The sequence below is a fragment of the Dromiciops gliroides genome, chromosome 2, assembly GCF_019393635.1.
Source record: "Dromiciops gliroides isolate mDroGli1 chromosome 2, mDroGli1.pri, whole genome shotgun sequence".
NCBI classification, from domain to species: Eukaryota; Metazoa; Chordata; class Mammalia; order Microbiotheria; family Microbiotheriidae; genus Dromiciops; species Dromiciops gliroides.
In genome coordinates, this window is record NC_057862.1 from 367,254,659 (window position 1) to 367,326,747 (window position 72,089).

Consider the following 72,089-nt stretch of genomic DNA (forward strand, 5'->3'; position numbering starts at 1 on the left):
TACAATCGATTGGCCAGGTTATCTTACATATTTCCCCAAAGAAATTAGTTTTCTGTACATACCACTTGAAAAATGGGGAGAGAGATATAATTAATGGTATAAGGCTAATGTTAATTCTCAATCCTGCTCTCTCATTGGGTTATAACTAAAAATATAGGGCCCACTTATTGTCCCCAGAACCAAGAATCAGAAGTAATTGTGCTTCCTAGAACTCTAGCAACAAGCTTAGAATGTGACCCAGAGCCACGTATGACATGAATATGGACGGGAAAAGATTGGAAAGGGATCAAAAGCAACAATAAGAAATAAAAACCAAGCAAGGCAAAACCTGTATGACTCACAAATAAAGGGTCTTGCAGATCTCATTTCTGGAATTATAAAGTTTTGTCAGGCAGGTCTTCTGTAGGTTGACTTAGCCAGACAAGGGCTTCCATGACCCAAGGCCTACAACATGACCCAGCCTGGGTTGATTTTATGGTCTGGGTCTGATTTATCTTAGCACTCCCTTTAACTCTCCTCAGATGAGTGCAGATTAGAAACCTCTTCTCCTGGAAGGTGGAGCCAAGTAACAAGAGCAGGCCTGCTGGGCTGTGGGTGCTCTCTTCTAGAAGTGCAGTTCCCAAAACAATACTTATAAACGTCATCATAGAGCCAGGAGGTGCTGCTTGGTAGCCCCTGGGATGGGGAAACTAGCACATTTCTCCAGAGCCTTAAAGGATTATCAAGTTAGAGTAGAAAGAACATTGGACTTGGGAGTCAACATACTTGTGTTTGACTCCCATCCTTAACACACAGTTTGCCCTGACACAAGTGACTTTGACCTTCTCTCTCTGAGCCTCAGTTTCCTCATTATTGTCAATTAATAAGCACTTATTAAATACTATTTTCCAGGCAGTTTGTTTAGTTCTAGAGATACAAAGGAAAAGCAAAAGGGATCCATGTCTTCAAGAAGAGGAAGAGAAGGATAAGGCGAGAAGGGAAGACCCAAGCATCTGAGGGAGCTAGGAAAACACCTTTTGCAGAAAGTGGGGCTGGAGCTTAGTCTTGGGAGATGCCAGGAATTATAAGAGGTAGAGGTGAAAAGGGAGAGTATACAAGGGCCTGCTGAACTGGAGGATCCTTAAGGTCTCTTCTAGCCCTAAGTCCTGTGTTTCAGGACAGTGAACTCTCTTTAACCCTTTCCTGAGAGGTTCCCAACTCTGGCCCTTCCCCTGTGTCAGGGTATCTTGTCTCTGGCAGAGAGAGGAGATAGAATGGGAATGTGGGTGGCACCACTGTCAGCCTCCTGAAGGCTTGAGGTTTCTGAGGGGCCACCCAAGTGTCCCTAGGAGGAGCTGCTGAAAGATCCATAGAGTTCATCTCACACCTTGACTAGGCTTGCCCAAACACAGAGACCTTTTGGCTCCAGGGCAAATCAGGCTGTGGGATGAGACAAGCCTGACTGGTTTTGTAATAGGGAATGAAAGTTTGGTTCCGGGGTTTAACTTCAGAGCTACCGAGGCTTTTATTGACAAGGAGAAACCACAGAGTGATTGCCAGATATGGGACAGAGTAAGTAAGACAGCTTCTTGGTATTAAGTTATTCATTCATTCATTCATTCAACAAGCATTTATTAAGTACCTACTATGTTCCAGACACTGTGCTAGGAAATACAAAAATGAAATAGTTCCTGCCCTTAGGGGGATTCCATTCTCTTGGGGGCTGTGGGGTAAAAGGGACAATATAAACTGAGAAAAATTAAATGCAGTATATATAGAGAGTAAATACAAAGTAAATTTGAGGAGTGTTTGAATTTTGTGGGTTTTGGTTTGATTTGGGTTTTGTGAGCAGTGAGGTAGTAGAGTGGATAGATAACCAGACCTGTAATTAGGAAGACCTGGGTTCAAACCTGGCATCAGAAACTTACTGTGTAACTCTGGGCAGGTCAGTTAACCCCTGTTTGCCTCAGTTTCCTCAACTATAAAATAGTGATTGTTGTAAGGATCAAATGAGATAATTGTAAAGCTCTTAGCACACAATGCCTGGCCCGTAGAAAGTACTATATAAATGTTAGCTATAATTATTTTGTTTTGCTTTGAGATACCAAATATTTGGCATGTACTATGGACTATCTATTTGGGAGGAAAATTGAGATATTGGCTTCTTATAAGAGGTGATACTTGAGCTGAGCCTTTCTGGAAGCGAAGAGATCCTACAATGAAGAGGGAAGGGGAGAATCATAGGAAATAACTTTAAAAAAAGCACAAAGACAGAAGATAGAATCAAACTTAGTATGTTGAGTTAAACTGAGCTTTCCAGTATGTAATACTGACTTGCCTAGTTCCAATATTTCTCTCAGATCTTACACAGGGAGTATCAGAAGATCATAATATAACCCATGGCTCAGGGCTCCCAAAGTCTTTGGATTCACACAACCTGGTTTTGGGGTTTTGTTTGTTTGCTTGCTTTTTTATGGGGCACGGGAAAAAATCCAAATGAAACATAGATACAGTTCAGAGATGAAGGGGTTTCTAGCTCCTGTGCAAGCTTTCAGTGTGATAAATTCATATCAGGTAAATGCCTTTAGTTTACCCTACAGAAGAAAAATGCAGAAGACTCAATGAGATTGTGAACTCTTCAGTGTTCAAAAACAAAACCCTTAGTTCTATGGCAGGTACAAAGATGATGAGGTAGAATCTGTAAATGCTAACATAGAAATTATAGGGGCTTAGAACTTGAAATAACAGGTTAGATTTAGGTTCTGTCTGGCCTAGGAATCTATTGTCAAAAGGGCTCCCAAAGGATGAGTTGTGGGATGGCATTGACTGAATGAATGACTTTAGCCAGATGAAAATTGATTCATGTAAGTAAAGCTTCCTTTGACATCAAAGGTCAGGTATATACTAGCTCTTCTTAGCATCCCTTCATGACTCTATCCTTTATCAATTTGTCTAAAACCTTTGTAAACCCATTTCTATTTTGCCTGCCTTCCTAGGGTAAGAAATTCCATAAGCTGACTTATCTGCTAAATGAAGTAAGACTTAGAATCATTTGAGCATTGCATTTAGACCTGAGAATCATTTGGTTCAACCTGTCCATTTTACATATGAGTGAAGTGGTGCCCAGAGAAACTAATTTAATTTTATTGCTCAATCAGCATGCATTTAGAAAATACCTTCTCTGAATCAGGCACTGTGCTAGGCGTTAAACACAGATTAAAAAAAAAAAAACAAATAGAGATACAAAAAATGAAATGTCTTGTTCTCAAGAAGCTTGAAATCTTTCAGAGGAGGCAATGCATATATCCTAAAATAGACACAGAATAGATATAAACAAAATAAATTTAAGGTAGTTAAATATCAAGTAGTTTAAGAAGGAGAGCATTAGTAATTAGGAAAATCTGGAAAGACTTTGCATAGGAGGTGATGCTAGAATTTGGTTGTGAGGGAAGAGAAGGATTCTTTGAAGCAGAGGTGAGAAGAGAGTACATTCCAGCCATGGAGAACAGATAGTGGAAAAAACAAGATGGTAGATGGTGTGCCATATATAAAGAAGAGGAAGGACAGTTTGGCAGGAATGCTAAATTTGAGAATGACAGTGGTATGCAAAGAGGCTGGAAACATGAATTGGGGCCAGATTGTGAAGAAATTTAAAAGCCAAATAAAGGAGTTTATATTTTAACCTAGAGACGATCAGGAGCCACCTGAATTTACCGTGCATGAATGTAATGGTCAGACCTGTGCTTAAGGAGAGACTTGAAGGAGGGAGATTAAGATAGTGAACTGTGTGAGAAGGGGTTAGACATGAGGGGTGTTGTGAAGGTGGAAAAATAATGCAATTTAAGGTTTGTCAAATGACTAGATATGTGGAGAGAGTGAGGAGGAGGAGGAGTTAAGAGTAACATTGAAGTTACAATCCCAAAATACTGGAAGAAAAGTGGTACCATCAACAGAAATAGAGAAATTGGGAAGGAGAAAATAGATTTCGAAATCATCTTTGGGAAAGATAAGTTCTGTTTTCAACATGTTGAGTTTGAGATGTTTCATGGATGTCTAGTTTGAAATGTCCAAATAGATATTTGGTAATGGGGGACTGAAGAAATTGGGGATAGATAGATAGATAGGCAGACAGACAGACAGACAAATCGAACAGAACAAGGAAAATGAAAGAAGAAAAAGAGAGGAAAGAGGAGAGAGAGAGAGCAGATGGTGGTGATGAGGGAGCAATCTACTGGAGATGCTGAGAGGGAATGAGATCAACTGTAAATGTACAGAGGTTGGCCTTGTCAAAGTGAAAGTTCACTTCATCAGAAGTGGACATTGGAGCAGCTAGGTGGCACAGTGGATAGAGCACTGGCCCTGGATTCAGGAGGACCTGAGTTCAAATATGGCCTCAGACACTTAACACTTACTAGCTGTGTGAACCTGGGCAAGTCACTTAACCTCAATTGTCTCATCCAAAAAAAAAGAAAAAAAAAGAACTGGGTAAAAAAAAAAAGTGGACATCATAGAAGATGATATCACAGGTCAAATGAGATAAATCTTGAAAAACTATTTGCAAACCTTAAAGGGATATATAAAAGCCAGCTATTTTTGTTTTTATTGTTTTAAGGATAGAAGAAATACAGGTCCAGTTTGGACTCAGTCAAGATTACATACATAGGAAGTCATGGAGTCGGAATTTTTAAAAATAGGTCCTTTAGTTACAGACCCAGAGCTCTTTCCACTATGCCATTGCAGTACTTTCGCTTTTTTCTTTTTCAGAAGTTTCAGAGCGCCTTACCTCCACATCATGTTATATTCAGATTTGGTAAATGAGTCTGTCTTTACTTTTCTACATCATATACAACTTAAAGATTTTGTTTGTATTCTCTTTCTTAATCTTGATTAGAAAACACAAAATAAAAGAAAACACTTCAACTTTTTATTCTTTTCTCATATGGCTACTTTCTTCTTTCCCCCATTCATTAGATTATTCTAATTGCTCTTCTTGGGGTCTATTTTAGGCCCATAATATACCTTAAAGTACTCTATGTAGTTCCTTCACCACAATCATTTTCTAATAAGTGCTCCCAGTACCACTTACTGATTTTTTTTTTTTTAGTGAGGCAATTGGGGCTAAGTGACTTGCCCAGGGTCACACAGCTAGTAAGTGTCAAGTGTCTGAGGCTGGATTTGAACTCAGGAACTCCTGAATCCAGGGCCGGTGCTTTATCCACTGTGCCACCTAGCCGCCCCCCACTTACTGATTTTTTAAAAACTAGGTAGACTATTAGAACAAGTCCCATTCCATGTCTGTAGTCCACAACCTCTCCATGGAGAGCAAAGAAAAGTACTCCAACTTTGTTGTATATGACCAATACTGATCATTGTATTTGCTCTGATTTTTCTAGTGTTGTTTTTACTTACACTTAATTTTTATTTACCATGAAATCCACATGTATTTTTTCTTTATTCTGTTTTCTCAACCAATGTAAGTTCATGTAAGTCTTCCCATGTTTCTGTGAATTCTTCATGTTCATCATTACTTACTATGTAACAATGTCGTTGCTGTTTGTCCTTTGTTTTCTTTTTTAATAAATAATTTTATTTAAAGTTTTGTGTTCCAAATTCTATCCCTCCTTCCTTTCCTCACCTCCCTCCTCCTTGAGGTGGTAAGCAATTCGATATAGGTTTTACATGTGAAATTATGTAAAACATTACCATATTAGTCATTTTATATAAGAAAAAAATGAAAAATAGCATGCTTGAGTCTGTGTTCAATCAATATCAGTTCTTTCTTTGAAGGTGGATAGTCAGTCCTTTGGGAATGTCTTGGATCATTGTTTTGCTGAGAATAATTAAGTCATTCACAGTTCTTCATCGAACCATATTGCTGTCTCTTTGTTTTCAAAGAGGACCAATGACACCACAGGGTGAATTGGATTTAAGTGAAGCAGTTGCACAAAGTCATCAGCCTCACTCCCTCTTCCAGAGTCATTGAAGTACAGTGGCAAGACAAAAGTCAAGATGCAGTGGTTGACCTTGGTCTCTTCAATGTCTAACCAGGTTCTAAGAGCTCCACAGCACCTACTTTAGCCACTGTCATGACCCTTGGAATAAATTGTTCTCATCTGCTGGGGGATGTCTTCACATTCTTGTGGTAGACACCCCCCCACCCCAACTCACCAATGGGTTTGAGACCCATTGGTTACCCTGAACCTGGTTTAGCTTGTCTGCTAATAAGGTTTACTGAGGTGTGGCTACTCTGCATGCTATAGCTTCTTAGAGCCACAGGAGAGAGTTGAGTGCCAGGTAGACACCAAAGGCAGCTAAACAGCCTTGAAAATGGCTTGGTAGCCTTCACATCAGAGACACTAGTACTCCTTGAATCCAATATTCATATACTACAAAGGCAACCACCCCTGGGAATCAATAACCTAGTGAGCCCTCAGTTGTCTCTTACTCTCATCCCTGATAAGTTATTTCCCTAACTGATCACTACTTTCTATTTCCAGTTGTTTCATTACTATTTAAAAAAAACACATACTGCTAGAAATATTGTGGTATAAATTGGATTTTTCTTTTTTATTGATGTCCATTGGGTATACTTTATAATAATTATAAACAAATATTTCATAAATGATAATATTAATTATTACATAATACATAATAAGCAATTGTATATTATTAACAACAAAATAAAATAAAGACATAAATAAATAATGAATAAATTATAAATCATTTCAAATTGTATTTAAGAACAAATAAATAATTTTATTCAAATTCAAAGTTTTACCTGGTGCTATTAGAATACCTGTTTTTCCATATGTAGCTGCTTCAGTACTGACTGCTTCTACCTATTGCTAGCTTTTTTGAACTTGATGCCTGTGATGTGATAGTTCATGGGTGTTTTCATATGAATTGTTTTATCACTGATTTAGAATGCTTTTCATATGGTTGATAATTCATTTCTTATGTTGAAAACATCTTGAGCTTCTTAAGGTGCAGTAGTGAGGAAGGGATGTAGTCTTCAAGTTTTATCTCCCATCATTTCCTATTAAGGTGTCAGACATTGCTTTCTAAGTCTCTCACTAGCCCACTCTGGTGAGTTGTTTGTTAGTTACTTCCATCACATTTGGATTGTAAGTGGATCTTTGTGTGTATACTACATGACACTTGGGCCACTGTACTGATGGTACTGAAATGTAAGCAAGCCAAATCAGCTCATGCACTACCTTCTTTAAGCCTACAGAAAGGTGATGTTCCACTATATTAACTATCCAATGAGGGATGCAATGTTTGAATCACCTCTAAAGTGATGCTCTCCTTGAGCTACCAGAACAGAATAACCTCTTAAAGGCAGCTAGGTGGCGGTGTGGATAGAACACTGGGCCCAGAGTCATGAAGATCTGAGTTCAAATCCAGTCTCAGCCACTTACTAGCCATGTGACCCTGACTAAGTTACTTAACCTTAGCCTCAGTTTCCTCCACTATAAAATGGGGAGACTAATAGCACCCAGGGTTGTTGTGAAGACCAAATGAAATAATATTTGTAAAGTCCTTAGCAGAATGTCTGACACATAATAGGCATTTAACAAATGCTTATTCCTTTTCCCTTGAGGCCTGCTGTATCTCTTCTGGCCACCAGACAGTGATTAGCATTCAAACACCTCAACTATTCCTTTCTATACCCATAAGACTCCCAAACCAGTAGGCATCAACCAGAGGAGCTCATTGAATTTGGAATTTTACCAGGGCAATATGGGTTATTGCTCAAAATATTACAAATGTGAAGATGCTTGAACATGACTCTAGCGACTGCACCCCACATCTGGAGTTTCTTCCACTTAAAAATCCCCAACGTTCATAGGACATATTCAACATAATAGGCCATGTTTGTTGAGCATAGTGAATATGAAAGGCAAAAGAATAATAACACTTCTGTGTGGAACCCTCTACCTCCAAACATCTTTCTCAACTCCTCCTGGATCCTTGTGGTACTGGTGAGGAGAGGAAAAGATGCTGATCCCCTTGTGCCTATAGGTTATGGAAAAAATTTTTTAAATAATTACATGCTAAATTGTAGGAGCATAATAGACCCAATCTTAGTCTCAGACCTATATAGCATTGTCAATTCCTTCTCCATACACTGCAAGGTGACCACACCAAAAAAAAAATTGCAAAAGTCAACTGCCACTTAGTTATATGGTGACCAACAAACCAGGGCACAAAAACAGCCACTGATCATTGCCGTACCTGTCAGGATGAGCAAGAAATCCCAATCTCAAAGTGACTGGAAGAAAGAGGACCCAAGACCTTTACACAAACATACACATCACAGCCCAGTGCCCTATCTAACTGAAGAGCTGCATCAGGAGAGAAAATAACCACACTAATAATACTGCAGATCCATCTGAGCATCAGGCTGTCTGATAGACATAGGACTATTTAAAAGAAATAATTTAGTATAGCACTGTTCATAAGGGAAAGGAATAAATATTTATAAAATGCCTATACCATGCTAAGGCCTTTACAAATATCATCTCATTTGCTCCTCATAACAAACCTGTGCTATTATTATTCCATCTTATAGTTGAGGAAACTCAGGCAAACAGAGGTTAAGTGACTTGCCCAAGGTCACACAGCTAATAAGTTTCTGAGGCTGGATTTAAACTCAGGTCTTCCTGATTCTAAGCCTAGTGTTCTATCCACTGAGCCACTTAGTTGCCTCATACAGTTGCAAGAAAAAATGCAGTGGATGAAAAATTGTCTACATGAGAGGTGTCAAACACATGGCCTCCTTGAGGCCCACAACACTCTGAAGTGGAGACCAAACAAGATTAAGATGTAATTGGGAAATATTTAACAAAAAATTTTTTAAAAGACAATAAAAACTAGATAATATACATTCTACTAAGACAGTATGTGGTCCACAAGGATACTTACGTATAGATTAGCCTCTGTTTCTGAGTTTAACACCACTGGTCTACAATATGACATAAAATTGGAAGGGTAGGCCATTGAGTTGATTCATCAATATATGGATTCATGTATATGTATATGCACATATGTATGTATATATGTGTGTGTATATATATATATATAGAGAGAGAGAGAGAGAGAGGGAGGCATATATATATAAATACATATACACTCAAATTTTTATTTTATTGATTAGATAGATGGGTGATGTTGGGCTTGGGGGTCAGGAAGATTTGAGTGCAAATACTGCTTTATACACTGACTATCTGTATGACTTTGGGCAAATCACTTAACCCCCCTTAACACCATCTACCAAATGAAGATAACCATAGCACTGCCCTTCCGGTGTTATTGTAAAGAGTTCACATTTATAAAGGGTTTTATGGTCCACAAAGCACTTCTTCCCTTGTGGCTGTTTGAGATAGATGAGGCAAATATTATTTCCTCCATATAACAGATCAAAAAAGTGATGCTAAGAATTAGGAGACTCACCCAAGGTCACACAGCCATTTAGCTGTGGGCTGAGGCTGGAGACCTGGTGTTTTGCTTTCTAGTGTGCTCTGAATGAAAGGGTTAAGGTTTGAAACACTCCACCACCTCCAGTCAGTGCCTGCCACCCCTGCTAGAACTCTACTGTCAGAAGAGACAGAGTCAGCCAGAGAAATGTCAAAGTATGCGTCTGGGGCTCATTATCTCACTCGACTATGAGAGAGAGCTGTTGTGGATTCTTTCCTGTTTCCTGGCAGGAACATCCTTTTATGGTCTCTCCCCCTCCCCTCCCCCACACCCACTCCTTGAACATCCATCCATCCACAGGGCTCCTGAATTCAGCTGCCAGATGATTCCCTTGCTCCAGGAAATAGGACCGTATCATCTTTCTTTTTTATCATTTTTTTTTCTGGCTCCTTGTACATCAGCCAACCTGGTTGAAAGAGACACTAATGATAATTGAAAATGTGCCCAGGGCTTCTCCACCTCCTGCTCTCAGGCACTTGCCTGCTGTCCTCTTTCCCTCTTTGGTGAGACCCCCACAGCTGCAGCTCGGTGAGCCCTGGATGAAAGGGGGTGGGGGATGTACCAGGACCTGGGTCATATGGGGCAGCAAAAGGAGGAACGCAAATGGGAGACCAGCTTCCCCAACTTTCACCTCTCTTTCTTTCAATAGGGCTCCCCTTTTCACTGCAGTTCCTCGACCACCTCCATCACTTGTCACATGTAGAAGCTAATGTTTCTGCCCCCAAGGGTCCATCTTATCAGGAAAAAAGGGAATCAGACAAACTAGGGCTCTTTAAGTTGCTGCCTCCTAGGAGTATTTGCATTGAAAAAGAGGGGAATATTGGAAGAAAATACTTAATTGAAAGAATGAAATAACTGATGATGGAATTTAAGGAATCAGGCCAATTAAGGTGGCCATTACTGACAGGGGACATTCTTTTTGTCCCACAAACATTTTCCCTTTCTGATCACTTGTATGACCTTGTTGTCCATCCATGTCAGCTTGACTTTTCACCTGTAAGAATTCAGTGCCTTCTGAGAACATGAAGTTTTCCCTAGGCCTTTTCTTCCTTTGAACATGTGGATAACTACTCTCCCCAGAAAGAAACTGAGCCTTCACCAAAGAGACTGAATACATACCTGTAATGCTGCGTTCTAAGACAGTGTTTCCAAACATCCAAGTGGCTCTAATTTTTGTCCTCCGTGGACAAATAAAACAAATCTATTCTCTCTTCCCAGTCACATTCTTTCAATTATTTGAAAAGAGCTCTCATCAAGTATTCGTTAAGTACCTACTATTTGCTAGTCACATGGTGCTAGTCCTGGGGGATAAAATAGTCTCTACTTATAAGGAAGATTCATGTCAGTCTTTTCTTCTTCTGAGTAAACAGTCCTATATACTTGAAATGATTCTTGGACAGACTGTTCTCTACCCCTGTCTGTATTCCCTGGATAGACCCATTGTAGTGTACTGACAAGAACACTGGACTTGGACATGGAGATGGAAACAATGGGGCCTGAGTTCAAATTCTGCACTAACTAGCTGCATGACCTCAGCCAAGTCACTTATCATTTCCAGGCCTCAGTTTCTTCATCTGTTTAAAAAATGGGTGCTTGGACCAGATAACCTTTAAGCTCCCTTTGAACCCTAAGTCCCTGAGCTTGTGTTTTTCAGTGTGAGAGCTTAATTGGGGAGGGGGAAGATAGAACCTCATTCAAATACTAGCCTTCCTTATACCCCTCCTCCATGCTAAGAGAGGCTACACTTCTCAGTTGCTAAACAGATCAAAATTTACTCAGTAATGAAATTGTCATCAAAATTAAAGGATATGCAAAATTGATGAGGTTCAGAACTTCCTATATTTCTCTGTAAAACACTCTATAAACTTGAAAGCACTATATACATGTGAGATATTAGTAGTAGTCATAGTATTAGTGCTAGTGTTATTTCATTCTCATCTTTATGTTGAGTGGGACTCAGAAATACTACTGTCCTCATAGATAAATTATCCTCATCTTGTTCAATGTTCAGACAGAAAAAATCCTAGAATGAGTCTTTACTATTATTCTATATTTAATGTTCTGAGGACTAGTTATTATTACCTGCCTCCAACCATGGCTGTGTTTCTGACTCTTTCTTGAGACTACCCCCATTACTCCGCTGCCTTCTTTCCCTGAGCCACCTCTCCAACATGTCTCCCCTTCTATTGCTGATTTTCTTTCAGGTTCTATAGTTCGAGGATAGGCCCAGACCCACCATGCTTTATTCCCCTCCCAGCTATGCTTCTGACTCTCTCCAGACTTTGCCACTAACCCTCCCAATAGATACTTCTTCCCTTCTAGTCATGTGTTGTCTTCCCCCATTAGAATATCAGCTCCTAATTTGGAACTATACCCAAAGGGCTATCAAACTGTGCATACCCCTTGACCCAGAAATGCCACTACTATAACTATATACCAAAGAAATCATAAAAAAGGGGGGAAAAACCCACATGTACAAAAATATTTATAGCATCTCTTTTTGTGGCAGCAAAGAATTGGAAATTGAGGGCATGCCCATCAACTGGGGAATGGCTGAACAAATTGTGGTATATGAATGTAATGGAATACGATTATGCTATAAGAAATGATGAACAGGTGATTTAAGAAAAACTTGGAAAGACTTATATAACTGATGCTTAGTGAAGTAAGCAGAACCAGAAGAACATTATATACAGTAACAGCAACATTGCATGATAAACTGTGAAATACTTAGCTTTTCTTAGCAATACAATGATTCAAGGAATCAAAGGCAATTCCAAAAAATTAATGATTGGAAAATGCTTTCCACATTCAGAAAAAGAACTTTGGAGTTTGAATACAGATCAAAGTATACTATTTTCACTTTATTTGTTGTTATTTTTTCCTATGCTTTTTCCCTTTTGTTCTTATTCTTCTTTTATAACCAATGTGGAACATATATCTATATCTATATCTTTTTTTTTTTTTTAGTGAGGCAATTGAGGTTAAGTGACTTGCCCAGGGTCACACAGCTAGTAAGTATTAAATGTCTGAGGCCAGATTTGAACTCAGGTCTTCCTGACTCCAGGGCCGGTGCTCTATCCACTGCGCCACCTAGCTGCCCCTATATCCATATCTATATCTATATCTAGAGCTAGAGCTAGAGCTAGAGCTAGAGCTAGAGCTGTATCTGTATCTATATGTATACATATATGTGTATGTGTATATGTATACACATATACATTTATACTTATACATGCATTTGGGGGATGGGGGAGGAAGGGAGAGAAGGAGAAAAAAATTGGAATTCAAAAGCTTACAAAAATGAATATTGAAAACAATCCTTACATGTAATTGGAAAACAAAATAAAATACTACCTAGATGTCAGCTCCTTGAAGGCAAGTATTGTATCTCTTTGCCTGTATTTTTATCTCCAAAGTTTAGCTTGATATCTGGCACAAAATAAGTACTTAATAAATGTTCCTTGGCTTCCTGAATGCCTATTTTACATATGCTTGAAACAACTACTTTTTGTCACTGAATAAAGTGTTAAGAGATAGCTCATCTTATGTCATCATCACTAAAATCATCCTTGGCCTAATTCCAGTAGCAACACACAGGAAGATGGCGATAATAGGTGTCTCATCATATTCCCACATGATTTTAGTGACCTCTATTAGGTCTTTATATTTCAAAAGCTGTCATGTTCTACATGTCAGAGATTATGAGCATTGGATATGGTGACATCTATGAAAACATTTTTAAATTTTTTATAGGTCAGTGATATGTCTGGGTGCTTGTGGTGAACAGACCAGTTCATAATAATAGTCCAGTACCAATCCAGTTTATTGGTACAGGATATTGTTAGGTCTGTATTTGTAGTGTGATAATTTGTCATATGTCAATACAAGGAAGAAAGAGAACTTCTAATGTATATAATTTTAGTTGCCAGGCCACATCTTGCCAAGGATTTGCTAAGTTTCAAAGTTTTACAGTTATGTGTTGTGCAATTTCTACCGTTTCCTTACAAAATATGCATTAATCATTTAGCCCTTCCCACAATTTGTGGCAGTAGTGACCTAATCCAGAATTGCTATCATAAACCCCTATCTTTACACAAACAATTCTGTATACTCAATGGTTTTTAATGCTTTCTCATTGACATATTGTTGGCTGGGTTCATACAGATGTCACCCACAGGGAGCCTTCTGATTCCACTCTTGAATTTTAACTGTTTCATGGATTACATCTTGAAGCAAACTACTTTTGGTTACATTTGACACATCCAGTTATATATACCTATTATTATCTTTTGCTATTGCTTGGTGAAGTAATGCCTGCTAACTCCAAAGGTATATATTTCTGTGTAGTCTTGACCTAATTATCTTGTGCTCCATAGATGTCAATCAATCAATCCTCTTCCTTTTTGGCAAGAAAGCATTAATTTTTCTATAGCTACTTTTGGGTGATGGGTCCTGAATTTCATTAACATTGCACAGGTTTTTGTTAGATTATTTTCCAAATGTGTTATGGTGCATTTTGCAATTCTGAAAATTTATTTTTAAAGTGATATTGCACGTTTGTTAATTGTCTTAAATCTGCTTTTCCCATTGATCATTGATTTTAGGATGCCATTAAATCTCATAATGTAGTAAACAATAGCTTTCTCATTGATAACTTAATGTTCTATGTGTCTTGGCTTGAGGATACTAAGGTATTTATCTTCATCCATTAGTTCAACTTGTTCTCCAAATTCTGGTTTGAAGACTCATATCTATCTTTCCTAAACATATACCAATAATGATATTTTATTGAATGTAAATGACATTTCCATGTCTTTGATTAAAGATTCCATGAAATCAAGTTGTTAGTCAATCCAGGTACATCAAGTGACTGATAAGATGTTTTAGTTTGACTTTCTCTTTATCTGGAAACCACTTGGTTCTATGTAGGAGAGATGATACTGGATTTAAGGCTAAATAGCACCAAATGGGCTTAAATTGCCGCCATGAAAAAGGACATTATAAAAATAAATCATTCTTGACATTATTGTGTTTGGTGGCATGTTTTAAATAAAGAACAATTTTCCATGTGAACATCAAATAATCAAGTGATTGTTAGGACCACATTCATGTATTTGCACGACATTGATAAGCCACAACTCTGGAAATTGGTCAAAGACCTTGAAATTATCCATAAAGACATGCATCATTAATTATTAAAATTACCTGAAGCTTACAGTCTGCTTTATCTTACATCCTATTTCCATTTGGGTAAACAAAATGACCTTTATCTTGGAGGTATTGTGAGAAAGTCCCCATAGTTAGATAAAAGGCAATCTATCCCCAGGGGAATTTGTGAAACAGATGACTAGAAGTCTTCCTTGCCTACTGTGTGAATCTGGTCAAGGGAAGTCTGCATGTTTATGTCAGAGTGGGGAATGGACATGATTACTCAGCCAAACTACCCTCCCATCTGGAGTGTATATCCTCTTGAAGACAAAGAAAAAAATAGTTGTTGTTGTTGTTGTTTTCCTTTATTTTGTTTTTGTTTTGTGAGACTGGGAGCAGAAGCTGACCTCAAGTTTGATGAGATGTGGCTTCTGTTTCCTGTCAAAGATTTAAGTATTGCTCCAAGTGTAGACCCTAGTAGGGTAGAGGTAGGGAGAGTTGGAAGGGAGGGGTTTGCTCTGCCACTGGTTCCTTGGAATGTATCAGAGCAGGATCTGACAGAGACAGGGCTCAATCAGACAATTGAATCCAGCAGCTATCTGAGGCCACACAGGGCACTTATCCCTCAGTAGTATAAGGCATAATCCATGGCACTTTGTGTAGACAGATGCTTGACCTTGGAGAAATCACTTCATTTCTGAGGTCCTTAATTTCCTCCCCTGTACAATGAAGGGTTGGACTAGATGAGTTCTAAGATCCCTTCTAGCTCTCAATCAATGGACACTAAAGGAGGAGGACAAGTGTGGTTTTAGTTTCCTTATTTCCCATCTTGCACTGGAGGTGGGTCTGCGTATCTCTTCTTTGCTTACTATGAGCTGGGTTTAGTAAATACTGGTTGGTGAGCAGCCCCCTTTCAGAATGAAATGGCACAGCTCAGCTAAAATTTCTCTGGTCCCTCCAACCATTCTCAGAAAAGTAACCCCTTACCTAGAATATATCTAAGACAGTTTATATATAGATATGCCTGTTTGTCCTCCAAGCTTCTAATTCTCTCTGCCCCTTCACCCCCTGCCTCCCTGCTCAACCAGATTGACTTTGCCTCAACATGCCCTCCTCAAGCTTCTAACCAGATCCAGCTAATTAGTTTCAATGTATTGGTTAATTTTCCAAAAGGAGATTAATGTGTTATTCAGCTCTGGCAGCTTCTATGTACACAGCTGTGGAACTAAAACAGGTGTGTGTGTGTGTGTGTGTGTGTGTGAGAGAGAGAGAGACAGACAGACAGACAGACAGGGAGACAGAGACACAGAGATAGAGAGTCAGAGACACAGAGAGACAGAGGAGAGGGAGACAGACACAGAAGGAAAAGGAGAGAGAGAGACAAAGAGTGAAAGTGTTTGTGTGTCTATATGTACATCTGTGTGATTTTGATCACACTTCTGGAAAACATATGTCCTAAATTCAAGTTCATTTTTCCACACCCACTCCAGCCCCCCAAAATACAGAGGCATCAGGTTTCCAGTTCTTGCTAACATGCAATTATGTTTCCTGTTGAAAGATAAAAATCAGATAGGTTCACCATGGGGAAATTGTTAGCATGTGTGGGGGTTTTAGTGTTTTTATTTCAGCAGAATTGCTAATTATGGAGGCTAACATAACTCACGTGTTAATGAAATAGGCTTGAGACAATAAATCACCACCAATGTGGGAGACCAGGAAAGATACAGATCTGTTGCAAGTGCTTGGAGGCTAAAGCCTCTAATCTAACACATCAAAGTTTGACCATGCCTTGAGGGGACATGCAGGACCTCAGGTTCAATAAGGTTTGATTAGACAAAATTATATAGACTATATAGGGCAGAAAGTAAATCCCATCATTCAAACAAAAATTCGTAGGTAAAGGGTTATAATTTTTTAAATTGGTCATTGGACCAATAGAAAGACAAAAAAAAAGGGCAAATACCTTTAGAGGTAACAGTTCCTCTTGGCCTCCCATTCTTCCTTTCTATACTTCTCCCATATACTATCTCCCCATCAGAAATGCATGTTCATGAAGTATCCTCTGATTTATCCTATCAAATACTGAAAGCTATTTGAGAAAGTAAATCCCTATCCCTGACACACACTGGGACCTCATCTTCGATGCACTAGATCTCTAGCATTCCTTAAATTAATATTGCTTGTGACATTCCCATAGATTGGCTTCCTATTGATAAGGAAGAGCTGAAAAGAATTGGGTTTTCTGAGCAAAATGGAATATTATTGTTCACTAGTAAATCAGGATTATTAGGAATTCAGAGAAATATGGGAAGACTAATATGAACCAATGAAGAATAAAATAGGTAGAGCCCCAAACACCACAAAACAGTGATTATAATTTCAAAGAAAAACACTGGAACAACCCCAAATCTGAATAACTAAGAGTCCAAGGATGATCCAGGAGAAAGGAGGAGGGCCACTCTAAAATGGTATTGACATTGCTCTATGTATTATTGAATGTGGTCACAGTATTATGTGTTTGTTTTCTTTCATTTTTCTTTGTATAAGGAAGGAGTTTAATTGTGAAGGGCAAATAATTCTAGAAATAACTATAACAAAGCATTAATAAAAGTTGAAAAAAAACCCAAAGACGAAAACATAAAAAATAAAACTATGTTCAATCAATCAACAATCCTTTACTGAACCTGCCACTATTCTAGGCAATGGAGATATGAAGACAAAAATGAAGTGGTTTATTCTCTTGAGGAACTCACATTCTATTGGGGAAGAGGACACACACAAACACAAGGATATCCTGAAAACATAAAATACATACAACATGATAAGTGAGGGGAGGCCCTAGAAGTGGGGAGGGAAGGAACAGTGGAGGAAGAGGGGGAGAACAAAAGGCCTCATGTACAGGGTTGCAGTTGAGCTGAACTAGGAAGGAAATGGAGATAGGAGAGGGAGTTTCAAGTAAGAATAGTCAGAAGGTGGAGCAGCTAGGTGGCACAGTGGATAAAGCACCGGCTCTGGATTCAAGAGGACCTGAGTTCAAATCTGACCTCAGACACTTGACATTTACTAGCTGTGTACCCCTGGGCAAGTCACTTAACCCTCATTGCCCCGCAAAATAAAAAAATAGTCAGGTCAATTTGGCTGGAAATCATGGGTGGGACAATAATAATTTAGTATCATGTCTAGATGGGATGGGAATGTAATTCTCCCTTTGGACTTAGTCTTTTCATTCTTTCTTCTATATGATAGGGTCTGGGTCCTCCACGTACTTCCTACCCTGAAAGTTCCAAAGATAGTTATTGGAATATTAAAATATAAGATAGGTAACATATAAAGACTGAGTTTAGAGCAAATACAACCTGCCAAAAGTAAGGAAGTAGGTCCCATAAATCCCCCCTTCTTCTTCTTCACAAAAGTGTGTCATCTAAAGTGCTTTGTAAGCCTTAAAGTTATTATCAAAACCCCTGTAATATTATTTTGCAAAGTCAATGGAAGGGTAGGGGCATGAGGGAAAGGGGAGTGAGAGGTCAGTACACTAGGTTGGTATTTCCTTGCTAGAATAGCAATCATTGGTAGCATATACAACACCATAATGTGAAATGGACAGGGACCTTAAGGAAAGGATATGACAATTCCACAATCTCCAGGATCATGTGTATTTTCTAGGGTAATTTCCGTGATCAGAAGAACTCCCTTCCTCTTTTCTCACCACCATCCTCCCTTCACACAGATACAAACACTCATTTCTCACACCCTCCCCGAACCTTGTGGGATAGGATTTCTGTTCAGGCTCTCTTCATAGCACCAGTCCTCAGAACTGAGGAGTCTGTTGGCTGTGCACTGGTCCCAGGGTGAGGCTGCCCGAGAGGCCCAGCTGGGAAAGCTGCCTGAAGCGTGGGCAGGAAGGCATGCAAACAAATATCTGGTTTGAATTGTGAAGCCGCAGCCCAAGTGGCCAACTTGTGTGGGTTTGACCAAATGTGTCAGGATGCTGGGCATTCCTTCCCAACCCCCTGCCCAGATGTACCCCCAAGCCCTGTAGGAAGGGAGAGAGGGATTGAAGAAGGGCAGAAGTAGCAAGACAGAGAGGGCTGAGCAAGAATGAGTGATGGAGTGACCCTGCCTTTCTAAGTAATGGCCAGCTGGAGGATGGAATGGTCAGAGATAGGAAACTTGATCATTCTGGGTGCCAGTGCCTGAGAAACATTTGGGAGACTGGCAAGCAGGCACTTGGGGAGGGCCCATCAGGACAGCAGGCAGAGCTGGACAGCTGCAAGTTGGATGTTGCTTCTCATAAAGATAGCCTGGTGTGGCAGAAAAAAACAGTGTTGGGAATGAGGCAAGCAGACGATTTCTAAGGTATTGTCCGGATCTAAATCTGATGGTTTCCTAATCCTATGACCTGGGCTCACAGCCAAGTTTGACACTACCTGTTAGGCTTTAGATGACCCAATTCCTCTCCCTGGGCCTCAGTTACCTCTCGTATGCAACAAGAGGGTTGGAGATGACGTCTAAGGGACGTTTAGACTTGAAAATCCTATGATACAAATCATAGGCTTCCCTGGGTTTTGCACAACATTGGAAGTTGTGGAGGTACAGAGAAGGGGAATCAAGGCCAGAGTACTCTCCTTGAACAACCTCTTCCCAACACACACACACACACACACACACACACACACACACACGGGGAGGGGGGGATTTCCTGCTGTTTGTCTGCAGCGGAAGACCAAGTCCAAGGGCAGTTCAGGTTTCCCTTAAGTGCCACATTTCAGGAGTGCTTGGAGGAACATTCCTGGGCCTGCCCCTGCCCTTGCCCTTGTTCCTACCCCCCCTCCTTAGAGGGTGAACCTTCTCAGAGTAACTGGAGCCTGGAACAGCTTAAGGAATGAAATCCACACTGGGACTGAGACCTGTTCAAAGTTTATCTAGTTGAAAATAAAAATAGTCTGAATTTCCCCAATGGACTTCCAAGGTTTTCTGAGACCTAATTGAAGTCTTAGTTTAGCAGGTGAGACTTGCAGTAGATAGATGGGTGTCCAAGACAGAACCTCTAAAAACAGAAACATTTTGATGAATACATTGAACCAGAGGTTCCCAGAAATAGAATGGACCTTAGAAATAATATTGCCTAACCACTCGTTTGTCTGTGTGGCAGAGTGGAGGAGTGGGCAAGACGAGAGGGGAGTATTAACCACTTTATATCTTTCTTCTCCCTTGTAACAAGTAATCATTGTCAGTAAAAAAACAAATTGACATGTCCGTCACAACCAGAAATGGATGTCTCATTCCTTGTGTCCATCACTTCTCTGTCAGCAGGTAGGTCTGCTATTCCATCCTCAGTTATTTGGAATCCTCGCTGGTCATTGCATCTGTCACAGTTCTGAAGTCTTTCAAAGTCATTGTCCTTTATGTTATCACCACTGTGTAAATGGTTCTTCTGCTTCTGTTCATTGCACTCTATATCAGTTGATATAAGTCTTCCCAGATTTCTCTTAATATTTATATGCTACAATTTGTCCAGCTATTCTCTAATTGATGGGTGGTCTTTTTGTTTCTATTTTCTTCACGGCAACAAAATTAGCTGAAGTTCATATATGTATGTATATATATATATATATATATATATATATTTTTTTTTTTGGTGAGGCAATTGGGGTTAAGTGATTTGCCCAGGGTCACACAGCTAGTAAGTGTTATGTGTCTGAGGCCAGATTTGAACTCAGGTCATCCTGAATCCAGGGCCGGTGCTCTATCCACTGTGCCACCTAACTGCCCCTGCTGTACATATTTTTGAACCTGTGTGTCTTTTTCCACTCTCATTGTTCTCATTGGGGTGCAGAGCTAGCAGTGATATTGTTAAGTCAAAGGATATATATAGTTTAGTGACTTCTGAGGCATAGTTTCCAATTGCTTCCCAGAATGGCTGGACTAATTCATAACTCCCCAACACTACATTAGTGTGCTCATCTTCCCACAGACCCTCCAACAGTTGCCATTTTCCCTTTTGGTCATTCTCCCCAATCTGATCTAACCCCCTCATTTTACTGAGACGGAAATTGAGGTCTGGAGAGGGGACCTGGTTTTTCCAAGGCCACATAGGAAATAAGTAGCAATTTCTACGATTTACAATTTTATAATTATTATAAAAAATAGCAGAAACTGGATCCAAACACAGATCTTTTAACTCCAAGCCCAGGGCTCTTTAATACTATGTTATGTTGTAATATTTTATAAATAAGTAAACTGAGGCCCAGTAAGAGGGTGTCAGGAAAGTCCTTTTCTGTCTAGGTCTGCTGTGTTCTTTGCAAAGTTTCTCAGTGGTGCAAAACCCCTTGCTCATGCTGCATATTCCTGGGTTACTGTGAAGTAGATAGCCCACACATAGATAATTACACATGAGAGCTGAGCTGCCAGAATCAATGGGACGCTTTTCTAAAGGACCCTGAACTTCATCAATATGCACATTCACAGATCACAAAATGTTCAAACTGCAACAGACTGCAGAAGTCACCTAGTCTAACCTCCTTGTTTTCCAGAAAAGAGAAATGAGGCCCAGGGATATCAAACTACCTCAGTCAATCTATAACCATTTAAGTGTTTATTTACTATGTGCCAGGCACTGTTCTAAGGGAAACAAAGAAAAAGGAAAAAAATAACACTTGCCCCTCAAGAAGCTTATATTCTAACAGGGGAAATATATAAGTTCATGTGACAAATTTCACAATTGGCTCTCAGGAACCAATTCAAGCCAACTCCAGCACATGCAGGAAGACAACACCTACATTATCAGCTATCTACAAGATACAAAATACAAAGTAAATACAAGATAGCCTTAGAGGGAATGGCACTAATAGATGAGATTCGCCTTCCTTGCTTTGTCTTTTCATGCCTCTGCTCTTTTGCCCATGCTGTGCAGTCCTCCTATCCCATCCAATGATTGAAATCCAGTCTTTGGGGACTCAGCTCAAAAGGACTCACTCATAACAGCAATAACTGACATTTATATGGTGCTTTATTTGGGTTATCCCAATTGATCCTCACAGCAACATCGTAAGGAGGCTACTGAAAGTAATTACCCATTTTACAGATAAGAAAACTGAGAATTCTCTCTGGGTCAGGTAGGTATCAGAGGTAGCATTTAAAGCCCAATCTCTCTTGAATTTCCATCTTCACCTTGCTATCCATAGAGCACTTGAAAATGATGACTCTAGAGGGCTCTATAAGGTTTTAGTGCTGTAATCATGTCAGATGTTATTATTCTTCAAACCCACAGTTTCATCAGGTTAGGGAACTATGGGCATGAAAATCCCTCTACCAATACAAATCAGCAGCTCATGGCTTTAGTGAGCCTTCTACAGCACCTAGAGGTCAAATGACTTGCTTGGAATGACAGTCCATGTGTATCAGAGGCAGCAAGAACCTTCAACAGGACTTCTTGTACCTGACAACTGACTCTGGAGGAACGTGCAATAAAGTCACCTTTACATGAGAGGGGAGGACTGATGTCATTCACCTCTGGGGAGGAACCCAAGGCCCCAAGACCCCAAGGGAGGATTCTGGGAAGGATTCTTTTTTACCTCAGAGGAATATAAGCATTTGGTAGCTTGACAGCTATGTCAACTACTTATTCTTGGTATTCTGGGACTAAGGTCAGTTGTTTCTTCAAATTTGTCATTAAAGAAGCCTGATTACTAGGGTATGGGGGTGGAGTGGAAACCTTTATAGCAATCAGATAAATTTGAGGTTAGGACTGAAAGAGGGATTTAAATCATACACACATACACCCCATATACATACACATACACACATGCATACATGCACACATCTATGAAAAGAAGAAAGGAAAGAAGGAAAGAAGGAAGGAAGGGAGGGATGAAGAAAGGAAAGGAGGGAGGAAGACAGGAAGGAAGAGAGGAAGGAAGGAAATAAGGGAGGCAGGGAGGGAGGGAGGAAGACAGAAAGGAAGGAAGGGAGGGAGGGAGGGAAGAAGGAAAGAAGGAAGAGTGGAAGGAAAGGAGGGAGAGAGGGAGGAAAGACTGGAGGAATAATTTATTCTAATTCTTTATCTTACAGATGACAAAACTGAGGCCACTTAGAAGAGAAGTGACTTGCCCAACTTCCCAGAATAAGGCTCATTCAACTCTTTCTGAAATTAAGGATGGCAGAGATGGAGTCAAATAGAGCCCAAATCTCAGAGACTCAGACTGTCAGAACTGGAAGAAACCACTTTGTCCAACTCCCTCATTTACAGAGGAGGAAATAGAGCCAGGAGTGTGTTGGTAAATGTTTAACAACCAGATCACTAGAAAAAATGTCCATAAACACTTCTGGGTTCAATGTTTATTATTAATGTTTTTTCCATCCCTTTCTCAAATCTATACAATCAATAAAATAATAAACCCCTTGTTTGTAATATTTGCTGATTTCTGGGGTATAAACATTCACACTGAGAATTTACCAGCTGGCTCTTATCAGTTGCTTTGAATTGGCTGTAGCACACCTCTGAAACAAACAGTTAGTCAGAGGATGGATCATGTCCAGAACAGTTTTCCATACTCCCAGGCCAGTTTTCAGGATGGTTTTTGAAGCTGAGCTCTCTGGGGCACTGAGCACTAGCCTTTCAAGATCCATGACCCTGATCTTACAACTCTGGACAAACACCTGAAAAGGGTAGGTCAGTGAAGGCTTCAATCCTTCCAGGTGCACTCTGACTCTAAACTCAGCTCCCTAGACATCATAAGTAGCTTAGGAAAGCAAAATTTGAGGGAAAGAAAGGTCCTGGGGATGGAGGGCGGTATCAAGGGATGACTTCCATCTGAAGTACCCCCCAACACCATATAACCTACTCCTGAGATGAGAAGCAATGGAGAACACCTAGTCCTGGGGAAGCATTTCTGCCAACATGGGGCAGTGTGGGCCCTGGCTCCACAATCTGATTCTCCTTGCAGAGAGGCCTAACGTACTTTCATCTTTATCTTTCTATTCAATCCCTGGGCTCTGGACCTCCAGAAAGTTTGAGATGCTGGGGACAGTGAAACTATTTTGGGGGGTGGAGGAAAATCCAGATATGGAGGAGGAAGGCAGTAATACACTCAGAAAGGCATGGCCCTTCACCAGATGAGGAGTATGTGTGGGACAATTCAGGATATCTTCCCTAACCCAATGGTCCTTCCAAGATTGCTGGTAATCCTTAGGTCTTCTTCTCTCCATACCAGCAATATGTGTCTCTGCCTCACTGAGAGGACCAGCCTGTTGGATGAAAAGAAAGGGAACTAACTGGTTCTCTAGATCTTTGTCCTCTTTCCCAGGTCATTCGAGGGGTTAGAGTTCACCAACCCCAGGAACTACAGAAGCAGTTTCCTCCCCATCTCCTCTTAGCCATAGCTCAATCCCTGCTTGCCCAGATTCCTCTCTTCTGCTCTGCCTTCTTCCTTAAAAGAGTATAATTACTGTCAGTTCTCCTTTCAATCTGTCACCCTAGGGATTTTTTTTTTTACCTTAAGCCAATACTCTTATTCTTCCACACTAGTTTTAGTCCTTAGAAGTCAAACTTGAACCCACCTGTTTATGACTTAAGGCTAACTCCCCTTATTCACTGTGTCATTCTGACTTCCTTAGCATAATCATAAGATTGCAGATGTTTGAGATCTCCCCAATTTAACCATCATCTTTCCTAGGACAGCTACTGTGTTTTGCTCATTCTTTTTAAAGCTTTGATGCTATGGAGCCCAGGTCCTTGCACAAAGTAGATGGTCAGGAAACATTGGTTGCATGGCTTGTGATTGGATCGGGTTAAATTGGATCCAGAATCCATAATGCAGAATCTCTACTTCCAAGTGGAGCTTGATGCCCAGAGAAGACTTTAGCTATTGGACCTAGCCTTCCTGATCCTTTCAGGTAAAATGAATGAATGCAAGAGTGTTCTCACAAACAGAGCCCGCTGCTGTTCAAGAGAAACTATTTAAGGGGCCAAAAGTGAGGGACTACCTAGCACAGAAAAATGGGAGCCACCTGGGCCCTGTTAGCCTACAATCACCTCAACCCTGGCCTCTCTTCCCAGATCCTGAAAATCTTCCTCCTATCTCGACTTTCTGTAAAGGCAAACCTTCCCCTGGGAAAGCCAATCGGGAGGGCAATTTTCCAAGACCATTTGCAGAATTGGCCAAGATTTCAGTTGCAAACATGAAGAGGCATTTTTTTTTTTGGTACCTCAAATGGGGCTTGGAGAAGATGTTGCTGAACTTGTTTTAGGAATACATTTTGACTGCATCCTTTTTATTGCTTTGTGTATAAATGTCAAACTCAATTTGCTCAGTCAAGGAGAATGTGTGTGTGTGTGTGTGTGTGTATTTATGTGTACACACTTTACAGAATAGGGAACAAGTGTTATTTATATACATTTTGGCTCTTCTCCATAGCAAATGTATGTTTGGTACTATATTCTAATTCCATACAGTAAGAAGAGTGTGGTGGTGGTGATGTGCGGGGGAGAGCAGCTAGGTGGCACAGTGGATAAAGCACTGGCCCTGGATTCAGGAGGACCTGAGTTCAAATCCAGCCTCAGACACTTGACACTTATTAGTTGTGTGACCCTAGGCAAATCATTTAACCCTCATTGTCCCAATCCCCCAAAGGTGTCTGTGTGTATGTGTGTGTGTGTGTGTGTGTGTGTGTGTCTATACCACAGAAGGATGTTATAAACACTTCTGATAGGCAAGCTGTTATGTTACAAGCTGTCATATAATCTTGAGTTTAAAATGTAGGGGCTTCTTTAAAAGTAAACAAACCACATTTTCTTCCAAAGCTTTGGATTACCTAGCTACCTTCTTTCCTTTTTAAAAGCTTATAGCTACCAATTATAGAAATTAAAAAAAAATCTCACTGGTACAAAAGAGAAGTCACCCACTCTAAAAAGAACCATTCACATTTATGTAGAACTTTGAGGTTTACCAAGCCAGGTATTGACACTTACTAGCTATGTGACCCTGGGCAAGTCACTTAACCTTGTTTGCCTCAGTTTCCTCATCTGTAAAATGAGCTGGAGAAGAAAATGGCAAACCATTCCAGTATCTTTGCCAAGAAAACCCCAAATGGGGTCCTGGAGAATCAGACAGGACTGAAACCAGATGTTGAGGAAGCTTGTACAAATATGATTATCCTCATTTGACAGTTGAAGAAACTGAGTCTCATAAAGGTTAAATGAACAGCACAGGGTCACACCTCAGGCAAGTGTTGGAGCCAGAATTAAAGCATGAGTCTCTCCAGGTTCAGTATTGTTTCTTCTGTGTCCTGCTGCCTTTTAAGGTATGTATACATCGGCAGGATGTAATAGGGAAAAGATTGGATTTGCGGTCAGAGGACCTGGGGCCCTACCTCTTCTATCTACCAACTATATACCTTTGGGCAAATCATGTAAAACCTCTTATCTTCCTTTCCCCATACATGGGATGGGGGATACTGACTTTGCTTTCTCCAGCTCATTTTACAGATGAGGAAATGGAGGCAAACAGGGTTAAGTGACTTGCCCAGGGTCATGCAGCTACTAAGTGTCTGAGGCTGGATTTGAACTCATGAAGAGGAGTTTTCCTGATTCCAATACTGATATTTACTACCTGGGTCAGATTCAGCAAATCATTTAGCCTCAATGGGAATCTTTCTTCCATTATAAAATGAGAGAAGAGGTTGGTCTCAGGGATGTCTTAAGTTCTTTCTGAGCCTATTGGGAGAACCTGAGTAAGGGAGTTCAGGATGAGAGGACTTTCAAAGACTTACATGGCACTTACTATATGCCAAATGCTGTCCTAAGGTTTTTGTTTTTCCTGCAAATATTATCTCATTTTTATCTAAATACTATTATTTTCCCCATTTTACAATTGAGGAAACTAAGACAAACAGAGGTTAAGTGACTTATTCAAGATCACAATTAATATCTGATGTCAGGTTATTTTATTTTTTATTTTTTACTTTTTATTTATTTTTAATTTAATTTTATTTTTTCGATGTCACATTTTAACTCAGAGGTTTAAGGTATAAGAAGACTAAAAGGGAGTGGCACACTAAGTTATCAAGGGCTTTCAATGCCAAACAGAATTTTAAATTTGGATGGCCAAAGGATCAGCCAGGTGCCTTGTGGCCCTTTAAAAATGGGACACATTCTCTAAGTAGTCAGTCCAGGTAGGATAAGGCTTTGAAAAGTATAATATCTGGCAGCAAAGGAGATAGTCAACTTTGGAAAACAAACTCAACTTTTGAAAGGGAACCATTGTGGAGGGGGGCAGATTTTTCTTTTCAAACTCTCTCCTACCCCCATTGTCCATGGACTCTTGCAGTGAAGTACACTGCTTTGAGGAATATGACCTCTGTTGAATTTAGCTTTGGAGAGGAACAGGTCCAGGAAGCTTGACTGAGCAATCTATGCAAGAGATGATTCAGTCAGAGGGGAACTGCATTGGGGTCCTACAAAGTGGGGGTTATGAGTTACCTGTGCTCTGTGTGTTCCCTACATGTGTGTCTCTCTGTTAGTATTTTCTATGAACATGCCTACTTTCTCCGCTGACACAGTGTATACTTGTGGGAGTATATACCCTAGGTTTTTTTTTGTTTTTGTTTTTGTTTTTGTTTTTTTTTTTGTTTGTTTGTTTGTTTTTGAGGGGCAATTGGGGTTAAGTGACTTGCCCAGGGTCACACAGCTAGTAAGTGTTAAGTGTCTGAGGCCGGATTTGAACTCAGGTACTTCTGAATCCAGGGCCGGTGCTCTATCCACTGCGCCATCTAGCTGCCCCTATATACCCTAGTTTTAAGGGAAATGTGTTTTATAACTATTGTTATTAAACTATCTTAGCAAATGCCTTTGCTTTGAGCTAATTGTTTCTAATGGCTGACTATTAAAGGTAAATGTAGGGGGCAGCTAGGTGGCACAGTGGATAAAGCACCAGCCCTGGATTCAGGAGGACCTGAGTTCAAATCCGGCCTCAGACACTTGACACTTACTAGCTGTGTGATCCTGGGCAAGTCACTTAACCCCCATTGCCCCGCAAAAAAAAAAAAAAAAGTAAATGTACTAGTAGGTAGTCCTGAGCTAGAGTTTCAGGATTACAAACTCAAAAAGTATCTTGAACCTCAGGGAGCTATTCATTTGGGAATATGGTCAGTCCATACAAGCTGAGAAGCATATATCTACACACATATATATATCTACACACACACACACACACACACACACACACACATATATATATCCACATACATGTATGTATGCACACATAGATTTATATGTGTGTATATATATAAATATTGTATAAATGTGAGTTTATCTGTATTGTAGTGTGTGTATGTATATAAGTGGATAGATCCTGAGTAAGTCATTTAATCTCTGTCTCAGTATGTCTATGTGTGTGTGTTTGTGAGTGTGTGTGTGTGTGTGTGTATGTATGTGTGTGTATGTACCCTGAGGCAAACAGAGGTTAAGTGACGTACCTAATATCTCTCTTTCTTTCTACATATATACATACATATGTATAGAGAAAGAACACACACATATATACATATACACATACATGCATATATAATACAAATATATGAAACAATACAAAATATATTTTAAAATAAGTGCAAATAATTGGAGGGAGGAGTTAACAGTAGCTGGAGAGGAGTTCAAGGAAAGCTTCATGTTGCAGGTGGCAATGAGCTAAGTATGAAGAAGATCAGGGATTCTAAGTGATGGAAGCAAGAAGGTGGTACATTGCACAAAAGGGGACAGACAGACAGGAAAAAGACACAGAAATGGGAGATCAAGTGCAACATAAGAAGAACAGTAAAAAAGGGGGGGTTGGCAGGACTATAGTGTATACAAAGTGAGATAATATTTATTTACTAAGACAGGAAAAATAGGTTGGGGCCAGATTTTAAAGGGCTTAAATATTTTGGACTCAAGGTAATAGGGAGATAATGAAGTTTATTCAGTAGAGGAGTGATGTGGTCAGCTGTCTCTCCCCCCTTATTTCCCATTATCCCTAGCAGGATATTCAAATTTGTATCTGAAAATATGACCCTGGCACAGACAGAAGACATGAAGAGAGGAGAGATGAAAAAACCTCAAGAGAAGGAACCTGTGACTAGGAATGGCCTGAGGATCAGCAGAGAATCAATCAAGAGCCCTAAGGAATGATCTATATCAGAAAAGAAGCAAAAGCCCAAACAATGTTTTCTTCCATCTACTCAGCAGTGAGGCAAGGAGATGTGTGTAGTACCATCCTCTGCTTCATGTAGATTGATGGAAAAACCAATACCCAATGTCAGCATCTTCAAATCTCAGTAGAAGATATGAAGGCAGACCCCATGGAAAGGTCCCTGGCTAGTTCTTCCCTATCTCTGCAAGGCCCAATAGGAGAAAATGGACATGAGATCAACAGAGGGCAGTTAAGACACAAGTGGCAATAGAATGTAGCAGAAACATGACCAGGCCTAGGTTTGATTATAGGTACTCATATTTATTATTTTAAAAAGCCAGCATTTATCTAGATAATGCTTTAATGTTTGAAAACATTACTTTCATGGATACTCATAATTCTGTGAGATATGTGCTATTATAATCAACCTCATTTTATACATAAGATAACAGGTTAAATAGCTTTCCCAGAGTTTATTGTTGTTCAGTAATGTCTGGCTCTTTCTGACTCCATTTGGGGTTTTCTTGGTAAAAATACTGGAGTGGTTTTCCATTTCCTTCTCCCACCCATTTTACAGATGAGGAAAACAGGGTTAAGTGATTTGCCCAGAATCTGAGGGTGGATTTGAACTCTGATCTTTCTGACTTCAGGCCTGCCGCTCTATTCACTGTGTCCCCTAGCTTCTATTCCCAGAGTTACATAGCTATTAAGTGTCAAAGGCAAGATTTGAATTCATGTCTTACCAACTCCAGGTCTAGTGCCTTATGCACTGTATCACCCAGCAGCCTCTATTTCTTCAATAAAGGCTCTAAGTTTTAGCCCTAAAAGGAAACCCAGTGGTCCCAAACCCCATTTTTACAATTAGGGAAATTGAAGCCTAAAGAGAATAAATTAATTGCCCATGGTCATAAAGTAAGTGGCAAAGTTAGGATTTGAACCCAGGTCCTTGTCACTCTTGTTGCATGATCCTAGGCAAGTAAGTCACTTAATCTGAGTCTCAACCTTTTCATCTATACAAATGAATTAATAACAATGGTATTATTTGCTTTACAGGATTACTCTGAGAAAAACACTTTGAGATCTTGAAAGTACAATAGAAGCAGGAGGTCTTATTATGGGTAAGAACTTCCTAAAGGCCAAGGGGATTAAATGTTGAAAAAAGTAAACAAAAGGGAAGAGACAATTTTTTAGGACTGCTTTTATATTTAATTCACTCAGTAACACATACTATATTTTAGGACTAGGTAGGTGCTAATTAGGCCAGAGGTTGAGCCCTGCTGGCCTCTCGAAGTCCCTTTCAGATGTCATGCCTCAAGAATAGTTGATCGATGGCAATTCCAGCGAGCCAACCTAAATCTCTTATAAGAAGCCTGATCCCCCAATTGGTAGCTTCCCCCTCTCCAAAATTACTTTGTTTTTATCTTATAGACACACTGTGTTATTCTTAGCTAAGTATTGTAGAATGCAAATTCTGTGAGGACAGGCTTACCTTCTTAGAGGCCCTCCCCTACTTCTACCCTCGACCAGGGCACACAAATATTTAATAGATATTTGTTGATTTGAATCAAAAAGAATCTGAGCCATATTTGAACATATAAGCTGGAAGGAAAGTTAATTGTGTCATTTTTGCCCTATAGGTCTATTATAACTTGCATGGAGACAGAACATACAGGGAGCTCCAACCTCTTTCCTTATTTATTCAAATGGAAACTTTGTGAAAACTGTGAAGATTTATCAGCCACATCACTTTCGGAAAATTGGAGAAGTGGCCACTTAGGGGAAGCTGGGTGGATGTTTTCTCTGTACACTTTCTACTCTGCCCTAACACCCGAGATTATAGTTTCTCTCCTTGTATGTCAGTTATAAAGTTATCTATTCTCAATGGCAGCAAGAAAAAAGATCTTTCCTTTTCTATCAAGTCTGGATCCTATTGACACTCAGATCCTGCAGATTTCTCCCTGGACAACTATCTTTGAACTGAGGACTTCTTAGGCAAGCTGGGAGTTTCCTGGGGTTTTTCATTTTGGTTTTTTTCATATCGATTTTGGAATTTTTAACTAGGTTTGTGCCTCTGATCTTTTCTCAGCATCTGTGAAATCCCTTATTTCCCACATGTTTTACAGAATCCAAGTATTGGAGAAACAAACTTCAGGTGAACTTTGCTAAAGGACTTCTGCTCTGGACCTTTTATCTTTGGGAACAGCTTTGGGAGAAAGAGGAAACATGGTGTTAAGTGTATGGTCAGAGGGCTTCACGGGGCTTGTCCCTTGGAAACCTCAAAAGGCAAAAATGAGTTCCTGGAAGAAAGTGAGTTGAAGGTTAGAACCCAATACAAAATGAAAAGTCATGATGCAGGGGTAATATGCTAAAACATCTGGTTTTGAGGGTTTGTGTTCATCAAGAAGAGTTCTCAAATGAGGATTTTTTTTTTAAATTTGGCTTTGGAATGCATTATTCCACATAATTGTATGATTATAGCATTTGAATATTATGATGCATGTAGCACAAAGGGACAGAGTACAGAACTTAGAGACAGGAAGACATACATTGAAAACCCATTTCTGATACTTATTAGGTATGTAATTATAGGCAAAGTATTTACTTCCTCTAAGCCTCAGTTTCTTCATCTATACAATGCAGATAATTATGTCCATCCATGATTACCTGGTCATACAGTTGTTGCAAGGATCAAATTATATTTATGTTACATATACATGTATGTATACATATATACATATAAACACACACATATACACATACATAAATGTCTATATATATGTATCTTTTTTGTAACATTTAAAGTAATATGCCAATATCAATTATTCTTATTTTAGATTCCAGTTATTGAAATCTAGTAAAGTCAAAGTGAAGTCAAATTGTTAAGACCTAATTCAAGTAAAGTAAGAAAGCTGATTCCTCATTCTGCTCCTTTAATTTCCTTCTAACTGCTTTTTACTGCACCAATGGACAGATGAATGCCAGGAAATCACCTAATATGCTCTTTTTACTTTTGTCTTCACTATTTATGTTTTAGTCCAAATTTAACAAACATGACCCACCCCAAAGAATATTTCCATATATAAAACAGAACAAGAAAGAGAGTTATAGATTAAGCCACAAATTTTTGCTATGTACAGCTTACAATAAATTCAATGTGTTACTTCTAAAACTGTCCTGCTTATCTGTTTCCCTCTAAACTTCCTTCTATTCCCTATTGGGCATTTTCAAAGATCCTTCAATGACTTTATATTCCTTTCCTTTGTCTGTGCGTGCGTGTGTGTGTGTGTGTGTGTGTGTGTGTGTGTGTGTGTGTGTGTGACATTATCGCTAGGATGCCCCACCCTTCCCCAAAAGAAAATGAAAATGAAAATATAATTCTTGTAACAAATAAACATCATCAATCAAAACAAATATACACATTTCTCACATCCAAAACTGGATATTCCTTGATAGGTGGGTAACATGCTTTATCATTCAGTGCTTTTGAGTTGAATTTGGTCATTACATTGATCAGAGTCCTTAAGTATTTCAAAGTTATTTTTATTTACAATGTTTTGCTAACTTCCCTTGGGATCAGTTCATACAAATCCTCCCAAGTTTCTCTGAAACCATCTCTATCATTTCTTATAGCATAATCAATCAATTAATTAGGAAACATTTATTAAAGGGTCTATTATTTGCCAGGAGGTATGCTAAGTACTAAAATACATTAATATTCCATTATATTAGTTTGCCAAAATCTGTTCAGCCATTCCCCAGTTGTTGAGCACCCCATTAATTTACAGTTCTTTGCTACAATTGAAAAATCTGCTAGAAATATTTTTATACATGAGTCTTTTGTATAGGCCAGAGAGTGGTATCATTAGATCAAAAGTACATAATTCAGTGACTTTGAGTCATATATACTAGCTAATATTTATCTAGTACTTTGAAATTTGCAAAATTATTTATATATATACACATACATAAATACATATCTAAACACACAAACATTTATTTATTAATTCATTTTATTTGTTCATTCATTCATTTATCTATCCATTCATTCACTTATTCATTCATTCATTTACTCATTCATTCATTTATTTATTCATCTATTTATTTATTTTTAATTAATTAATTCATTCATTTATTTGCTTATTTAATCATTTATCTGTCTGTTTATTCAGCACTCTTGGTCCCATAGGGTAGGAATTATTATAGTTGCCATTTTATGGAAAAAGAAAAATAAAGCTAAAAGGAACAAGAGACTTACCTCTAGTCTTGTAGTGCATATCAGATGCACGATTTCAATTAAGGTCACCTGACATCAGGTCCATGTGGCAACTAAAAGAAATTGGATAGATAAGGTATATGTCAAAGCAACTCTATCTCTGTCTTTGTCTTTCTCTTTGTCACTGTCTCTCAGTGTCTCTTCTTTCCCCAGCTTCTGCATTCCATTGCCCTCTTATTTATTTGAATACATGATGGTGCATATCAATAGAGAGATCAGGGAAGCAGGACTTCCCTAAGCCTGGAGATACAATGCTATTTTGAAATCAATTTCTATATAATATCAACATAACAGGGATTTGTTATTCCACTGGCATGGGAATGCCCTTCAACAATGTAGACATTATTTTTTGAGGAAGTAGATATCTTGGGCAGTTGCCTGAGGTTCAGAGGTTAAGTGATTTTCCCATGATCACTCAACTAGTAAGTTCTTGAGTTGGGATTTGAAACCATTTCTTCCTGACTATGGAACACACCACATTGCCTCTCTCTATGGAATACAATTTGAAAAACTACCATTTAGTAGAGTAGATTGTAAGGGCATTGAACATTCTACAAGAAGGTCAATTCAGGATGTCTCCTTTAATCAAGTCTGCAGTGACCTATGAGCTATTTTTGAATTCTCTTCATAAAATGGCACATTTCAAAAAAAAGACACATGCCAACAAGCAAAATTCTCCTTCTGTTTAAAAATCTGCTAAATTTATTTGAGTATGTATGCATTTATGTGCACATATACAGAGTATAATTTATCTTCTATCTATCTATCTATCTATCTATCTATCTATCTATCTATCTATCTATCTATCTATCTATCTATCTATCTTGTTTTATCACCAAAACAGAACAGGTCATTTCTGATTGACTCTCTTTGATTCTACCCTGCATAACTGTGAGAGTTTCAGGGGGTATACCATTCATAAGGATAAACTAGCATGTTGTGTTTCAGAGGAATAAAACACATACCTTCCATGTCATCCCAGCAACCACATGGCCCCCTGCTCAGTGAGTCAAGGCAAGCTCTTTGAAAATAAATTAATAATAGCTCAGTGATATGCACACCCCCAGCATGGGACAAGACCAGAAGTTTTCATTTAGATGTTTTGCCTTTCAATAAGTACATCCATAGTTCCCAATGTAAAAGGTTGGAAGTTGTGGTAAATGGTATGCGCATGCATGCATGCACGTATGTGTGTCTGTGTACATGTATCTATGCTTGTCTGTATGTAAAGGTACATGTAAATATGCACAGATATAATGAGAGAACTAAGAAGGACGGAGAGGGAAAGAGGATGAGAGAAGAAAAAAAGGATATATATATATACATACATACACACACATGTACATATATATACACGTACATATATGTACTTACATGTGCAGTATTTATAAGTGTGTATTGTATATGCATGTATGTATACACATGTGTATAGATGTACTATAAATATACACACATGCATATATAAATACTGAGATGTGAATACATATATGTGTGTGTACGTATGTATGTTAGTATATACATATGTTAGTGTATATCTATAGATAGATAGATGATAGATAGATAGTGTGTTTATGTATATATACACTAACATACAGATACTCCCATTAAATAGATGAAAAACTAAGGCTCTGGGAGGTAATGAGAACTGTTCCAAAGCCCCAGATGCTGGCAAAATTTATTTACAACCCAGGGGCTTATGGCTCCTAAATCAGTACTCAGTGATGCATCAATAACCAAAGTCAACATGCGGAGTCAATAAGTGTTTGCTTATTTGTGCCTGCTGTCTGTTACCAAGATTGTGCTAGGGGCTCAGGAGAATATAAGAGGTTTCCCTCAGATTTATATGAAGTGACCAGATCCAGGAGAGCAATTTACATCATAGTCACAATAATATAAGGGGAAAAATGAAAGCTCTCAGAACTCTAATCAATGTACTAAGTATTAATGACATCTTGAGAACTGATTGTGAAGCACGCCTGTCACTTTATGGCAAAGTGGTTTTGAAATGTCAGTGTGAAATTAGGCAAGTCTTCAGAATTAGCCAATGGGTTGCTTTGTTTTGTTTAACATACTTATTTGTTACAAGGGAAGTTTCTACTGGGGGAGGGGACTAGTCATTGGAAACTCAAAGTAATGTAAAAATACTTTTAATAAGATATTGGGTAGGGAAGCTAGGTGGCACAGTGGATATAAAGCACTGGCCCTGGATTCAAGAGGACCTGAGTTCAAATCCAGCTGCAGACACTTGACACTTACTAGCTGTGTAACCCTGGGCAAGTCACTTAACCCTCACTACCCTGTCCAAAAAAAAAAAAATATTGGGGAAAAATTTAGAGAAAGTCCCTTCCCTTGAGAAGCATTCGTTCTTGGCAAGTTATGACAACCAAACATAAAAGAATAAAAAAGTACCTTTGTGAAAATTAAAATTAAAATACTTCCTTTTTCACAAAGATTTAGGTGATCTCCCTTGGATAACAATTTTCCACCTGGGATCTTCCATAGTACTTTGTTTCATGATCCTCTAACATGTTTATCATAAGATTCCATAGATTTAGAGTTGGAAAGGGGCTTCAAAAGTAACTGAGTCCAAATCCTATACAAATTATTTAATTGCTGTAAGATGCAGTGTCTTTGTCTTTCTAACAGAGTTAACAATATCTTTAGTCCATATCTCACAAGGCCGATTTGAAGAGCAAACAATAGTTAATAATATCAAACATTCACATATTGCTTAAAAATTTCCCCAAATGCCTTACATGTAATTTTTCCTTTCTTTCCTTTATAAGATTTTTACAAACTTTGTGGAGTAAGTTCTATTATTGTTCCCATTTTACAACCCAGGAAACTGAAATAAAGTGATTTGGCTGGGTTACACAGTTAGAAAGAAACTGAATCAAAATTTAAATTCACTTCTTCCTGATTCCTTTCAAACAGGCCATTCACCATGTCACTCAGTTGCCTAAATGATATATTGTGTGTGTGTGTATATATATATATATATATATATATATATATATATATATATATATATGTATGTATGTATGTATGTATATGTATATGTATATATACACATACACATATATATACACACACACACACATATATACACACACACACACATATATATATACACACACACACACACACACACATATATATATATATAATAATGAGTGTAACTAGGGAAGCACTCTTGATACTCAAAGCAGTCAGTACCCTAGGGAAAAGGAATGTTATTATTATCAATAATCAATTGGTCATGGGGGAGCTAGGTGGCACAGTGGATAAAGCACCAGCCCTGGATTCAGGAGGACCTGAGTTCAAATCTGGCCTCAGGCACTTGTCACTTACTAGCTGTGTGACCCTGGGCTAGTAACTTAACCCTCATTGCCCCTACAAAAATATAAATAGATAGATAGATAGATGGATGGATGGATAAATGGATAAATAAATAAAAATAATAATCAATTGTTCAGTCACGTGTTATATCTGTGATTCTTGTCAGAGTAAAACACATTCAATCTCTCTCAGTCTTATCTTCTGGGACATGGCTTTGACTTTTTACTATTTCATTTCTCCCCATTCTTTCAAAGTCAATGACTTCAAAATGCTCTTTCATTAGATTTGGAAATATATAGTAAGAATTGAAGTATTTATCACATGTTAACATGAACAGCATGCATATTCCATTTAATTCCTATATTCACTCCCCTACCACAGCAGAAAGTTACTTTTAAGTGGGGGTCAGTCTCCCTTCTCATCAGTTTCATAGACACTCAAACAGGATGGGAAGAGATAGCTAGATAAAGTTCTGTATATCATAATAGACCTCCATCTACCTGTGAAATGGGAACTGTACAAAGGTAATTAACTCAAGACTGTGTGAAAGAGTGCTGGAGAGGCATTCATGATGCTCCTGGTTATAGTTCCTTGGGAAAACTTGAACATAACACCATTTATTTCTCTAGTATTCTAAGAACTCTGTTCTGCCATGGATTTGACACTCCACTCCATGTTCTGTTTTTTGTTTGTTTGTTTGTTTGGTTGGTTGTTTGTTTGTTTGGTTGACTTTTTCCCCTCCTGTCTGCCTCCATAAACCAGTACTGAAATAGAATATAACCCCAGATCAGGACTAGAATTGACTCACTCCAATTGGTAGTTATTGTTGACAATGGAGAACATACATGTGGGTCTGACCAGACATAACAGACCAGGATTAGGATCAGAGGACCATGGTATAGATCAAGCTGAAAAAGTATATGTGCAGTTGGTGAGAACCCCAGGGTCCAGTCTACAATGCTGACAGAGAAAATCCTACTACGATTTCTGGATCAGAGTATTTCACTTCCCATTTCCCCTTTGACCAGTGAGCAGAAACAGTTAGCATAAAGGGAAAGATATTCAGATATATCCCCCTTTCTTAAGTTCCAGTCACCAAAGCCTCTTTCTTTTTCAATGTTTATTGATACACCTACTCTATTTGAACCTACTATTAAAGGACATGGCTATTGACTATGAATTGTTTCCAATATATAGTATGAGAGAGGATATTAATTCAAAGGGATAAGAAACTATCCCTAATTCATAATGAGGAGGAATGGGATTCAAATTGAGAGAAAGTTTTTTGTAGTTGGAGTAAATTTGAGCATGTTCATTCGTATGGAACTAATATAAATATATAGGACCAAGAGTCATTCCCTAATGGATTAGAAGCTAAAGGGTATGAATAAACAATTTTAGCAAGAAGAATTATAAACTATTAACAATCGTAAAAAGGATGTCCAAAATTACTAATAATATAAGAAATGGGAAATCAAAAGAATTCCAAAGTTTTAGTTTTTGCCCAGCAAACTGGCAAAGATGACCAAAGAGGAAAATGGTCAGTATTATACAGGCTGAGGAAAAGATGGGCACACTAATATGATGTTGGTGGAGCAGCAAATTGATCCAACCATCCTGGAAAGCAATTTTGAATCCTGTATTGAAAGTGACTTTTTGACCCAGATATTCAAAAGCTAGGCATTTATCTCAAGGAAGTAAAGGACAAGAAGAAAGACTCCATAAACTAATATGTTGATAGAAATCTTTTTCTTTTTGTAGTACTAGTCATAAGGAATTGGAAACAAATTTGATACCCATGTACTAGAGAATGACTTAGAAAGCACTGGTATATGAATATAATAGAATATTACTGAACTGAAAGAAAAAAATCTATAATAGAATCATAGAAGCACTGAAAGACATAAGGAATGATGAAGTGAAGTTCACAAAACAAAGAAAACAAGATGCACAATGCCTACAGCAATGGATAATATAAAGAACTACAATATCCAAACAATAAAAACTAAATACTGCAAAATTCTAAAGTTGTTCCGAACAAAGAGATAAGACAAAGAATCCCTCACCTCTCCACCCTGCCCCAGGGAGGCAATGGGTTCCTCAGCTTTTTTTTTGATATGTTGGTTAGTTTTGCTGAACTGTTTTTCCCCTTCTCTCTTTTTAAAATTCTTTTTTATACATGAGGGTTTTCTGAGAGGAGAAAGAAGAATACATTGAGAAATTTAGAAAAATCTAGAAAAAAAATCAATACTATTCATTTTTTAAAAATCCATTATATAAAAGAATGTTCCAAGTCATGATTAGAGAAATGCCATTTCATGACAGATTCCAGCCATGCTCACTTCACTACCTGCTTGAGTGATTTGGGAATTATCCCCCAATTTGGTATCAGGTTTGTATCTCTGTAGCTACCATCCCCTTCCCCCCCCACCTTATCTTACTTCCCATTTCTCCTCTATGTGCTGTCTTCCCCCACCAGAACATGAGCTCCTTGAGGGTGGGACTGTCTTGTTTGATTATACTTGTATCCCTAGTGCTTAGCATAGTACCTAGCATAGAGTTTCTCTCTCTCTCTCTCCCATATCTATCTATCTTTCTATCTATCTATCTATCTATCTATCTATCTATCTATCTATCTATCTATCTATCTATCTATCTATCTATCTATCATCTACCTACCTACCACCTATCTATCTGTCTGTCTGAGTCTGCTTATCTACATATATATCCTTATGTCTATCTGCCTATCTCTAACACATATACATATATTCATACATCTAACATACACACATTATATATATATGCATTTGTGTATATATATATATATGTGTGTGTGTGTGTGTGTGTGTGTGTATGTGCAAATTACTTTGAGGTTTCCCCTCAGATCCATCAAATTAGCAAAGATGAAAGATGAAAAAAGAGGGGAATAATATTGGAGGGCCTGTGGAAAGACAGTAACACTATTTTCTGCAACTAAGAATTGGTCCAATTATTTTGGAGAAATATTTTTAAATTATTCTGAGAAAATTACCCAAATATCCATATGCTTTGACCCAGAGGCCCCATTAATCAGAGATAGAAGGAATTATTCTAAATCTACTAATACAGTATTAACAGGGAAAATGATGTTCCTTTCTCATGATAACACAATCAATAAGTGTACAAGACAAGATTCAAATTCATGTCTCTATGCTCCAAAACCAGTACACCAGCTGCTGTATCATGATGCTCATTTGATTGGGCTATCAGGGTAAATCCCCTTGTATGTATAGGAATGAAGTACCCCAGAAGTTGGTGTTGTATTAGTGAATCTAGAAAAAAAAGTCAGAGATTCCTCAGTTCTAAACCTCTAAACCTCTGCTGGGTCCAAAGAGAGAGAATACCTCATCACCATCTGGCCCAATTGACTGTAGAACAAATGAGCACATAGTACTACAGAGAGCACAGTTGTAAAGAGATTCCTTTTTCATTTCCTCTCCATAGGCACTTCCTTCAGGTCTAATGCAGACTCATATGCTCAAATAGTGTCATATTTTTTTCCAGCATTAATTATATTCTCCTTTTGTTCTCCTTTCTTTAGCGAGTTACTTCCCTGTAACTCAGAGTAAGGGGTACAGGGCTTGACTGGTGATGTCAAATGTTACTGATTGTGGAATAGGAGGCCCAGCAGTCATGTTCAGTGGAAGCTCACAGTTGTACCTCCAGACATCTCTGCCTCATTACCTGACTTTGGGAGCCCAGTTTGGTTTTTCTCCAGAAAGTGGGGTGGGCTCCAGAGGGATAGTCACATAGCTGCTCTTCCAAGCATGATGAATCAATCCCTTCTCCTTGCAAATTCTGAGAACTAGAAGAGAGTGCATGCATATTTCAAAGTTACCTCTTAATACAATTATAGTTCATTTAGCCAGCAATTACAGTAATAGGAAGATTGGCAACCACAGCCGTTTGGGCTCAGAAAAATCAATGATCCGTGTGGCTACTTCTTCGATTTGTCAAGCACCCATGATAGGGACTGTCTGGGTAGTTTATTCTATTGCTAAGGATTCAGCTAAGGCCTAGACAGCCATGCATGAGTGAACTTCACTTCCAAAGGGGTATCTGAGCATGATCAGGAGCAGCTTCCCTCTAGAATTGTACAGATGCTCTAATGAAGACTTTGGTTTCAGGCTGACCCATACCTGGAAGATGTGGGCTAATGTTGATTCAGTATAGAGAGGGTTTTAATCTCTCTTTTCCCCACAAAGCCTTTCTCATTGGCCCTACTAGCACTTTTTCTGGAAGTCTAAATCACTATTTCTTTGAAAACAAAGGTAAGGATATTATCTTGAGAAAATTTTAGGGAAAAATACATTGGTATTACCTGGGACTAATATTTTAGTCTTCTCATATTAGTACACACCTGTCAATTAGGTTATCAGATGAGTTAGATCCTATTTTGTGTCTTAAGGCAGAGCAGAGAAAGGAGCTTAAATGGAGGTAAAGCATTAGAAAGAGAGCCTAGCATGATAGTGTGAGGGAGAAACACTTAAAGGGAAAGGAATGCTAAGTAATGGATGTGGAACCCAAGGTAGACATTTAAATTTGCCCTCCATCCAAATCTGCCCAGGCTATAGTTAACCTCCCTGGGGCATCTTTCACAAGAACCCAAGTGTAATTTTCCATATGACCAAAGGAGACACTGAGAAAAGGGAGCAGAGTCAGGGCAGAAATTATTTTCAGCGAAACAGAGGTGGGTTCAGATTCTAGGCCTTCAAGGACATTATGTCAAAGAAGTTTCCTCCCCACTCAGCCCAGTAGTCAGCTTCTTATTCCTGTAACCTTCACTCTGCTGCCCCTACTGGTGTTGTGAAGCCCCTGACCCTCCCAACTCACCAATTTCTCATACATCTTACAGCTAAAACCACTTCCAGCCTCTCAGTTCTCTAATGCATCTTCCATCCACAAAACTGCCTAATGTTAGTATTCCTAGAGCATAGACCTAAACATCTAGCTCCCCTAGGCAAAATTTTTCTGTATATCCCTATTACCTCTGGGATAAAATAACAATTTCTCTTCTGGGTGTTTGAAGCCCTTCTCAAACTGACTCCACCCTATTTTTTGCAGGCTAATTGCACACTATTCTCCATTGCCCACTCTATTCTAGCCAAACTTGCTCTTGACCATACATGTTACTCCATCTCTCACCTCCATGTCTTTGCAAAGGCTTCTCTCCATCCGTAAACTGCTTTCCTGCCTCATTGCTGTCTCTGAGAATTCCTAATTAACTTTTGTGCTCAGGCCAAGAGACCTTTCCTCTTCTTGGTAGTTTTGAATGTTCTCTTCTTCTAATTATTTTTATTTTCTTAGCTGCTTGCATACCATTGCCCCCAACATGACATATGCTATTTGACGGTAGAAACTGTTCTTTATTTTTTGCCTTTGTATCCCCAGTGCTTAGTGGGATTCCTTGCATGCAGGTGATATTTAGTAAGTCCTTATTGAATCAAACTGACTAAAAGGACTTCAAGATGTATTTGTCATAGAAGCTACTTCTTGAGCATAGCTTTAGAAAGTTTGTCCAAGGAACACATCAAATTATACCATCAGGCATCCTTCTCTACTGCCCAAAGTTCAGAGTATATTCAGCCTCTTAGTCAGTTTCCCCACTCTTGACACTCACTTACAAACACCATATGGATTTTTCAGAGTTGTAATGGTACTGCATAGATAGCTCTCTACTAGGTAGTTCCAATCACAGCTGGTTCAATAGTAATTCCTCTGACTGAAGTGACTGGTCAGTCAAACAGTGGTCAATTCAGTAGGCCAACCAACCAAAGAAATCAGAGCATTGGAATTGGTGGTCAAGGGGTGAGGGAGCACTTAACCTCTTTGAGTACAAAGTCAAAATGGTTCCCTTCAGAGCTGGAGCTCTAGTGTATATGTGTGAGCTATAAAAACCTTGCTTTCACAGTGACTGTTTCTTAAATATGTCCCTGCAGAATCTAGTTCTGAAAATCCCTCTTTCCAAAGCTATAAAGTATTTCTAAGACTTGGTTCTTGATCACAGCATGATTTTGCTAAGTGACATATTTTTTATTTGCAGTGTCTTTCAGCATTCATTTCCCTGCTCTTGTAGGGAGTGGATACCTAGGAATGGGCTATCCATTTTGCTGATGAAGGGAAATTTCTCCAATGCTATTTCTATTGCAAAGAGTTCCTTTGACACAGAGATAAATGATGTGTTAGTAAGGTGCCAGATTTCTGGTGCAGAAGTGTCTTGGCATAATCCACTTTATTTTTTTTCCAATGAATATTAGTGAATTTCCTTGTTGACCCATTTATCTTTAGCAGAACCCAATCCAAATATGGCACCATCTTGAGTACCTTGTTCTGGTAATGTGTCATTTCATTATAAGCCCCAAACTGAGCTGTTGCTTTGACTGTAGACTGCTATAATATATCATCAGCATGATGAACCCTCATAATGTACCAATGAAACCCCCTGCTTCGGTAAACACTTGGTAATGAAAAAACACAGTAAACAAATTCACTCATTCTACGTCAACCAAAAAACAAATATACATAGTTAGTAGTGAAAAGAAATTCTCAAGAAATTAAATATTCTCTCACTTTTAGATCCTGTTCTCTTTAACCTAGCCCCGGTAGTGAATCAATGGGGTGAGAAAGTAGTTTTGCAAATGCTTCAAATCAGGAGACCTGGGGTTGAGACCTCACTATCCTACTTATTTCCAGGATAGCCTGGCACAGTTTGATTCTTTGAGCCTCGGTTTCTATATCTGTAAAATAGGAATTAATTTCCTGTGTTGTCACCTGCTTAGCTAATCCCCTTGGTTGTTGTAAGGATTAAATGTTTTGGGGTTTGTGTGTGTGTGTGTATCAAAATATTTGGTTTTGTTGATGACTGTTAAGCTCAGAATATAGAAGAAAAATGTAAAAGATCAAATTAAATAATGTATGTTAAAGAGTTCTCTGAAGAACTACATCCATCAGGTTGTATTATTATCATTATAATGGTGATAATTGCCAATGATAGAAAGAAATAAGGATTTTGAAGAGCTTTATATATATTCACAATATTATAGGGGTAGCATTTCTCCCATTTTTGAGATTAAGAAACTGAGGCTCAAAGTGACCACAATTCTACTAAGGGATAGAATCAAGATTCTACTCCCAGATGACACTGTTTGCCAATATGAGATTCACAATCTCTCAAGAGGTCAACCTAACTATCCACACTGGAGAAATGAAGTGGAGAAAGAATGTTCATTGCCCAGACAATGCTATGAAGTTGGATGGAAAGCATATCCAGATGCTACATAAGTACAGATACAGGCTGTCTCCTAAGTCCTAGTGTAATGTCAAATTATTGAAGTCTAAATATCTTTAAAATGCATTGTTTTTTGGCACACTCTCTTTATTGGATAAATATTAAAAAGAAAAAATGAACTAGACCCGGAATGAAATGATAGGAAGAAAGATGGATAGGCTGTGTTTGAAAAATTGTGTAAGCACTTCCAAGAACCCCAAACTTCTCCCTCAAAAAAAAAAATTGTTAATACAAATGCTCTTCCAGTGATACTAAATGGCTCCAAATCTCAATCTTTTTTCTTTCTTGACCTCTCTGAAGTATTTGATACTCTTGTTGACCCTCTTGATGTGGACATTATCTTCTTTCTGAGTTTTCATGACACTCCTCCATTCCACCTACACTGACTTCTCTTTTTCAGTCCCTTTTGTTCAATCATCATTTATTATAATCCCTTCTAACTCTGGGTATATGCTAAGGCTCTGTCTTGAGCTCTCTATTCTTTTCTCTCCACATACTCTAGTTTGATGATCTCATCATTTCCCCTGGGCTTAATCATCATTTCTAAGAAGATGACTCCCAAATCTAGTCCTAAGCTCTTTCTAGAACTCTGTTCATATATTACCAGATACTTAATGGACATCTTGAACAGATTGTCCCTTAGACATCTCAAATTCAAATTCACATACAAAACAGAACTCATTATCTTTTCCCCAAAACATAACTGTTCTTACAAACTTCTCTATTTTTGTTGAAAGCAACACCATCTTTCTTTTCACTTAGTTTTATAATGTTCTTGTCATTCTCAATTCCTCACACTTACTCACCCCACATATCAGTTGCTTAATCTTGTATTTTATTCCTCTACCACAACTACCTATACATCTTCTCTCCACTCATAGACTTAGTTCATGCCCACATCACTTCTCACCTGTATTATTAGAAATCTCCTAATTGATCTCCCCTTTAAGTCTCTCCCCACTAGAATACCTCCTCCATAAAACTGACAAAGTTATTTGATTCTAGTGAAGATCTGAATATATCAACTCCATAATCCCTCTTAATAGACACCATTGAGGTGTTCCCTATGATTTCTAGGATCATGTGTTGAAAATGGATGTTCACAAGGCTCCTTGTCATGTTCACATGACAACAGATTAAAGCTTTCTCTCTTCTAAGTTATGTCTCATAAATGAAAGAACCACCTAGAAACCTTTTTTTTCCACATGCTGGCCCAGTTCTGTCCACTGAAAGAGCAGAAAGTTGCATGCCTTGTCAACTTTGACATCTCTCACAGATTATTTTGCTTCAGTGTTTTTTTTTTTATAAGAAAGTCCTTTGGTGAAGGATAAAGTTGACTGAGGGCCATGTTTATTAGTATGTGATGGTTGTAAAACTTCTGTGTCAATACTCTAAAAAAAAATACAAGCATCTCTCTTTGGCAATTCCTTCCTAATCTGTGTCCCATTTATTTTTTTCTGATGAATTTCCCCTTCCTCCCTGTTACATACTTTCTGTCCCAGTCAAAATGACCTTGCAGTTTCTTTTATTTGGCCTCCAACTTAGTCCCATACAGAGATGTTCCCCCTCATTTCGGAAGTGCTCTACACACCTCTGAATTTCTAGTTCCCTTTAAGGCTCAGCTCAAATATCACTATGAGAAGCCTTCTCAACTTCCTCAGTTGTTACTACTCTGTGAATCCCTCAACTTGCTATGTATTTACATTGCATTTACTTACGTGTATATAAATTATTTCTCTCCAATTAACAGGAGTCCTTATCTAGAGGTATAGGACCTTTTAAATAGTAATATGTTGATAGCCATATTGTAATATTATTGGGTTTTTATACTATTGTTTGTTTTGCTTTAAGAATTAAAAGAATATACTGAGAATGGGTAAATAACCTTCACTAGACTTCCAAAGGTGTCTAGGATGCCCCCTCCCAAAAAAAGGTTAAGAACTCTTGAAAGTATGACCTCTGGGGCAGCTAGGTGGCACAGTGGATAGAGCACTGGTCCTGGAGTCAGGAGTACCTGAGTTCAAATCCAGTCTCAGACACTTAACACTTAATAGCTGTGTGACCCTGGGAAAGTCACTTAACCCCAATTGCCTCACTAAACAAAACAAACCAAACCAAACCAAACCAAACACACAAAAAAACAAAAAACAAAAAACAAAAAAGGAAATATGACTTCCAAAATAGATGACCGTCATTGGTGAAAGACTAAACAAACTAGGGGACATGGACGCAATGGAATATTACTCTTCAGTAATAAGAGAATAATATGAGAAATTCAGAGGAATGTGTGAAGATACATTAAGGAATGCAAAAAAAAAAAGCAAACTGATGATGGAATCATACAAACAATGACTGGCATAAAATAAACACAAACAATGGCACTGAAACAAAGAAGGACACTGAATGCTGTGTAATTACAATGACTAAGTTGGGGACTCAGGGAAGAATGGACAGAATGCATCTTCTTTCCTTCTTTGCAGAGGTAGGGGACTATGGGTATAAAATAAATCACATATAAAATGGCATATAAAATAAATCAAGGTTGATATGTTAGCTAACTGGACTGCTTATTTTTAATTTTGTTTTATTTCTTTTTTTTGCAGAGCAATGGGGGTTAAGTGACTTGCCCAGGGTCACACAGCTAGTAAGTGTCAAGTGTCTGAGGCCAGATTTGAACTCAGTTCCTCCTGATTCCAAGGCCGGTGCTTTATCCACTGTGCCACTTAGCTGCCCTGTTTCATTTCTTTTTAAAACACACTGATTTTACACATCAATTAATTATGCCTCAATTTTCTGATGTGGGATACCCATGCACAAATACATGCACATTTGATCGCCTTCATACAAGCTTGCTGAAGCCTTCATATGCTAAGACTGGGAACCTTGTTTCCTTTGGTCCCCTTGAAATAAACCAGGGTAGCTTTCTACTTGAGAATCATTCAGCTTTCGTATTCTTTTATTCTTCTGGAGGTAGTAATACCTATTGTGTGTCTGGACAGTAAAAACTGACAAAGCATTTGGGTTATTTTGGGACACTAGCAAAAGTGCATCAGGAAAATGACCAATTTATTACAAGGCCACATCATTCCAAGACAACAGAATTAAGTGAGGTTTGATTGGGAGCTCCATTAAAGTAGTGAAAGGTCACAGTGAGGGAAGATTAAGTTGATTTCTCTAATTGAAAGTAAATTTTGCCTGGTACTTCTGAGAATCACATTTCCTAAGAGGCCAGAAGTTGATGAATCCCAAAGGATGCTGATCTGGCTAATAATTGGATTGTCTTATATACTCTGATAGGCTCCCCATCTCCAGTCCTCTGAAATGTCTGGGTCTATGGAAATATCTGGATAATTGATTGTACAAACAAAAAAAATTTGTGAAGATAGAGACTAAAAATTAAAAGTAACGGTATGTGGGCAAGATGGCACGAAGAGATAGATGTCACAAAGGAAGGTCCTAAATCTCTAACCTGATTAATAAGTTAAAAGATTCTCAAATGGTAAGTAAAAACAGAAAGAATAGAAAGAAAAGAGAAAAGCCAAATAACCTAAAAATTAAGTAACCTTACAGAGAAATTATTTGAAATAACAAAGAAATAAGCAAGCAGGGGGGAAAAAGTTGAACATGATAAATTATGTGTTATATGATCCTGAGGATAAATCGGCAGAAGAAAAATACGATTAAAAATTAAGTTAAATGAGACCTCAACAAATGAAACTAAGCATGATGAAATAATGTCAAATTGTGTAAAGAAGACAATAGGCAGTATGGAACAATGGAAGGAACACTGACTCTGAGGTTCACTCAGTGTCTTCATGTATGAAGCGAAGAGGTTGGACTAGATAACGTGTAAGGTTACTAGATAACATTACTCAAAAATATTTTCAAGAATTAGATCCAGGCGTAAATTATTGATTAGTAAATTTCCCCTGATGTTGTCAAGTAAAGGATTTCTTTTTTTAAAGCCTTTAATTATTGTTTTAATATTACATATATCTGTTTAAACATTGCCTTCCTCCTCCTCAGTGTAATGTAAGCCCTTTAAAGTCAGGAACCTTTTTCTTATCATTTGATTTGTATACTTAGTAGATAGCACAGTGCTCACATAGTTTAATAAATGCTTGGTGAATTGATTTTTCTTATTTTTTAAAAATATATAATTCATTTTTCAATTACATATAAAACAATGTTTAACATTCACTTAAAAATTGTATTCCAAATTTTCTCCATCCCTCCTCTGCCCCCTCCTTGAGAAGACAAGCAATTTGATATAGATGATACATGTCCAGTCATACAAAAAGAAAATCCATATTATCTGTGTTATGGAATAAAAAAGAAAGGAAGGAAGAACAGAGGGAGGAAGGGAGAAAAGGAGGGAGGGAGGGAAGGAAGGAAGGAATACTTCTATCTACATTCAGACAACAACAGTTCTTTCTCTGGAGGGAGATAACATTTTATATATATATATATATATATATATATATATATTTTTTTTTTTTTTTTTTGCGGGGCAATGAGGGTTAAGTGACTTGCCCAGGGTCACACAGCTAGTAAGTGTCAAGTGTCTGAGGCTGGATTTGAACTCAGGAACTCCTGAATTCAGGGCCGGTGCTTTATCCACTGCGCCACCTAGCTGCCCCCAAGATAACATTTTTTAATCATAGGACCTTTGGAATTGTCTTGGATCATGATGTTGCTGAGTCATGCAGTGTTGATCATTAGACAATGTTGCTATTGCTGTGGATAGTGTTCTTCTGATTCTGCTCACTTCACTTTGCATCAGTTTAAATAAGTCTTCGAAGGTATTTCTGAAACCATCCTGCTCTGCATTTATTAAAGGATAATAATATTCCATCACAATCATATACCTCTATTTGTTCAGTAATTCCCTGATCGATGGGCATCCCCTCAATTTCCATTTCTTTGCCACTACAAAAAAGAGCTGCTATAGATATTTGGGTACATATAAGTCCTTTTCCTCCTCCTCCTCTGCCATTGTTTCTTCTTTCTCTTTTATTTCTCCTCCTCCCGTCTTTGGGATACAGACCTATTAGTGGTATTTCTGGGTCAAAGCTTATGCATAGTTTTATAGCCTTTGGGGCATAGTTCCAAATTGCCCTTCAGAAGGGTTGGATTAGTTGATAACTCCACCAACAGGGCATTAGTATTTTAATTTTTTCACATTCCCTCCAAAAATTATAAGTTAGCTTTTCTGTCATATTAGCCAATCTGGTAGATACGTCAGAACTGTTATAATTTTTATTTCTCTAATCAATAGTCATTTAGAGCATTTTTGTGTAAAAATAGATAGCTTTGATTTCTTTTTCTGAAAACTGCTTGTTCATTTCCTTTGGACATTTATTAATTGGAGAATGACTTGTATTCTTAGAGTTTTGACTCAGTTCTTTGTATTTTTAAGAAATGAGGCCTTTAGCAGAGAAATATAAAATTACTATAAAATTTAGCACCCCACACCCAGTTTTCTTCTTTCCTTCTAATCTTGGCTGCATGGGATTTGTTTATGTCAAAACTTTTAAGTTTAATGCAATTAAAATTATACATTTTACATCCTGTAATGTTATGTCTCTTATTTTATGATACCACCCTCTATGTCTGAAGAATGTACCCATTTTAACCTTATCTTTACATGAGGTATGAGATACTAATCTATGCTTAGTTTTTGCCAAAATGCTTTCCAGTTTCCCCAGCAATTTTTGTCAAATAGTGAGCTCTTATTCTAAAAGTTTGGATCTTTGTGTTTATCAAACACTTGATTACTCTGGTCATTTACTATGGTATATTGTGTACCTAATCTATTCTATTAATCCTTCACTCTATTTATTAACCAGTACCAGATTGTTTTGATAGTTACCACTTTGAAATACAGTTTGAGACCTGGTACTACTAGTCCACCTTCCTACACTAAGTTTTTTCATTGATTTCATTGATATTTTTGTCCTTTTGTTCTTCCAGATGAATTTTATTATTATTTTTTCTTTCTGTATAAAATGTTTTGGTAGTTATATTGGTATGGCACTGATTGAGTAAATTATCTTCTGTAGGATTGGCATTTTTGCTATATTGTCTATATTGTCTATATTTGCTATATTACCCATTAAGAATTAATTTTTCTCCAGTTCTTTAGATATGTACTTGTGTGACAAGTGATTTGTAATTCTGTTCATGTAGTTCTAGGGTTTGTCTTGGCAGTTAGACTCCCAACTATTTTATATTTTCCCCAATTTTAAATGGATTCTCTCTCTCTCTCTCTCTCTCTCTCTCTCTCTCTCTCTCTCTCTCTCTCTCTTTTATTGGTGAGGCAATTGGAGTTAAGTGACTTGCCCATGGTCACACAGCTAGTAAGTGTTAAGTGTCTGAAGCCAGATTTGAACTCTTTGTCACCTAGCTCCCCCTCTTCTTCTATCTCTTGATACTGGACTTTGTTGGTAATAAATAGAAATGTTAAGGATTATGTGGTTTTATTTTATATCCTGCCACTTTGCTGAATTTAATTATTTTGACTAGTTTTTTTATTTGATTCTTTAGTATTATCTAAGTATACCATCATATCATCAGCAAAGAATGATTGTTTGGTTTCCTCTAATTCTTTTAATTTCTTTTTTTCTCTAATTACTATGGCTTCAGTTTCTAGTACAATATTGAATAATAGTAGTGATAATGGGCATCCTTGCTTCACCTCTGATTTTATTAGGAAGTCTTCTAGCATATTCCAATTATAGAAATTGTTTGCTGATGATTTTAGATAAATACTACTTATCATTTTAAGGAAATCTTCATCTATTCCTATGCTTTCTAATGTTTTTCAATAAGAATAAGTATTATAGAGCACCTAGGTGGTACAGTGGATAGAGCACCGGCCCTGGATTAGGGAGGACACAAGTTCAAATCCAGCCTCAGACACTTAACACTTACAAGCTGTGTGACCCTAGGCAAGGCACTTAACCCCAATTTCCTCACCAAAAAAAAAAAAAAAAAGAATAAGTGTTATATTTTATCAAAAGTTTTTTCTCCATCTATTGAGATAATCATATGGTTTTTATTGTTTTTGTCATTGATATGGTCAATTATACTGACAGTTTTCCTAATATTGAACCAGCCCTGAATTCCTGTTATAAATCCCACCTAGTCATGATATATTATGAAATATTGCTATAATCTTCTTGCTAATATTTTATTTAAATTTTTTATCAATATTCATTAGGCAAATTTGTCTATAGTTTTCTTTCTCTGTTTTTGCTCTTCCTGATTTATATAACAGCACCATATATGTGTCATAAAAGGAATTTGGTAGGGCTCCTTCTTTGCCTATTTTCCCAAATTGTTTATATAGCATTGAAATCAATTGTTGAGTAAGGGCTTTTTTCACGAACCTGAAAAGCCTATGATTCACTCTCTCCTCCTGAACAACATGGAGATAGGGTTAGTTGCCTTTCACTATCAAGCAAGTAGCTTTAATTTCATTTTCTTCTATTATTGCTATAGCTAACATTTCTAGAACAATATTTTGTTTTCTTTTATTTTTTCTTCTTTTTTTCTTTCTTTAGAATTTTCCCCATTACATGTATAAACAATTTTTTCACATCTATTTTTAAAACTTTGTTTTCCAAATTCTCTTCCACCCTCCTTACCCAACCCCCTTAAGAACTCAAACAATTCAATGTTATACATGTGCAGTTATGCAAAACATTTCCACATTAGTCAGGTTGTGAAAGAAAACAGACAAAAAACTTTAGAAAGAAGAACTAACAAAAAACACTATACTTCAATATGTATTCAGATACCATCAGTTCTTTCTCTGTTAGATGCATTACATTTTTCATAAAACCTTCTGATAGCATCCTGCTCATCATATCATTTCTTTCAGCACAATAGTGTTCCATCCTAATCTCATTCCACAATTTGTTCAGCCATTCCCCAATTGATGGGTTTTCAAATTCACCTTTTTTAAAAAAAAATATCTTTTAGGATAGCAACCTAGTAGTGATATTGCAAGGTGGACAAGTATACATAGCTTTATAGCCCTTTGGCAATACTTGCAAATTGCTCTATAGAATGTTTGAACTAGTTTACAACTTTACCAAAAGTGTATTAATGTCTCATTTTCCTCATATCCATCACAACATTTGTTATTTTCCTCTTCTGTCCTATTATCCAATCCATTAGGTATGATGTAGTACCCAGAATTGTTTTGACCTGAATCTTTCCAATCAATAGGAAGTTAGAGCATTTTTTTCATATTGTTATAGGTGTCTTTGATTATTTCATCTGAAAACTTCATGTCTTTTGATCATCTATCAATTGGGGAATAACTCTAATTTGAACAAATTTGACTCAGCTCTCTATGTGTTTGAGAACTGAGGGTGATGAGACAAAATTGCTTTAAATTTTTTTCACAGTTACTATTGCTAACTCTATTACCCTCCATCCTATTCCTTCCCCTTGATATTTATTCTACTTTCTATCTTCATTCACCTTATCCCTCCTTAAAAGTGTTTTTTTTTTACTGCCCCTCCCTCAATCTGCCCTCCCTTCCTTCACCCCTCCCCTCTTATCCCCTTTCCCTCCCACTTCCCCGCAGGGCAAGATATATTACTATATTCACTTGAGTGTGTATGTTATTCCCTCTTTGAGCCAGTTCTGATGAGAGTAAGGCTCATTCACTCCCCTGCTTCTCCCCCATCTTCCCCTCCACTCCATAAGCTTTTTCTTGCTTCCTTTATGTGAGATACTTTACCCCATCCCACCTCTCCCTTTCCATTTCTCCCAGTGCATTCCTCTCCCCCTCCCTTAATTTTATTTTTTTAAACATATTAACATGGGTCAGTTAGGTGGTTCAGTGAACAAAGCACCAGCCCTGGACCCAGGAGGACCCAACCCCAAATCTGGCCTCAGAAACCTGACACTCACCAGCTATACAACCCTGGGCAAGCCACCCAAAACCAACCACCCCACAAAGAACAAAGAAACAAAAAAACAAACAAAAATGCTTTAAAGATATCATCCCTTCATATTCAACTCACACCTGTTCCCTCTGTCTAAGTATACTCCATTCAGCTGCACTAAAAATCAGAAAGTTCTTGTGAATTAGAAGTATCATCTTCCCATGTAGGAATGGAAATGGTTTAACCTTTTAATATCCCTCATGATTTCTTTTTCCTGTTTACCTTTTTATGCTTCTCTAGGGTCTTGTATTTGAAAGTCAAATTTTCTATTCACTTCAGGTCTTTTCATCACAAATGCCTGAAAATCCCCTCTTTTATTGAATTCCCACTTTGCCCCTGAAAGATTATACTCAGGTTTGATGGGTAGGTGATTCTTGGTTGTAATACCGGTTCCTTTGCCCTCTGGAATATCATATTCCATGCTCTCTGATACTTTAAGGTAGAAGCTGCTAGATCTTGTGTTATCCTGATTGGGGCTCCAGAGTACTTGCATTGTTTCTTTCTGGCTCTTTGAACTGGGGGCTCTGGAATTTGTCTATATTATTCCTGGAAGTTTTCATTTTGTGATCTCTTTCAGGAGGTAATCAGAGGATTGTTTCAATTTTTATTTTACCTTCTGCTTCTAGAATATCAGGGCAATTTTCCCAATTTCTTGGAGGATGATGTCTAAGCTCTTTTTTGGTCATAGTTTCCAGGTAGTCCAATTATTTTCAAATTATCTCTCCTGGATCTATTTTCTAGGTCAGTTGTTCTTCCAAGGAGATATTACACATTGCCTTCTATTGTTTCATTATTTTGGTTTTGGTTTATTGTGTCTTGATTTCTCATAAAGTCATTAGCTTCCATTTGCTCAATCCTAATTTTTAAGCAATTCTTTTCTTCAGAGAGCTTTGTGCCTCCTTTTCCATTTGGCCAATTTGGCTTTTCAAGCTGTTAATTTTTTTTCATGACTTTCCTGCATTTCTCTCATTTCTCTTTCCATTTTTTCCTCTACCTCTATTACTTTATTCTAAATGTCCCTTTTAGCACATCTATGGCCTGAGACCAATTCATATTTTTCTTGGAAGCTTTGGATGTAGCAGCTTTGATTTCGTTATCTCCTGAGGGTGTATTTTAATCTTCCTTGTCACCAAAGAAGCTTTCTAGGGTCAGCATTTTTTTCCATCTGCTCATTTTCCTAGCCTACTTCTTGACTTCTAAGTCCTTCTTAATGTGGGGCTCTGCTTCCAGGACACACTGTCCCAAGCTTCATTGGGTTCCAGATGGTACAATTCAAGGAGAGACACATTTTACATTCCCCTAGCCTGTGCTCCAGTCTATAAGGAACCATAGGCCTGCTTGCTCTTTAACCCAGGAACAGAATTTTGTTTCACTGTGATTGCAAGCTTGGGCATGCCTGCACCCCTCCCCCACATGGGTCAGCACTCAAGACTCCTTCCTAGTCCCGAGCATGAGCAACACAACAGAGCTCCACCTCAGTGCCAGCAGACACCCCTGCAATCTCCCCCAACCAACCGTTTGACCCCCTCACTGGTCCCTGAGCTAAGTTCCAGAAGAAGCTGTTGCCACCACTGATTCAAAGGCTCTGGAGTCCTGTTTCTTTGGTGTAGCCTGCCTGGGGCTACATCTGCATGGTACAGCCCAGGTATGGGCTACACTCTCACCCTGGTACAACAGACCTTTCCTGTCAATCTTCTAAGCTGTCTTTGGCTGGAAAATGATCTAACCCCATCTTTTGGTGGATTCTGCTGCTCCAGGAATTGTCTTATGGTAGTATTTGAAGGTATTTGGAGGGATGGTGGGGAAAGCTATAGTTAGTCACTGCCTTCCCTCTGCCATCTTGGCTCTGCCCCCCCCCCATGGCTCTCTAGAAGAGTATTAAATAAGAGACATGATAATGAGCATCCTTGCTTTACCCCAATTGTATTGGGAAGGGTTTTAGCTTATCCTCATTATAGATAATACTTACTTATGATTTTAGATAGATAGTACTTAACATTTTAAGGTAAGCTCCATTTATTCCTATGCTTTCTATTGGTTATGTTTGTTTATTTATTTATTTATTTATGTTTGAAGGGCATTGGGGTTAAGTGACTTGCCCAGGGTCACACAGCTAGTAAATGTTAAGTGTCTGAGGCCAGATTTGAACTCAGTTCCTCCTGAATCCAGAGCCGGTATTCTATCCACTGAACCACCTAGCTGCCCCTCTTTCTAATAGGAATGGGTGCTGTATTTTGTCAAGGGCTTTTTTGCATATATTACTATAATCATAATATTTCCAAAAGACATACAAAAAAGGGGAAAGGACCTATTTGTATAAAAATATTTATAGCAGCTCTTTATGTTCTAGCTAAGAATTGGAAATCAAAGTGATATCCATCAATTGGGGAATGGCTAAACAAGCTGTAGTATATAATTGTAGTTGAATAATATTGTACTAAAAGAAATGACAAGCAGAATGATTTCAGAAAAACCTGGAAAGATTTACATGAACTGATGCATAGTGAAGTGAACAGAACCAGGAGAACATTGTACATAATAACAGCAATATTGTTTGATGAAGAATTGTGAATAATTTAACTATTTTCAGCAATACTATGATCTAAGACAATCCCTATAAGTAATGATGAAGCATACTATCTGCCTCCAGAGAAAGAACCAATATTGTTTGAAAACAGACTGAAGCATGCTATTTTTCACTTTCTTTCATTTTTTCTTGTACAGAATGACTAATATGGATATGTTTTACATAATTGCACATATATAACCTATATCTGATTGCTTATTGCCTCAGGGAGGGGGAAGAGATGGATAGAATTGGGAATTCAAAACTTTAAATAAAAATGTTTATTAAAAGAAAAAGAAAAAAGATCAACTACCCACCTTCCAGAATCTGTATCCATGAGGAGGGCCTAACCGTCCTGAAAAACCTATAAATGTGGCAGGGACTGGGGTTGACTGGAGGGTTCCTCCTAGGAGATAAACCAAAGCCTACTAAAAGAGGTTTCCTTTAGGAAATGAACCTATTGGCAGAAAGGGCCTAGGGGCTCAAAATGTGAAATATATACATTTTCAAATATTTCCAATGTGTTTATTTGACTATCTTTATTTGTTATAAGGGAGGGCTACTTTTGGTGGTTGAGAGTGGAAAGCAGTAAATTAATGGGTAGTAGAAAGACAAAAAAGAAAGAAACAGAGCAAATCCTTTTTCAGAATTTCATCTCTGACAAGAAACCATATTGTCTCCTCCAATGTCCACCTAAGACACTTGGGTGTGTAGCCCACAAGGTAGTTTCAGTGCTAAAAGTGCTCTACGAAACAGGGTTGTTTCTAGAACATTGTTAAAGACTTCCTTCAGAATAGTTATTACAATCTGCATTCCCAGATGCTGCCCATCTTGCCAGAGAATCCAAATATAAAACACTGATTCTGGAGAAATTCTTGCCTTTGCAACTGGTTTATTGGATAGAGGCCAGCCCGAAATTCAGCTCTCATTGAGCACAGAGTCATACTCCAGGATGACTTCTGACACAGTCCATGTTTTAGCTATCTCCTCCTGCCTCGTGGGCAGGTTTGACCAATGAGTGACCAGACCATACTTCCCCTTAGTGATAGGGAAGTTGATCTGGAAACGTAATTGTATTTCTACCATGCTACCTCTTTGTTTAGGCCTATGGGGAAGATAAAATTTGAGATTCAGGGCAGCTGACTTGTCTACACTGGTGAGGACTATCCAATTGATGTGCTTGATGCTTGTAAGCACCCAGAAGGAAATAGCCTAGCTCTTGCCTGAGGTCCCACTGGTCAGATCTTATTGCTGCATGCTTGCATCTCAGATGCACCATTCCTACCACAGTTACTGATCTTAAAGTCACAAGATTTTACATCCAAAGCTGAAAGAAAACCTAGAGGTCATTTGATCTACCTCCTCCTTCTCCCCAAATATTTTACAGATGAGGAAATTGAGGCATAGGGTTATGACTTGCCCCATATTACATAAGGCAAGGTGCTAGAATTAGGATTCACACCTAAGTCCTCATTACAAATCAGAGACAATACATGCCTTCTGTAAAATGCATTAAGCCTGAATTCAATGTTCTTAATAAATAGTGATATGATTTAGGCATTTGTATATTGAAGTTTTCTATTAAGTCAACTTGTCACTATTTTGAAACTAGTATTTCAATATATCATTTAATCTACTAACATGTCTAAACATAGGTCATGGTGACATATAGATGTCAGCTTATAGGGAGCTTTGGATATCATTTCCTGAATAGGATCCATTCTTCACTCTACCAAAGCTCCTTGTCCATGATAATAAGAGGCTATGTTGGTGAAATCCCCAAACTCATGAAATTCTTTGAACACAGCACCCTTCATGCTAGAACAAATGATCAGGTGCATATGACCTGGCATCCTATTACATCAGATGATGCGATAGGTTACCAGCGTAAATAGAACATCTCTCTCTGTCTCTCTCTCTCACTCTCTCTTTCTGTGACTCTGAAATAGGTTGGTTTGTCCTTGAGAGTTAAAACCATTCTGCCCCAGTTAAATTGATTATATTAGTGTACTGAGTCTCTCAGTCTTCATGATTTTCAGTTCCCTTACCTTTATATTGTCCCAGTATATGTGTGGGGTAAAGAAGGCTGGCCAGATTGGGAAATGAAGGAGAAAAAGAAGGAGGGAAATTTGGGGTGACAGGAGGTAAAGTGACCTGGAACAAGGAAGTCTTTGAGAATTCAACTTGATTTCATGCTTCCAATACTGGATACCAAGCATCATTTTTTTCTGTTTTGTACTGTTAAAAATCATAGAATCTTAGAATGTTAGAGGTAGAAGAAAACATGAAGACTGTCTTGTTCTCTCATTCACTCCCCCTCCCCATTTCTCCACTCCTCTGAGGAAAGTAAGGCTCAAACATTTTAAAGCCTCATGGTCCAACTCCTAGAGACAGAGATGTGATATAAACCCAGGTCTCCTAACTCCCACTATAAGGTTCTTTCAACTACTCCACATATTAACTTTCCTATTTGGTAGGAATTTAAGCCTAACTTCATCTCTATAGAAGAATCCCTGACCCAAGAGGCACTGTTTCAGCCAGTGGTTGCTCTCATATACGGGTCTTTGAGGTGAAAGAGTTCCTAAAGACCATCCCTCTGACACCAAGAAAATGCCCTGGTAAATAGCTACTCCTACAGCCTCAGGCAGTAGAAGCAAATTTCCTTTAAATAAGAAAGCTTCTAAATAATGGACTGAATATGTATATCCTAAAACACATGCTGCTGTGATGAACTTACAAAGGTAGACATCAATCTTAACAAATGAATTCATAACCAAGCTCTGGCTATCATCAATATTAGTTCAGAAATCTTAAAATTGTACCAATATTTGGTTAACAACTCTTACAAGATATTATAACTCAAGAGTCTGTGCAACACTCCTCCTAGGACCATAGGCAAATAAGATCACAGACTTATAGCTGGAAGAACCCTTAGAAACTCTCTGGCTCAACTCCCTTATTTTACAGATGAGGAAACAGTGAACCAGGGAGATCAAGTGATGTCAGGTTAATGAGAAACAACAACAACAACAAAAACTCCTTCTCCCCAACCTGGAATTAATTTATTTCTCATCTGATCTCACAGTATTTATATGCAGATAACTCCAGTATATCACATATTTAACTATTAGACTGTAACCTCCTAGGGGGTAGAGAATATGTTTTATTTATCTTTGTGTAATGTACTACGCTAAACATTGAGGAAGATACATGATAGGGGTTCAACAAATGTCTGATTACTTGGTTGAATAAATGCATGCATCTTGTGAACAATGCTCTTTCATTCAGTAAACAACTGCAGGCCATTAACAGTGTTCACTCAATCATCACAATATTGCACAGTTCTACAGCTGTTTACATGTTGTCAAAACTAATGCTGAGGCATTAGTCATTCATTGTCGGCCCGTCAGAATCGATCCCGGTACTTGTCCTTTTCAATATCTTTATCTAGGGCCTGCATGAAGAACTCAAGAACTGACTAATCATGATGACAGAAGATACTACATTTGATGGGTCCATTCATACTTTGGAAGAGAAGAATAAAATTCAAAATGACCTTGACCAACAGGAAAAAAATGGATTCACAAAAACAGGATGATCTTAAATAAGGAAAAGTGCAAAGTGTACATTTGAGACATTTAAAAAAAAAAAGACAATACATACACAGGATGGGAAAGGAATGACCAGATTATAAGTACAGAGGAAGATGACCTGGAGGTCATACTTGGCTACCATGATGTGAGGATTACGGTAAGGACTGTGATATTCAGGGGAAATGACCCTTTCACTAAACTCTAAGCACACTGCTCCCTTAGGGATCTGGCTAATACAGTTTTGGCCTTTTGCACTGTTAAAAAGATATGGAAAAAAGGTGACCAGAATCAAGTCACCCTTGAGTGACCTTCAGGCTAAGTAACTCTGGCTCCTTTCACTTTTCCTCATTGGATCCATTCCACATCCCCTCACCCCCTTTAGACAAGTCTATGAAAGGTTGTCAGAAAGAATGCTCTTTCTGGTCCACAAAGGCCTATCTCAAATGAGCAGCAGGCCTTCACTGAAGTCAGGAGTGATTAGGGTCAGACAAGGAAGGGGTGTGATCGGTACACAAAGAAAGGGGAAAAAATTATTGCCTTCAAGAAGCATATATATATATATATATATATATATATATATATATTTAAATATTTTATTATTTTTCCATTTAATAGATATTTTCTTTCCTTTCCACTTCTTCCCCTCCCTCCACTGAACAACGATGAAAGTAAAAGAAGTAAAAACCTTATTTTAAAATAAAGCGAAGCAAAACAAGTTCCCACACTGGCCCCATCCAAAAGATAGGTGTCTCATTTAGTAGACCACACCCAGTTCAAAGAACTCCTAATTTGGAGTTAGAAGGCCTATGTTCAAATCCATTTATGATGCTTCCAGCCTTTGTTTTCTCAGGCAAGTCACTGTCTGTGGATCTCACTTTCCATTTCTGTAAAATGAAGAGACCAGAAAAGTTGCTGTCTAACATTCCTTCTGGCTGTAAGCCATAGGATTTGATGAGGAACAACTAGACTAAACGGGTGAAAAGTCCAGTAACGAGGGACTGAGGGAGTGTGTAAAGTCTATTTCTAATGGCCTTTGAGAAGAGACATGACCATCTCTCTTAAGTGGACTAGATATCTGTTGAAAGAAGGGAGCTGGGGGCAGCTAGCTGGTACAGTGGATAAAGCACAGGCCCTGCATTCAGGAGGACCTGAGTTCAAATATGACCTCAGACATGTGATAGTTACTAGCTGTGTGACCCCCCCCCCACCAAAAAAAATTTTTTTTTAAAAAGAAAGAAGGGAGGTGGGCCAGATTTCTCAGGCCTTTCAAGATCTTTGATAACACAATGCAATACAGTAAACATTTTGGAGTATCTTCTCTGTCCAGACCACTGTGATGAGGAAAGTTCAATTAAGACAGCATACCTGATTTCATAGAAATGAATGTTGAGTGGGGCTTATGGAATAAATACAGAAAGTTATAAAACAAAGTGCTCTATGATGTCTAAGGAGGGAGTTGGAACAGTAAGGGGGTTATGCATAAAGGCTACCTGGAAAAGTTAACGTTTGAGTTGTCACTGAAAGAATGGACAAGAATTCAGTAGACGAAGGTGGATGGGGTGGGGGCTGGGAGAGGTCATCCCTCTGTGAGCAAAGGCACAGAGGTGACCGACCATAAGGCAGGTTAGAAGGGTATACGTAGTCCACTTTGTGAAGTAACATACATCAAAGGGAGTAATATCAGATAAGCCTGTGGAATTAGGTTAGTCTAAGATTGTATGGGGTCTTAAATGTCAGATGAAAGAGCCAACCCAATTGGCAAATAATTCAGTGAAAAGGAAGATGAAGTTGTGTCTACATCTAAACAATGAGAAAATCTCTATCTTCCTAAGCCCCTCTTCCCTAAAATGCAACCAGATTGGGAGGCCTGCTCTTAGAACCAGTGAATAGTGATCATTTTTTAAAATTCCTTCAGTCCTTGATGTGAGAAAGGTTCTTAAATGTCTGCAGTTTGGAAAGTATCTATCTCATGAATGAACAGATTTATGGTAACAGGGTTAATGTGTCTGAATTCATCTATATAATTAACAGCTACCATGTATTCCTGAAGCCTTCCTTCTCTGCTTGTATGAATTATCTGGTGCAAGGCACAACTAAGGATTAGGCCCTTGTGAAGGAAAATGTCTACTGCCACCTTGCCCCCTTTTAACAAGCTATCTGTGCAATTGCTAGAAATATAAACACAGAATTACCAAATTTCCCAGAAAAAAAAAGCCTGAGCCAATGCATAGATAAGGCAGGTTTTCATTGCTACCTTATTTCCACTGAAGGAATTGGAAGCTGTCTTGCATTAACTCAAAGCTATCTCAGTCCATAGACTCTGAGAGATGCACAGCTCTCACATGGAGACTTCTCTCTGCACCAAAGACCCCCCACTCTGAATCGTCTCTTACTTGAACTATTATTACAGCAGCTTCATAATGGTTCACACTGTTTTCAGTCTCTCCCTTCTCCAATTCGTCCTCTAAATAGCTGTCAAATTGATACTGCTAAACCACAGGTCTGAACACATCGCTCCACTCCTCAAGAAGTTTCAGTTGATCCCTAGGCCTCTGAGGTAAGATGTCAACATCTCTGTTTGTGATTTCGGGCCCCAGCCTAACATTCAGTATTATATTGAAATATGATTTATCCATAAACATTTAAGCACAATAATTTTAATAGATGTTGCCAGGACAAATCCCCAGAATATTCTAACTGCCTAGAACAAAAAGTTTTCTATGGAGAAACCTAACAGAAGAGATCAAAATCATCTGGAATGAGGACAAAGTACATGTCATCCTTTTGTTCTACATATGACTGAGTTCTGAGAATGCTATCAGAGAGCTTAAAGAGGATGAGTTTATGACCTAATACTTTTATTTAACTACAAAAAAAGTTAATACTTCCCAGAATGTTAAATAGGAAAGAACAGTAGAATAGCAACCTGTTGCAGATGATTACTCTCTGACCTTCTATGACAAAGAACAGCTAATAATAATAATAATAATAATAATTATTATTATTATTATTATAAAGCAAAAGAGGATATTTTATTAAGCAATAGAGTATTGCATAAATATATAGCTAATGCATCTAGTAAATAACTTGAAAATGATATCGTAAAATGAAAGTCAACAAAAAGGAAATAAATGAAGTGGAATCTTGAAAATGAAGATCTATCAGAAATTCTAGATTCCCTCAGTCTACCATCAATAGCAGAAGTCAGAAAGGTCAGGTGGTACAAGGAGCCAACACAGCAGAGATGTTATAGAGAGGGTTTTATTTATTATATGAAGTTCTTACATTTTGGGGATCCTAGAAACAGTTACATGGGACAGTAGATAAAACACTAGGCCTGGAGTCAGGAAGATGTGAGTTCAAATATCGTCTCGGAAATTTTCTAGCTGTCTGACCCTGAGCAAGTCACTTAACCCTATTTGACTCAATTTCCTTAATTATAAAATGGTTTGTTTTGAGGATTAAATTAGATAATATTTGTAAAGCACTTAGTATAATGCCTGGCACATAGTAGGTGATTAATAAATGCTTGTTCCTTTCTCCCCTATTTTTCCTAATATTCTGTGAAGATTCTGGTCCTTGCAGAGTTTTCATACAGAAAAAGACAATAGAACTTTTTTTTTTTTTCCCACGAAGACCATACTTGATTCCATTATATCATGTGCCATATCAAAATGCTTGATGTGGTTGGATCATCCTGTCCTCTGAGGCAAGGGCCTAGATCAGAAGCCAAGCAAACACAAACATATGGGCAGTTCAGTACCAGGGGTGGAAAGTAGTAGGAAAAACAGCCACTGTGGATAGGACTCAATAGTAAGGAGTGGGGAAGGTATAAGATCTGGATCAGCAGAGATGTCAACAGAGTTGACTCTGACACAGCCTATCTCTCCTAAATGGCAATCTTTACTGGTGGCTCTATGATTTCCTGCTCCTTTGTCCTATGCTGATGTGCTGGCATAATCCCTAGCTGGGTTTAACATGTCCTGTATTAACTTGGCTATACAAGGAAAGAGGTAGCCTTGGAAACTCCATGCAACCTTTTAATCTGTATGTCCCTTCATCATCTCAGGACAGCTGGCAGAGATTGTCAGCCAAGACCCTCAGAATAGTTGGGCTATAATCCTTAGACTTCTAAAGGGGCATTTTAAACATTCCTGTCTCACCATGAGATTGAGAAAACAAATGTTGAGTAAGGCTAAATAAATGGAAAAAAGCAATATGGAGGGGGCATTTTATAAGGTCCCTCAATAAAAGAAGGAATTAGATCATAAGTTTTAGAAGCGTTCATTCAACAAACACTGACTAAATATCTATTTGTGTAGTGACTACATAAGACATTGAAGAAGTTATAAAGTTTAAATAAGACAAAGTCCTTGCCTTAAAGAAGGTTACTTAGTGGGAGGACAAAGTCTACACAGATAACTAGGATACACACACACACATGCATGTGACATATGTATATATGCATTATGATATATGTGTATTATATATGACATATCTATGTTTATATGTATATTTCCTATTATGTTAATATATGAATATATATGTATATGTGTATGCATATATGTATACATGCATGTTTATACTAACCCCTGGTGGTAAACCAGCCTTATGTTTGTCCTTGTTTGGCTTCTATCTAGACCCTTGCCTGAGAGGATAGGATGATCCTTTCCCCAATCAGCATTTTGACATGACACATGACAGAAGGGTATCAAGTATGGTCTTCATGAAAAAAAGAAATTTTTATTGTTTTTTCCTGCATGAACTCTGCAAGGACCAGGATATTCACAGAATACTGGGATATGTGTGTGTGTGTGTGTGTGTATAAAATACACATATACATGCACATACACACATATATATACACATATACATGCACACACATATATATGTATATGTGTGTGTGCATGTGTATGCATAAGTGTATGTATGTATATATGTGTGGGTATATGTATATATTCAGATATATACACATATATAATATACATATATCATGATATTATAAGTGTATTAGAGAATTCTAAAACAAAACAATAGGTGAAGTCCAAATGTAGGATAGTCAAGAAAACCTCTGGGAAGAAAGAATCATAGAGTAGACACAGAAAAGAGATATACTAATGATTAAGGATTTCAATTTCAAGGACATTTGATGAATATAGGCTGAAATAATCTGGAAGTCTCAGTGGATTACAAATTCAATGAGTCAATAAAGTGACGGTATAGCCAAAAAAAAAAAAAAACCCACACACCAAACAAACAAACAAACAAACAAAAACCAAACCAACCACTAGTGTGAACTTATTATCAAAAGCACAGTGACTAGAATTAGAGACAGTATTCTATTACTAGCGTCTCTCCTGCTTAGATGACATGTAAGGATTTGTGCTTAGTTCAGCATCCACCTTTTAGCTGTAACAGTGAACAACTGTTTTGTCCAAAAGAGGATGAACAATATGGTAAGAGGACTAAAAAACATGCCAAATGAAGATTGGTTGAAGGAAATGGAGATGTTAATCCTTGAGTGGAGAATACATGATAACTGTCCTCAACTAGCTTGTTGGTTGTCATGGAAAATTGGCTCCCACTAGGCAGAACTAGAAACAATGCATGGGAGATATAGATGAGCAGATTTTTGTAGAAAGAAACAAAGAAAGACCTTCCTAACATACAGATACAGAACTATCCAAAATTAAGCTCCTCAAGGTCAGGCAAGAAATTTTTCATTTATGCTTTTGTTCCATTAGCTCCTAACATAATGTTTTACACAGGGTGTTCACTTAAAACATGATTTTTGTTTTGTTTTGTTTTGTTTTTGTTTTTCAATTGAATTAGAGGTTTTGTTTGCCTTAAAACTCAGTGAGTTTTTTATCCTTAGAGATCTTCAATAAGATGTTGAATAACCATTTGTTGGGGATGATCTAGAAGAGGACTCAACCTTTTTTGTAATATGGACCATTTGGGCAGTTCTTGTAGGTCACGGAACTCTTTTCACAATAATGTTATTAAATGCTTAAAATAAAATACATGAGATTACAAAAGAAAACAAAGTGAAATACAGCTAAACTATTTGCTGTCTGTCAATTTGTCTGTCTATCTATCTATTTTAAAGAACAAGTTCACCAAACCTAGATTAAGAACCCCTTTAGGGAGAATTCCTACTCAGGTCAGAATTGGATTAAATGGTCTTTCCAGCTATGTGATTCTGGGATAAGTCCAACTCTTTCCTTGTGAAATTCCATGAGCCTTCTAACTTCTTTTTTTTTTTTTTTTTGTTTTTTTTTTTGTTTTTTTTTTTTTGCGGGGCAATGGGGGTTAAGTGACTTGCCCAGGGTCACACAGCTAGTAAGTGTTAAGTGTCTGAGGCCGGATTTGAACTCAGGTACTCCTGAATCCAAGGCCGGTGCTTTAACCACTGCGCCATCTAGCTGCCCCCGAGCCTTCTAACTTCTAATCATTTATCCTGCTTGTCTTAATACTTTATAAACATAGGTCATCACAATATTTTCTTTCTCCCTCTAAAGCATCTCTTTGCATCATCACCGCCCCACTTTCCCCTCCCCCCAAGCACAAATGCCATTACATTTGTGTTAGGATTTGGGGAGGATTAAGGAGAAGGTATTTTGAGCTCTCATGGAAAAAAAAATCTCCATCTCCATCTCCAAGTTGCAAGATTAGATCCTAGGCAGCTGCCACATTTGTGAAGCACCAAACCCTTTGCCTTTGAAAGCAGGTCTATTTGGATACATCCTTGACACAGAGAGAAAATACTTGGGGTGTTTTCCTCAATTTGAAAATCATTTTGTTGTTTTCCTCTTTTCCTCTTAAAATCATTTTCCTTCCCCTTGGCGTTCACTCAGGCCTGCTGTGCTGTGAACACTCCCTCTCATCAGGAGAGTTAGGCGGTGGCTTGAAAGCAGCTGCACTCAATGTTTGGAAATGGGTTTGGGGCACAGTTTGGGGTTTGCTGTGGGTTTTTAATGAAACATGTTTTACTTCCTGGCACCTGGAATGCAGAGAGGGGTCAAGGTAGAAGTGGAGATGTTGGGGGGCAAGAGGGAAGGGGAACATCAATAATAGCAAAATAAAGACAAACACATAAAAACCTCAGGGTTAGGGGTGCTTTGTGCTTTTAGGACTTCATATAACAGGTAAATTTACCAAGGACCAGAATCAGAACCATCCTGAACAATGTATATTAGTGTTTTCTCTGTTATTATGTTGTCTTCCTACTAAACAGCATGCTCCATGAAGGAAGGGGCTGTCTTACCTGGCCTGCATTATCAGTACTGATTATAGACATGGCATACAGTAGGTTTTTAATAAATGTTATAGCTCTGTGCTCATTGGCTTACAGTCTTATTTCCACTTCCATTATTGAAGGCCCTTGGGGTGACTGTATTTAGTTGGATATCTTGCTGACGCTTTCTTTAAACTGGTAAAATTGTTTCACCTTCCTGCCATGAGCCAGGTACAGAATAAATTCTGGACCCCAAGTAGGAATGAGATTTGTCAATACAGATGTGTTCTGATTTACAGAATAGAGGTGCCTTTACAAATCTGCTTGTAACTCAACTTCGTGAATCCTATTATATCTTGGCTTTCATATTTTGTTATTAATTTATGATATTGTTATTTTAATAGTCATTGTGAGGTAGTCGATAGAGAGCCAGCCAGGAAGACCTGGGTTTAAGTCTTGCTTCTGATACATACTAGCTAATGTCTCAGTGGAATCAAGCAATTCTCCGAGGTTATAAACCATAGACTAGAAACCAATCTAAATTGGTGGAGGAAGTTTCTGTGCTAGAAAATTCTCCACACAGGTGAAATCAAAGGGTAAATTCAAAACAAATAAATGAATAAATAATCAAAAACATTTTTTTAAAAAATCCTTTAACTTGTGTTTGTTTTGTTTTTTTAAATTTGGGTCCCATCTCCCACCATCTGTAAAACAAGGGCATTGAGTAAGATGTCTTTCCAGTATCCCTTTCAGTTTCTTCTACGATTCCATATTTAATGGTTCTATATGTTTGAAAGGTGGCTATATTCTTAAATGAGATTTCATTATGTTTTAGGAAGCTTTCCTCCCCAAAATGGGCAGGGTGGTAGGGAAAGAGGAGAAATTTGAGCCAAAGTAACCCTCCCATTTGACTTTAATTTCCATTATGAAATTAGGTATAAAAAGCTTAACTTTCTTTTTTTTCTTTTTTGGTGAGGCAATTGGGGTCAAGTGACCTTCCTAGGGTCACACAGCTAGTAAGTGTCAAGTGTCTGAGGCTGAATTTGAATTCAGGACCACCTGAATACAGGAGTGGTGCTCTATCCATTGTGCCACCCAGCTGCCCCAAAGCTTAACTTTCTAAAGGGAAGGAGTAATATCAACTAAACTGATCCAATGTGCAAGGATGTAAAACCTTTCATTGTATATTAACCTTCATCCTTCTAAATGACCTCCCATACTGATGATCACACATAAAGAATGTGGTATCAGAGCTGAAAGGGATCTCCAAAGTAATCTAGCCCAAATTTCTCATCTTGAAATATGAGAAAAATGAGTCTTAGAAAGATGAAGTGACTTTCCAAAAACCACACAAGTACGAAATTGTGGAAGTAGGATTTGAACTTATGTCCCCTCAGTCCAAATTTAGCCCTTTCATATTTTTTTCATATAAGTCCTGCACAACCAGAAAGATCGATTGACTTAACACTTCAAAAAGTTTCCAGATTTAGAAGTGAAGGTATCTAGTTCTTTGTTTCTATGCTGAAATGGACAGTAAGAGGAGGAAGGTAGAGTAAGAAGGTAAGTAGTAGTGAGCTTCTCCACTCAAAAGGTAGCCTTCAGGGAGCAGCTAGGTGGCTCAATGGATAAAGCACCGGCCCTGGATTCAGGAGGACCTGAGTTTAAATCTGACCTCAGACACCACTTGACACTTAATAGCTGTGTGACCCTGGGAAAGTCACTTGACCCTCACTACCCCACCAAGGGAAAAAAAAAAAAGGTAGCTTTCTCCACCTTCTCTGGCCACTCATCCAGGAAGCTTTGATCCTACTGTGGTCTATCTCCCAGGTAACAAACCAGATTATAGCATTTAAAATTCTAAGGAATCTTAGACATCAAGTTACCTCCTTGTTCAGATAAGGAAACTGAAGCACAGAACTATTATGTTAACTTAAAACTTAGTAAGTATGTGCTTAATGATGCTCAAGGTTATACATAATCATAGACGATCAAAGCTGGGAGGAACCTCAGATATTCTCTATGTCCAACCAGTAATAACAAATCAATTTCCTGAATTATAAGCATAAAATACTTACATTTGTCTATTTGGGGTGGGGGAAAGGAGGAACAAATAGATAGATAGATAGATAGATAGATAGATAGATAGATAGATAGATAGATAGATAGATAGATAGATTAAGCATCTAGTAAATACCAAGTATTTCACTAAGTGCTTCACAATTATTAATCTATCCAGCCATCATAACAGTCCTGTCAGATAGATGCTATTATGATCTCCATTTCACAGTTGGTGAATCTGAGGTAGACACAAGCTAAGTGACTTGTTCAGGCTCACACAGTTAGAAAATCCCTGAGGTTAAATTTGAACTGAGGTTTTCCTGATTCCAGGCTGAGTGCTCTATCCACTGTGCCACCAACTGGCTTCCATAACAAGAGGATCATTTCTATCCAGGACCATTTTAAATATAAGCACTTGGGTCATTCAAGGAACAGGGGTAAGTACTATACAAGTACCTCCAGAATCAACCCAAATCATCTTATTTCTGTCACAGACATCTCAGATTCAGTGTGTACAAAACAAAATGAGTGTGGTTTTTGGTTTTTTTGGTTTTTTTATTCCCCAAACCCTTACTACTTCCTTACTTTCTGATTTCTGTTGAGGGCGTCACAACACTTCCCATCACACAAGTTCATGATCCCAAAGCTATTTTTGACTCTTACCTTTCCTTTACTCCTCTAATTCCCTCCCTCTTGATTTCAGCCTACTAGAATCCCTATCCTGATAGTCTTTGTTATAGAGGTCTCTCTCCTGGAAATTATTTTCTATCTAAGAAAGATAGATGATAGATAGAATACATATATATTTATACAGACATATACACAGAAATATGGATTGTAGATAGATAATATAAATTTAATTTCCATTTAATTTTCTATGTACATGCTGCTTCCTCTCAATAAAATGTAAGCTCATTTAAGGCAGGTACTATTTCATTATTGTCACCGTATCCCAAGAACCCAGAGTAGTGCCTGGCACAGAGTAGGTGCTTAATAAATGCTTATCAAATATGAATGAATGAATGATCCCACTTCCTTTTCAAAAATGAAACAGGATTTCAGAATGATTATACAGAGAGAGATCACAGAGACTGCTGAATGCCTAATATAGGTGATAGGAGTCCAGTGCAGGGGTTTTTTTGTTTGTTTGTGTAGATATTTCTGATAATCTTCCCTTTCCTGCTCTGACAAAGTTCTCCTGTGTTGCCTCACAGCTGTATAGAGGTAAGCCTGGCTTCTTGAAGGCTATTCCAAATAAGAGTTCTGTCAGGTTTTACCATTTTGCAAAGGCTTTGAATATGGTCCTGACCCAGATTAAATCTGCTTTCTGAGGACCAACCCTCCTAGGAGAGACATTGCCCATAGCCCAACCACTTGAATTCTTTGGCCATGGGAAACAAATGAAAGAAACAAATGAAAGTACAAAATGGACCTTAGTCCTCTGGATCCCCTGCTATTTCTTTAGTGACACCGCCTCACTGGCAGAAAGGGGGAGAGAAGGAATTAAGATTCTTGAAGTTTTTAGATAATCTATAAACCAAGTTTTGTTAGTTGTCTCTACTATTTACTAATTATAGCCCCAAAGTGTTAATGCCCAGGCTTAGACTTGGCTCATCTATGTGGTCTCTGCCATAATCTTCTAGGCCTTGGATCATGACTACAGGCCTTTCCCTCCTTCCTGAATCATCATGATGATATTTCTTTTCCCTGGCATGATCTCAGCTGACTTTCAATCACCATGTACCAAAGCTACATTTAAAGATTTAAGGAATGCTGAAGGTTATATTGCTTGAAACTATGGATAAAGGAAGTATTCATAACTAGAGATGGAATAAAGGAGATTATAATTTATAACTTAAATTAATACAATTTTTTTAAATGCTTGGACTAACAAAATCAATGAAACAAATAAGAAGAAAAGATTCAAATGAGGGAGAGAGGATGAACCTTGTATTAAGTATCTCTGATAAGAGTTTGCTATCTAAAATCTAGAGGTACTTAAAACCATAAAACTAAGAACCATTCTTCAATAAATAGGTGGCTAAAATATATGAACAGTTTTCATAGAATCATAGATGTAAAGCTGGAAGTAACTTTGGTAATCCAACATCCTCCTTTTTTTAAACAGATGAGAAGATTTAATCATCCCCCTCAAAGTTATGTGACTTCCCCAAGTGGCTAAGCTAGAAGTTGAAGTAACTCCTCTGACTATATATACAATGTATTCGAATTGGTTTTTGTCTCAGAAAAGGAAAATGGAGTATTAATAACAATCTGATAAAATATTCAGAATCACTAATAATATGAGAAACACACAGTTAAATGGATTTGAAGTATCTTATCCAATCTAATTAGCAAGGATGGTAAGATATGGAAAAAATCAATGTTTAAGGTATTATGAGTAGACAGGCACACTGTGGAACCTTGCATTGAGTTGACCATTCCCCCCATTTCTGGGGGGAAAAATTAGAATTATGTAAGAAAAGTTACCAAATTATTCTTATCCTTTTAGTTAATCATCTGCTGCTATGTTTATACCACCAAAGAAATCAATGACAGTAAGAAAGAAATTATACATATTTAGAAAAATAGTCACTGTAGCATTATTTTTTTAAATTAATAAAGTATTTTATTTTTTTTCCCAGTACATGTAAGCATTATTTTTTAAAAGCAATAAGCTGGAAGCAAACTACATGCCCAACAACAGGGGTAATGGTTGAACAAATTGTATTATACTAAAATAGTTGAATATCATTGTGCTGTAAAGAAAGACAAAAATGAAGTATTTGGGGGAGAAATGGTAAACTTGCATGAAATGATACAGAGAGAAATAGGGCCAAAAGAATGATCCACACAAAGACCACATAACATCAATGAAGACAACACTAATAGCTAACAAAACTCAGATCAAATACAAAGGGCAATGTTGATGCCAAATTGTTAAAGCCATGTTTTTGATAGACCACACCCCGTTTCTTAGGATTTTCAGCCTCCTCACCTCTGCCTGTTAGAAACCCTACCTCCCTTCAGAACTTAGGTTAAGTTTCATCAATACCAGGCCTCTTCCTGAAATTCCCTTCTGAAATTACTTTGGGCTTTGAGTCAGTAAGACCTGAATTCAAGTCCTATCTCAGACACTTACTGGCTGTGTCTTGAACCTTAGTAAGTCACTTAGCTCCTGTCTGCCTCAGTTTCCTCATTGGAAAGTGGGGCTAACCATAGTACCTACCCCCTAGGCTTCTCGTGAAGATCAAATGAGATAATATCTATAAAGCACTTAGAATAGTGCCTGTTACACAACAGACATTTAACAAATATTTGTTCTCTTTCCCCTTCCGTTGATTTTGTATTTATTTCTTTATATATTATTTCCTTTTGTATTGTAAGCTACTTGAGGGAAGGGATTGCCTTTCTTTATAATAATTTTATCCCTAGCACTTAGCACAGTGCCTGGCACATTGTAAGAAAAATAATAAATGTTTATTGGGTTGGATTCGATATATATTATTTACCCCAAGTGTGATATATGCTTTTAGAAGGTGAGGATGTTCCACTTTTATCCTTGTGTCAGCTTTGTTAGCACCTGGAATGTAGTAGATACTTTATCAATGCTTTTTACCAGCATTGTGCCTGGCACAAAGTGGACATTTTACTAAATATTGACTGACTGCTGAATCAAATTGAAGTCGAAAACAAAGGCCTTCAATTATGTTAAAAAAAGATAAATGATAAAAGTAGAAAGTGACAAAGGTACATAGATTTAGAGTCAGGAGGGACTTTAGTACCTCAACTAATCCAATCCCCCACATTTTAGAGTTGAATAAAATGAAGCCAAGAAAGAGGAAGTAAATTTATCATGTAAATAAAGATAGTCTCAGTAGTAGGATTTGAACTGAGATCCTCTGAACTCAAATGAAGTTCGTTTTTTTCTTAGCTTGGAGTCAGAGACACCTGAATT